Source organism: Pyrgilauda ruficollis, unplaced genomic scaffold, assembly GCF_017590135.1.
Source record: "Pyrgilauda ruficollis isolate IOZ18807 unplaced genomic scaffold, ASM1759013v1 scaffold33, whole genome shotgun sequence".
NCBI lineage: Eukaryota > Metazoa > Chordata > Aves > Passeriformes > Passeridae > Pyrgilauda > Pyrgilauda ruficollis.
This window is the reverse complement of record NW_024524711.1, coordinates 769,624-841,712: the sequence shown is the minus strand read 5'-3', so window position 1 is coordinate 841,712 and position 72,089 is coordinate 769,624.

Genomic DNA, 72,089 nt, shown 5'->3' with positions numbered 1-72,089 from the left:
GCGTGATTACCAAAAGATCACATGGCTTTAGAAACATTTTTAGATACATTTTTAGAAGAATGACAATTCAAGATTATTAAACACAAAGATGTTATCTTCAATGTGTGTAACTTTGAATTGCAAAAATTAATGCTTAAGAAAACATCCATAAATACTTATATTCCTATATTCATAGAATGGTAAAATGCTTTGGGTTGGAAGGGACCTTCAGTGATCATCTAGTCCAACCACCCTGCAATAAGCAGAGCCATTTTCAATTTTTCATTCATTCTGAGGGCCCTGTCCACCTTGGCCTTCAATGTTTCCATGGGTGGTGCACTTACCTCTTTCTGGGCTACCTGTTCCAGTGTATTAACACCCTCATTATAAAAAAAAAAAAAAATAAAATAATCCATATCTTTCTAGACATTAATTTTGACTATTGTCCATGAAAGCCGAAATATTTTTTTACTGGAAGTCTAAATTACTCTGTCTTGGTTTGTTGTATGTACCATAGAGGATGTGAAGTTTTAACAGGGATGGAAGATCCATACTAGGTTTTAAGACATTTATAGAGCACTGAAAACATCTAACCTGAATTATTGCCAAACACACATCGTGTTTATCCCACAATTTAATTAAAATGGAACATCTAAAAACATCCAATACAGACAAAAGGTTTCAAGAGCTGGATGATTCTTGAAAAAATGACAAGCCAATTCAGCAGACCTTCCACATGGAATTCAGCTCTCACTTGGTAGCTTATTCTCTGAGGAAATAGCTAAACATTACAAAGTTATTCTTGAAACACTGCCATGAGAGCAAGGTTTAAATAGGGCTAACCATGCATTCACTCACAAAATTATCCTTATCATGCAGATGCCATCTGCAGAGATACTAACATGGACAGATCTCAGCGTGCTTATTTTGATGCCAATGTTCTTCTGAAGTTGACCCATTGAATTGCATTGGCAGAAGGCCTGGACAAAGTAAGAGTTTATCCTGTGAGCAAAAGCTTATTGAGAATATTAATGATATTCTTTTGAAAGGAAATGGGAATATGGAGTATTAAATTGTGTAATAAGTTGTACTCGATCAGAAATAAGATAAACTGCAGTAGCTTTTGTGTTGCAAATACAATATGAGTAAAAATTACTAGAAACTTGAGAAAGAGAAGTTTCAGTGATGAATAAAAATATTTGAAATAAATCCAACCACTTCAAAGTTTATCTGGCTGGACGCCCTTTCTCTGGATACCATCCTATAATGGGAATTTCAAAGACTTAAACAATGGCAAAAAGAAGCTTGTATTGATGGAGCAATGCTCTCTAAACCATAAGAATATTAACATTAGTATACTCTTTTAGTCCAAAGATCAGCCTGTGCCAGTGGTACCCAGCTTTTAACAATGAGTAGCAGGAGATCCTTGGGAGAAGCGAACAGAGTAGGTGTATGTGAAAATTACATTCATTCTCAGTTGTTCTTAAGCTCTTCAATCCTTTGCTGCTCTTGAACCAGAAATTTTTTGCCACAGAATTAGTAACTTCCTTTTACTGCTCCCATTTGAATCTGTTTAATCCTTTAGCACACTTAAGAGTTTCTGACAAAAGAGCTAGAATGAAGTATATAGTAGAATATTCTAATAATTTATCTCCTATCCCATTTTTATGTATCAGTTCATCTTAGCTTGAGGGGGAAACTATGACAAAATGTTTACAGAATGAAGATTCACATACACAAATATAAAATAAAGCTTACATGAAGAATGATTTGTGTGATTTTCACTTTTGTTTGCCATTAAGTTTTTCTCCACTGCCATCTGATAAGTCATCATTGGTAAACTAATACAGAAAGCAGATGTTCATGGACCTTGAGCTCTTTCATGGGTGAGTATATAATTTCACTGGCTGGAATTTAACATGGTCCTTCCATGAGAGAAATTTGCAATCTGGCTTTCAATAAGACACCATTTACAGAATAAATGCTGTGCTTACTGTGCTTACCACTTTAATAATTATCAAATTGGAAAGGTGGGGGACCAATTAAATGAAATTATACTTAGAATAATATCAAATACTTAACCTTTTAAACATTTTGAAAATACTTGAAAAGCATTTTGATAAACTGATTTAGGTTAAAAATGGCAATGGGCTGTGTTAGGATTGCAGGCAAATGACTGTGACACATCCTCGTCCCTGGCTGGAAGCCGAACTGGCTTGAGCATGGAAAACTACTAGATATGAAACTGTTGGCCATAACAAATAACCCAGGGATGTGCTGACATGAGATATAGCTAGTACCACAAGGGTTGGCTGGATTTCATAGGTCAAAGGGAGAGACAGTCAAACTGCACAGGCACTTGAACAGAAGAATTGTGGACTGTTGCAGAGGAAGTGTTGCAAGATCAACTGGCCAAGTAAGTGTACCAACAAGGCCATATAAGAGAGTGATTGCCTAGGTAATGTTGTCAGAAATAACAAATTTAGGCACTGTTGCAGCATAGCTGGGAAAATAACAAAAAAGTAAGCATGGCTAGATTTTAACTGGGAGGACCCAAAGGCATAGAAAGAGAGTTAAAACTATAGTGAAAAGCATGTTAAGAGATGTGAAAAAAGGACAAGTATGTAGCCACATGGCTGGTGTTTGTGATTACCTGTGGAGCAGCCTCGTGTAGGAGACTGGAGGAGTGGTTCACTGGCTCAGAACAACCACATAGGAAGTGGTAGGGGAACAGAGTGAGCTCTGCATAGGTGGGATGGTGCTGGGCCCCCTCCCTTCCCCCTTGAGCCCTCTGACACTGCGCTACGTGCGCTTGCACATTTGAGAAGTCGTACATTGCTCTGCACTGTAACTGGGGATAGACCTCATGGACCTGATAGGAACATTCCGGCTCTGTGTAAAATTCAAGCACAAGTTAGGCTTTGCCAAGTGCATTTTTCTATCAGAATGTTCTAAAGTTTGCAAATAAAGTTGTTATTGAACCCCCTGAGACTTTTGTTGCTTCTCCCACGGTAGTCCAGAGTAAATCCAACTACCTTCCCATACAACACACCAGGCTGAACAGGGCATTACACCTCAAGCTTGATCACCACACTCGGAGCAAGACAAGAAACCAGACCTGTAGTTCTGACCATATGACACAAATAAAAACTGCTTCTGCTATCCAGAGGATGGGATTGGGAGTAGGGTGAAGGGTTTCCCTGACCACAGAAAAAACATTGTGAGAGACAGTGGAACATCCAGCTACCACTGTGCTGATTCCCATTCCATGGCACAGTGTCATGGCATCAGTGACTACTCCTTGCTTAGACTATTACCTTGTCTGCATTGCAAAGGAAAAATTAATGGGGAGAACAGTCATCTGCCCAGGTATCCATTTAGCACAGTCTCCTATCTGGCTGTGACCACAGACACCAAATAGAGAAAAAGTTTAAGAACAGGTCAGGAGAAGTGCTATTTCCTCCAGTAGGCCCACTTCTCCATTTACACTCACCTGAAGATAATATCTACATTTCAGTTCTTAATAACCCTGTTTATGTATTAACTGTCCATCATATTCTGTGGCCAAGAATCTGGAAGCTTAGCTGTGCATTGTACAAAAACCATCTTGACTTGTGCAACTGGATTATCTTGACTAATAATATTCTTTAATAAATTAGAAGGAAAATTTATTTTAAATTATGGGGATCACATTATACAGACATCCTTACTCCTATTCACATTTTGATTGTATTTGAAAGTTTTTTTATTAGAAACAAGACATGATATGGATTAGTTCAGATGTATCATGCACGGAGCAGTGCACTGAAGCCCACCTTTGGCTCCTAAAAAACAAGCCTAATTATTATCCACCGAAGTCTGTAAAGAATAAGGAAACTGCTCTTCAAAAAATCAGTAAAATATAATTTAAAACTTAAAATTATCATTTCATATGTTAAAAAAGGAAATTAAGTCTATCTACTTTTACATAAAGAATGAGGAGCAATTACTATTTTAGGCATAAATTAAAGCCCAGAAGACTAATTTGAAAAAAAAAATTTCTAAGACTAGAACAAAAATTTTATGCATCAGACTCTTTTTTTAAACATAAAAGGGACTGAAAATAAAATACATGGTATTAGTCAGTGCACTGATTTCTCATACATGTTCAGTTTCTAGAAAAATGGGGGAAAAAAGCGTATAAATGCTGCTAGAATGCCATTATATCTGCCTGTTTCCACAGCCTCAAAAGGATCAAATCTTTTTGTTTCAATATTGCAGAAGGTGAAATGAGAAAAGATTAATTGTAGTTACAACATAACATTCCACAGACTTCAAGCAACTGGTTCACCACTTTATATGAAAAGTAGTTACAAAAATATCAGAATATATGATGAGAAATTATTATTATTGTCTGGCACCCTTATATCAAAAGAATAGAAGTTAATCTAAATAACTGGGGGTCAGTATATTAAAAACAATCTCAATCCCAGCAAAAGACAAAGGCTTCTATATGCAAGTTATTAAAAAAAAATAAAAACCAGAGAAATAAATGTCAAAGAAGTTTTAATTTTGCCTTCCTGACATAAAACATAAATTTTAAACAAGACTTACTTGAAGTCCATCTGAACACAGAAGGAGTCTAGTTTACAAGTTAAATAGGAATATATTTATAATATAATTTAGAATATTTCTCTGAGTTGAAAAGGACTGACAGTGGTCTTCCCATGGCAGAAAAGCCAGTGACAAAATAGAAATGTTGCTCATGAAGTAGTGAAAAGAGTTTTGACGTCATTAAAAAAAAAAATTAAAACTATGGTAAAATGGTATCATATTTCAAGGAAATGTTCTTCATTTAAATAAGAACAACATTATTAAAATTTAGGAGCTGCACATTAAATAAAGAGATAAGGAGAGAGACTAAGTCCTATTAAATCCTAACTCATATTCTGAAAGACAGAGAGACAGAGAGCAGACTTGTATCACTGAGAAAGAAGGGTGTGAAAAGGAGCATTGCACCAAAATAACAAAGCTTATCATGAATTAAACTGAATTAGGGTTTTTAAGTGAATATTATTAACTAGAGTGCACACAAGTCAGCTTCCATATACAGCAAGCAAACAGGTAAACAAGATTGAAGTGCAGAGATGTGAATCAAAACACCCAAAGCATGAAGTCAGCACTTCCATTTGAAACACGCAAGGCTGAAAGTAACTCAAGCTGCACAATCTTATCTATGGCATGTGTCAAGCTCTGTGACCTGCTGCACAGTTTTCAGGATATTACCATATCTGCTCCTAGGAGGATGAACTCTGAGAAAAGATGGGCTGAATCTTAGAAAATCACTGTAGCTTTGATTGAATAAAGTGCTGGCATGAAGACAGAAAGGAAAGTACCACATACAATTGTCTCTTCCCACTGTTATATCTAATTCTGTATAAATAATGCAAAAAGGGTAAATGAAGTATTTAGAAAATAATTTCTTGTATGCAGATTTTTAAGTGGAAGAGGCATGTATAACATCTTCAGAGGGAGCCATGGATATCTGGAAATTCTGAAAAATTATTCTCTCCATATTTATACTTACATCTTAAAAATAATCACAATATAATGAAATACTAAACAAAATTAAATCAGTTAAACAGATTCTGCAGTTTGTGATCTGCAGAACAAATTGTTTCATTTAATTCATTTCAGGTAAAATGCTTATTCTCCATGTTATGCCAAAATTAATCTAATAGCCTCTTTCAGTCCATTTCTGATCCAATCCCAAACCAATTTTTTTGATAGAAAATTAGTTTTGTATGCTGTTCATTATTCAGAACAGCATACAAAATTCAGCTGTTACCCTCAAAATAAGCTCACCTGTATCATTATCAGGCTCAGGCTATAGAAGTCCTCCAAATCAAGTCTCCCTACCATTTCTTTACTGGGTTTTTTAATCTTTTTAATTTACCAGTTTCAACATCCTTAATGCTTTGAGTTTTGAATGGTTTGTAATTCTCCCCAAGTCCTCTTAGCTTCTGGAATCTAGTTCCCTTTAGTTTTCTGGCAACTCTTTCTTTGCAAGCAGGATTCTTTATTCCTGAGGTTTTGATTTTCTAGAGTTACTAGAAAATTTTGAACTATGGATAAAAATAAATGGAAAAATATCTGTATTTCTTTCAGACTGTTTCTAAATTAAATGGACACAGGGGGGGTTTTGTGGTTGTTTTTTTGTTTGTTTGATTGTTTTGGGGTTTTTTACTTTCTTCCTTTTTTTTTTTTGTTTTTTTTTTTTTTTTTTTTTTTGGGGTTTTTTTTTTTTTTTTTTTTTTTTTTTTTTTTTTTTTTTTTTTTTTTTTTATACTCTCAATTACTTTCCTAAATCATTTGTTCCCTTATTCTGTGGGATGATTGATTCTCAAAGCTCACATGTAAAGCGTCATAGGTCTCAATGATCTGGGACACAGAGACAACTCAAATTTCACAAAATAGGTACATGTCTGCAAAAGTCTTACAAATGGAACCACTTCAGAATATTGTTTACTACCATTCAATCCTACATATCATTCATTGTCTGATGTCTGAAACACATTTTCTTTCTCAAAAAAAGTAAAACAGTTGGGGAAAAAGCCAACATGGATGTCCCTTGCTTCCTCATTATTTTGTACTGTTTAATATCTTTCTGCAAATTTATAAGAAAATCATTAACATATAATTAAATCTCTCAATTCTAAAATTTAGTTCACCTGCCCAAATTTCTCTGGCATATCAATACCATAGATTTTGTGTTGTGTTCCACATGTGAAAAATTAATAATTCTTTTATAATAAACTGGCGCTTTTTTCCCTTTCCATCTGGAAAGCACATAATAAATTCTTCCAGAGGTTAAAAAGCCCTTGAAACTGAAGCACAAGGAGAACACAGAACACTGAGGCAGTGAAGATCTCAATGGGATATAGAACACTACAGTATGCAAATCCACATGCCTTGATTTAAATAAGATATTTGCATACTAGTTTGGCATAAGTATATATATCAAGGAAAACTGACCCTTAACTTTATCTATTATCCTTGAATACTACAGAAACAAAACAGATGCCCTTGCAATTCCCTTTGCCAATTCCCACACAGACTACAAAAAGATAGAATTTTGTAAAGCAGTTAAATTTAAGACCATTCAGAGCTCAGCTACCTGGGGCAAAGCTCTGTCAGATTTCAGAATTAAGCTCATTAAGTTACTTGTGAAAGCCCTTTTCTCCTCTAGTAGGATGGTGGTGATAAATGCTTGTGTCTGAGGAACTGCAAGTGCCTTTGATAGACAGCCTGCTTCAAATGAGTTGAAGTTCTCTCTTTCTTTCCTTACCCTCCTGCCTGCTGGGGAGAACAGTGTTACAAAGAAAGTGCCCTCTCCTACTATTTCTTCCCCTTGGAATAACTCCTAGAAAGTGGCCTTTTTTATTTTTTTCATTTCATTTTTATGTAGGATCAGATTAAAATAAAGAATTAGCATCCTCAAATGAAAATTATATGTATGAAAGCATAGAAAATATTATGTCAAAAAAACAAGTTTCATATTGTTTATTTGAGCAAGCAATTTTACTTTAATCACAAGAAAAATTCACATTCTCCATTCTGGACCCATGAGGTTAAACATTTTTTGGTAATTTTCACAGCATCTCCAAATGAATGTGTATATATATACATTTTGTCCTTGAATGCTATTTGTCTGTCAAGGTACCGACTATGTTTGTACAATATATTTATTTGGACAGAAAAATCTGCTGTACTTTCAAAGTCATACTACCGCTTGACTGAGGAGAAAATTTGAATACGTTTTCTGAAATAAAAATGCTCTTTAGAGAGGAAATTTTGTTTTATGAAATTTTATAGGACAAAAATGTACAAAACTAAAATTACCCTGTCTTTTTTTCCAGTACTGAAAATTCACAATATGAAGGGCTGTTGGTGATGTATTACAGCCAACCATGAAACAGATTTACACAACATTATTCTAATAATATATTTGTGAAAAAAACCAAAAAAAGGAGTAATAAAAGCTTATTTTTTGGATTCCAGTTTAAATTTACAACAATGGATGAAGGCAGATGGGACAGTGAAATATTTGAAGATTCCAACTACCATCTGTCCATAATTTATTATCCATCTGATTGTAGGTTATTATTGTTTTCCTGCCATCATTAAACACTTGTTATTTATCTTGTTACACCACTTCTGCATTTAACATCGAGACCTTCACAGATTTGAGTGCTGTTATCTCCAGTGACCTATAATTTATGTAGGTCCTTTTGGTGTCCTTACTTCTATTCACCAGGCATCTAAAAGCAAATCTTGCTCTCAGATTGCTGATTAATTAATTTCTACCTTCTATATCCCTACATTGCAGCCTTGGGTTTGAGTTTAAAGTAATAATTCACCATTGAATATATTTTGTGAAGTTAAATTCTGCAAACTTCTGAGAGAGTCCAATTTCCATGCTACATTTAATAGCTGGTCCCTCAGAAATTAATCCCTTTCTATTTGTGATTTATTTTTTCTTCTGCTTAGTGACAAAAATGGATTTCCCCCCAATCTGCTGTGACCTGGCTGCCTTTCCTGCAGTGTTCAATGTAAATTACATGACTCCATCTGCTATTTTTTATTCCCTTGTGGAGTTTTAGCTCTGAAGATTACGATGCAAGTTGGGATGTCATAGCTATGGGTGGCAAAGCTACATCAGCTCTAAACAGAGACTGGTAGCAGTGGCAAAGTTTGAGTACAAACCTAAACAGTCCCCATACTTATGCAGATAGGAAATTCCTCTTCCAGTCCCTAGACACAGTGTGTCCACATATCACTCAAAAGCCTATGCTTTATTATTAAAGCTATGCTTTATTAAAGCTATGCTTTATTACTATTTTCAGTAGCTCAGTAAGCTTTGTTTTCATGCTACTGAACCTTTGCAAATAATTATGAATTCAAAGCAACCTGCTACTTTCCCCTTAACAGTAACACGTGCAGTAAAGGTGATCCATAAGTCCTCTAGAAATTATTCTCATTTGCTTATAATCAGCCTTCTTGACTTTTCCATCTTTATAATAAGGGCCATAACTAAAGATCTGGATTTAAAGTACTTCAGTATACCTGAGAAAGTATTTGACTTTTCAGATTCAGCATCATCCTTATTTGTGATAAATACTAAAGCTACTGACTCCTTTAAGAGAATGGTGTACTCAGGAAAATTAATAAACATTGGAATATTTTGTTTGTATTTTTTGAATGAACTGAGAATACCACTACAAGCTGGACATCCTCCCAGATTTCTACAGTCTCAAAAATTTATCTCAGAGTGATTAATCTCATTTCCCATGGTTCACTACAATTATTTCAATAAGGATAATACCACAATGGAGGAGACTTCTTTGTAACCTTCAAGACTTATTTTCTTTCTTTCAAGTCTAACAAGTTTCTTGTTCCATTTGATAAACTGACACTCCTGTCTGTCAACACAGACCCTTTCCTTCAAGCTTTCCATTCTTTCCCTCCAGTTCTCATCTCCATACATCATTGCCACTCCAGATCTTCATGTCCTCCTCTCCAACAAGGAAAACTATCTCATTCTGCACCAACTTCAAACAGCTAAACAGGGAAAATTTCTGACCTCATGTACAGTACATAAGTATGCTAACATTTTTGGAACACTAAATAGAAATAGAATATATTTGTATTTGTAGACCATTGGTCTTCAGATTTGATTTCCTGTCTACATTTTGCAAAAGTGAATTCTTTCCCCCAGAATTTTCTTTCTTAATTTAATGGAAACAAATCTAGCTCTAGTCAGGACTTGTAAGCATCAAACTACAAAATATAAAGAAAACTTCAAAATGTGTTTATCCATTAACTATCAAAGCACTGACTTCAGCAGCCACTGGCTACTATCCCAAGCTTTGTTCATTATTGTAAGGTAGGAAACTGGTTCTAAACAATTTATAACCCATTGGAGTCAGTAGACATAATGAGAGTTCCCAAACCACCACACAGATTAATTCTTTAGCTAAAACTGTGGTCCTTGTCTGCTGGTAAAGTTAGGACATTCGGCAGCCAGGACTTCAAAAGCCAGAGAGACAGGAAAAGGTAAGAAAAGTAACAGTGATCAAAATGTCACAACCTTTGGTTGTGGATCTCCATGCTTCTCAATCCTTGTTCCAAGATTAGCATAATTTTAATCCAATATACATTATGTTTCTACACCTCAGAACAACTTCTAACTACATAAGCCTAAACAGCTTTTGAAATTTTGATCATTTTACAACATATTACTTGTATATATGTAGCATTTCTACCCTCTTGCAGTCTGTGGAAAGCACACCAAGATCAAGTGATGTCAATGCAATGATGTATTGCAGTGATAATATGATGTTAGCTGTAGCAAGCATTTATGGAGTACTGAACTAAAGACTGAAATACCCTGAAAATTTGCCACTGTTTATCATAGAATCATGGAATCATAGAAATGGTTTAGGTTGGAAGGGACTTAAAGATCATATAGTTACAAACTCCTGCCATGGACAGGGACATTTCCAGGTTGCTCAAAGCTCCATCCATCCTGGTCTTGAACAGTTCCAGGGTAGGGCAGCTACAACTTCTCTGGGTAAACTGTTCCAGTGAGTCCTGGTTTCAGCTAGGGTACAGTTACTTCCTTCTCAGTAGCTGTGACAGTGCTGTGGTTTGGATTCAGAATGAGAAGGGTGTTGATAACACACTGATGTTTTCTTTTTCTGCTAAATCATGTTTTTCCTTAGTCAAAGACTTTTTTTCCTTCTCCCATACTCTGCTAGTGAGGATGTGTACAAAAGAAACTGGCTGGGAGCACAGCTGGGACAGGTGACTTAAAGTGATCAAAGGGATATTCCACACCCACAGAATGCCATGCCCAGTATGTAAACTGGAGGCAGTCACCAGGAAGAGGGGACTGACCTTCGTTCAAGAAGTGGGGTCTGGCATCAGTCAGCAATTGCATTGTGCATCTTTTTTTTCCCCATATAAAGGATCAACTGCAACACCCAGCTTGGTGTCATACACAAACTTACTAAGGGTGAACTCAATCCCACTCACTCTCTCATGTAGAAATCTTTTATTTGATCTCTTTTTTCCTCATATTTTAATTTCTCCTTCCTCAGTCTAACCTGTCTGTTATAGTCTGGATTTCTTTTAAAATGTTGAGGTTGTTTTAGGACATCCATCCTTGGGGATGTTCAAAAATGCCTACTGCTGCAGTTTTCAAGGATCAAATATAGCATTCATCATACTAAATCCCGATGATTTGCAAGACTATAATTGTTCTATTTTAGGAAGTAGGCAACTGCAGGAATACAAATACAATACTATTTTGTTTGATTATATAAATTAAAATTGTGTCATTTTAGCCAAGCATTATGGAGCTATCTTATTTAACTCTTTTTATGTCATGCAATTTTTGGGCTACATGGTACAACCTTCATTCAGGTTAATTCAACACTAATTCAGCAGCATAGTCCCATTTTACTCATCCATGAAGCTTCCTTGGTTTGAAAGGACCTACTCAACTAGTAGAGAATCTGACAGGAAAAGGGTTACACTCTCCAGTCCTTTGTCAAAGCTGTTTCAGTTTAGATTTTTCTATAATGAAAAAAATGTATTCTTTTTGTTTCACTTTAACTGATGGTATTTATTAGTGGGTTTCTACTTTATGCTACTCCGTACAGTTGGGGAATACTTTATATTAATAACAATTATAATAATACAGAATGGTGTAGTGTGCTTGGGGATCCATATTATGTATACTCTAGGAAACAAATTGCGGACAGGATGGAGTCCCTCCTTAGAAAGCACTTGAGCAAATGGTGAAAAATGCTGCATTCTGGAAATAAATACAAAGCAGGTGGACGGGGCAGCAGGAAGCCATATTGAGGAGAAATGGGCAGCTTCAATCTCTCATTGCATATTCATCAACTCCACCTGTTTATGTAAATGAAAGGCAGATATTAATAAATGAATGGAAAGACTGACTTCCCATTAAAACAAAGAGGCTGTTCTGAAGTTGTACATGAAATTTCCATTGTTACTGGTAAAGATCTCTTATTTACCTACAAAACATTTATTTTGAAGAAGTGTGACTGCATTGTCAAGGTAAACATTAAGCTATGGAAATATTACTCTGCTGAAGCCTAGCTAAAGATCCTGTTGCTTTTTACTCTTGGCCACATTTCTCTCTTCCTTTTGCCAGGGGCAATCTGTGCTGAAATTTAATAGGGGTGATGATATTTAACTTGTTACCACCAGTGATCTGATTGCCTTTCAAGCCTTTCCTAATCTGCATATTCACTGCATGAGTGGTATTCTTCCTGGCACAAACTTTTAGAGCAGCTGAAGCACTGGCTTCCTGAGTGCTGGTATCTCAGATTAGATTTAACTCAGCTCTGTTTACATTTAGAGTTATACTTTATCATTAGTCAATTAAACCAGCAGACATGGATTAGAACTCTGTATACATGTCAATTTATCCACACAGTACAGTCATTTTGTTTGTCAGCTGGTAGGTGGTTTATTCCATTACTCACCTGAGGCACCTGCTTTGCCAGTTAATCAGACAGGCATTTTGTATTAGTTTTTAAGCCATAGACAGTACTTTCAACTTTAATCCAAGTTGTTTTTTTGAAATTTTTCTAGTAACAGATCCTAGAGTTTTCATGGAGATTAAGACCTCCAATCTAATTAAGAAGTTTTATGATTCATTTCTCAGGGCTGAAACACAAACAGCTCTACATCAAAGATACCTTCTGGGGGAAAGTGAGGCCAAATTCCACTTACTCAGCTGAAAGAATGACTTACTAATAACCTGGTCTGGCAGAGAAATAAAATGGGATTAATTTTCTCAGAGTCTGGAATCAAGTGTTTCTGTTGTCTAGAGGCATGCTATAAATTACCATAAATCAGTAATATTTAAAAAAAAAAGTCTATAAGTCATATTAAAAACCCTCAAATGAAACCATGTATAAAAGGACAACAACAAATTTGTCTTTTCAGATTGGTCTTCTAGCCAAGACTTAGAGACTTCAGTGTCTAGTATGGCATTAAACCACAATCCTGAAGTCAATTCTAATCCTATTCCTGTGCCAGCCTTACCTGACCCATCCCAAGCAAATTGTACTACCCAGCCTCTTGCCCCATAAATGAATTACATGACTGAGGAAGTAAGATCAGTCTGCACAACTGGAAATTTCTCAAGAATTTGAGAAGGAATTCAAACATGCACCATCAGAAGAAGAAAGAGTTAATACCAGAAGGAAAAAAACATTTATTCTGCCTCCACAGGCAGATGCACTCAAGGACAGATGAAGTTCTTGTAGAAATTTGCTATTCTCTAAAAGAGGAAAGCATCATTTTTTTCTTAAATGCCACTGAAGTTCCAGGGGAGTCCTTGAATTAAGCATATATTTTGTCATTTACAGAAGCTCTATCAATTACCCAGATAAAAATAGTTAATGAGCACTGAGGGTGGGATTCCTTTTGATATCAATTTCTTCAGTAACTTCTTTCTTGTTAGGGCTAATGCTATGAGACTTTCACAGAAACTGTATGTAAAATCAGTAGGAATCTTGTCTGAACTTCATGCCTAAGATCAAACCTTCTCATGAAGAACAGTATCTAAAACTACTCATTGATTTGTTTTTACCAGTCAGGAAATTAGTTATTGTATCATGATGTGCTGCCATCAATCATTATTTAAATGAAGCTGGGTCTCTTTTATTATTCCCTGAAGTCTACTTCTATTGCTTAGAACAATATTATATATCACATTAACACAGCACCTTTTCTGAGTGAGCATGTCAAAGTCATGTGCATACTTTGCATACAGAATATTTAATCAAATGAAGACACCCACCTTTTGAAAGTGAGGAAAGGTTTAGGAGGCATACAACATTCTTAATAACATTTGACATGTGAAGCTAAGAAGAATATGCTGTCAAATGGGAAGTATCAGAAAATTTACAGCATTCAATTGAGTTTCAAGTTATAGAATTCTTGGGTTTATGAAAAATTATGAGATTTCCTATCTAGGCAATTGATAGACCTCTTTCAACTTGCTTTCAAAAGTAAAATATAATTATTATTATTATTGTTGTTGTTGTTGTTGTTGTTATTGAAAATATTGTCCCAGGTATTGTGTTTTGGTCTTCTAATATGAGAAAAAATGTGCCAGATCTGATAAGTTACAAGGTAACTGTATTTAAATTTCTGCTTGATGGTCTTAAGTCTAAAACAGAAGAAATGTCACTGTTTCTACTCGGACATGCAAGTGTTGCAAGTCTAAGCATATTCATGTTTTCCTCAATGTTTCTGAAAAGCTTTCACAAAACTTCATTTTCTGGCAAGTACAGAAATAGAAAAGTTACCCACAGGCTGGGTCAGCTTGGAAGGGATGGCAGTGGTCATCTGGTCCAACCTCCCTGCTCAAGCAGGGTCATCCCAGAGCACATTTCACAGGATTACATCCGGACATTTATTGAATAATTCCTGTAAGAGACACTTCACACCCTCTCTTGGCAACCTGTCCCAGTACTCAGTCACCCACACAGTAAAGAAATTCTTCCTCATATTCAGGTAGATCTTCCTATGCATCAGTTTCCGCCCATTGCTTCTTGTCTTATTCCTTGGAACCACCGAGAAGATCTTGGCTCCATTCTCTTGGCAGAGAGAGAGAGAGTCTCTATCTTCCCATTAGATACTTACAAACATTGATGGGTTCACCTCAAAGTCATCACTTCTTGAGACTGAACTGATCCAACTTTTTCAACCTTTCCTCGTGGGAGATGTTCTCCAGTCTCTGAATCATCTTCGTTGTCCTCAACTGGCCTTGCTCCAGGAGATCCATATCTCTCATCTTGAGGAGCGCAGAATTAGATACAGCACTCCAGATGTGGCCTCACTGGGACTGAGTAGAGGGGGAGGATCACCTCCTGCATTCATTGGCATCAAGATTGCATTCTCCCTGCGCAAAGCAATTCTTTGCCGGTATTGATGACCTGAGAAGTTTAACCATTCTGAGCTCACATGAGTGGCAGGCAGCTGTAAGAATATCTTTGTTAGCCATGCAAAACAGACATATCTGCCAACACCATGCATACCCATGTAACTTTGCTTATGGTAAGGAAAGGAATTCTGGACATTGACAGTTTTGATCTTTTAAAGATTATCTTTTAAAAACAGTCTGACACATTGTCAGACCAACTACCTCCTGTAATTTGCAATGCATTTATATTACTTGTCAGAAGTCAGTTTTTCATATGGAAATATTTCTATTCTCTCAAGACTAATCCAGTACTTCCTTGTTTGTTTAGAGGATGTTACATTCCTTTTTCAAGGGCTTTATCTCAGGCTGTATTATGTCACATCTCCTTGTTAGATGGCACTCAAACACTTCTGTTTCACAAAATTGGGTTTCCTTAATCTCCAAAGGTGACTGAAGAGTTGTGGGGTTTTTTTGTTTGTTTGGTTGGGTTTTTTTCTTTTTTTTTTTTCTTTTTTTTTTGGGTTTTTTTTTTTTTTTTTTTTCTGGTTGGTTTTGGGTTTTGCTTTATATTACTCAGGAAATATATTTTCAGTTGATCCTCTATTTAAAATCATGCATTTCCACCCCCCCTCCCCCCAAAATTTATAACGTTCTGGGGGATTTTCCTCTGTTTGTGGCTGATTTTTTACTAGATCACCTCAAAAATGTTCACCTAATTTGATCTGTACTTTCCAGTCTCACTTTAAACAGCGATATGTAAAGCATTTCTCCTTTGAATTTTTCCATATTCATAAAATCTTTATTGTGTATTGTTATTGCTGTAATTTAAGTTCTGAGTCAGCTTTAAATTAAAGTAATTTAAACTTGGAAGGAGATGGAAAAGGAAAAAATATCACCCTTTCCTACTTAATTTAATTTTTTAGCATATGTAGCAAACACTATGTAGAATCCAAGTCCAATGTTTCAGCAAGCACCATAATGAGACTTTCTGTCCAAATGGAGTCATAATATTTTGTTCTTTTTATTTCTGGCTCAGTAAACCTGAAAATAAATAACTAGTTTTGAAAACTAGAAAATAGTGTTTGGATTGAATGAGCTTTTTAAAGTCTTTTTTTCTGTCATAACTAACTATACTTTTCTAGCATGGCTCTTTTCCTAACATAACTTCTGAAAAAATATTTTATACATTTTATTATTTAAAAAGGAGATATTCATATTGGTTTTCAAACAAAGTAGAGAGAAAAGCCTCATGATTTAAAAATCCTCATTTTTCAAAGCTTGAACTTGTATAAGTAAGTGATTGTGCCAAAAACTATTCTTTAATATTCTCCCTGGCCATAAATCTCAGCAACTTTTGATGTAGAGTAATGGAGCAATAAGATAAAGATTTTATGAAAATCACACACTATCTGTACAGAAAATTGCAAACTTTCATTTTTTTCTCTTTGAATGCACAAAAAAGGAAGAGTTTACCATTGTCATTGCTTTTTTTAGATTGGCAATGAGCAATCTAAAGCAGATGGAAATTGATACAAAAGTCTCTTCCATTGATCTATTGAAGGATCTAGACAGGGGAGAGCAAGTGGTTTAGCTTAACTTGGTTTGCTTTGGGATTCTTCTAGAGCCCAGGCTGCCAACATCTGCCCAGCATGTGACACCCACATTCAGATTTCCCAGGGTCAATTCATCCTTCATCTGAGTCTGCTTGTGCTTCCCATCTGATCTTCCAGCAGGCTACAGCCAAGCCTCTGCAGGAAAGTCATCACAGCATCTCCAAGAGGGAATCAGAAATTGCTTATTGCACCCACAAAGCAGACTGATGACTGAGGTTAAATAAAGACTTTGCAGATACAGGAGCAGTGTTAGCAGTCAAAAATAGCCATGAATACATTCCCATGGAAAAATGATGTGCAAATTTAGCTAACCTGGCCTGGAGCACTTCCTTTGAGCTGTGTGCATATCATGACAAGCAGGGAATGGCTGATAAAAGCGATCTTACAGAAACTTATAGCAGGACATCTGTCTTCATTCAGTTCAGGATTAGGTAGAAAAACAATTTCACATGAATGTCAAAAACAAAACTGAAATAATTCATAAACTGAATGTTTCTACAGATGGTCAGAACACCCACAATTACAGAGAAGACAGAAAGAAAAAGAAAGAATTATAAGCAAAACTTCCATATTATAGACTCAATATTGCCACAATCCAAATATTTGGCAACCTATCCCTGTCCTCCTCTCATCCCTAGTAGGGAGTTCATTTGCCATCTCTCCTCTAACATCTTTCACTGAGGCAACTGATGCATGTCACAAAAGATGAAATGATGCCAGGCTGCATGGTTCACACGTCTGAGCATCAAATAATCAGTACTGTACAACCATAATCATAGATGCCTCTGGAATGTACTCTAGAGGTATCTAGAGCGCGTTATATAACACATCAGACTGTTAAAAAACCTCCTCCCCCCACCAGAAGCAAAACTGAATGAAAAATAGGAACTGTGACTGTTCTGATGGATAATTACACTTTTTAAGAAAAACAACACAAACACTTCCTTAAACTTCTAGTTTTCTACAAAACGCTAATTTTCAGGGCCTTAAAAATATCTTTCATTATATCTAGAATTTATGTCTGCTGATATTTATTTAAGCTCAAGAGGGAGAAAAAGTGGACATTATGCCACGAGTAACAGATTGCATGAGTTTTTTTCCAACTCTTGTCTACCACTGACAATGTGTTGGTGGTTTTTGATTGTCATATCAGTAACAGTGATCTTAACAGAAGAACAGGTACTACTCATTTTAATTGATCTCCTCTTGATTTTTTGCTTTTCTGTCTATTTTTCTGCTGAACCCACTGCTTGGTCCTAAGGTGCCTACTTACAGCATGTGATCAATAGAACATACTTCTGTTTCGGGAAGAGGCAGATAAAGCCATTTTATAGCCCCACCTGTGTTTATTTTTCTGGAATCATCTGAGATGTTACATACAAACCTGGCAACCTGTGGCAATTTACTCAGAAGGTAAGAGTTCCCCTGGATATTGAACCAAATTGAGAAAGAAAATGAGAGAAAATTTGGAATTTTAAGGCTGCAGAGAGAGCTTACAACACTATAATATATTTAAATCAAATATACAGTACCTGTTTGCAGCATCTGCGATGTTTTACCACCAGCTGGGATTTAAACTCCAAATAAGCCACTCACCTTCCCACCACCCCGCTCTGGTGAGAGAGTGCAAAGGCAGAGACTATGGGTTGAGACAACAATTTTCTGAAAGCCAACAGCAATTGAATAAGAAACTCACAGCAACAGCAAAAATATTAACAACAAAAGAACAAAAAAGAACACCTTTTCACACAAAAGGTGTTCACCACTTTGACTTAGTTCTGCACGGTTGCTGAGACAAACACAAGATCACGGGAGCTCCTATGGGAAGCGATTCCTGTCCCCAAGCTCCAGACAATGACAAACAATGATGGATGAAGCCCAGAGAGCTGGATCACCCACGATGCATGGCGCTCTGCTTGGCTGGGCTCAGGCTCAGCCCATGCTTGGCTCTTCTCATCTTGGTTTGCCGCTGTGTTTTTTCTAGAGCTGCATACTGGAGCTGCATCTCGGATGAATTTTTTGCATCTCAGAGCCATGTCTCGGGGGGAATGGGGAGCGCTGGGTGGCAGCAGTGGAGGGACAGAGTCTGCAGCACTGGTCCTGGGAGTCCACACTTACCTTTCCTGATCAAGAGGGCGAATACAATGTTGCATCTCTGGAGCTAGGTTCCTTTGTTCTTCCCTCCAAAATCATTGCTCCCAGCTAGGAGGTAATGGTGTAGGACAGCAATCTGGCCCTGCCTACATGGCTTTAAGCTCCGCCCCTGCTGAGCAAACCTAGGACAGCATCTGAATGCGGTTTACTGAATGTGTCAGGTTTGTTCTTGTCCCAGTATTAGCAATCTCATACCAAAAAGTCTGAAAAAACAATATGTATCACATGAAATAGTCTACTACTGGGCCTCTCATACAGTACAGTTTCCACACACAGCCCTTGACATTAGAGACAAGCAGTAAGCTCAGATAGAATAGGATGTGGCTAATCCAAAGTCATTAAATAATTTTGACACTGCAACTCCCCAGAGTATGACTAACACAAAAATAATTTAAATCTCTCCTGGTTAAGTATACAGGCCTTTCAACTGTTAGGAAGGAATGATCTGAAACTACTGCATTTAGCCTTTCTCTGTCTGACCTGTTATCAGTGTTAAAATGAGGTAATAAAAAGTCAAGAGTGGAGTTCTTTTGTGCTCAGCCTTTGGGCAGAGTATATCAACTGCTTTTCTGCAGTGAACTGCCTGGTTGGAAGTAGAAGTTAAGGCAAGATTGCCTTCTTTCAAACATCTCCTGACTGTTGTATGGATTCACCCTGGATCTCCACTTTCACTCCCTCCTTTCTCTTAAAGTACAAAACTGATCATTTCAAAACAAGGATTTAGATTCAAAACATTAATTAATTACTCTATTACAGGAACCTCAGCTTTGCCTAAGGCTTTTTTTCAAGCAGTTATTAACTTCACTCAAGTTTAAAAACATTCTTGGTTTGCATCTTCTTTGGTGACTTAGCTCTTTTTGGAAAAGTAGGTTCCTACCAAGAAAAACTGCTTTGTATTGCCCAGTCACATGCTTAATCCTTGCTCAGGAGCATTACATGAGGATCAAAGTGAAACAGCAGAAAGAGAACAAGTCAGAGAAAAGACTTGCATCTTACACGTAGATGGTAAACAATACTTTCTTCTAAGCAGCTGAGACACTATTATAGATTGTTTTGTTAAAGAGACATAAGTGTAAACATTTTAAGGGGAGCTGGAGCATTCAGAAGTCAAAAGGTATTTGGCAAATCATATTGATGAATCTGAGGCCTGGCTCTTTTCACCCTTTGATACTGCTGTTTAGCTGGCTTGCTCTCGTCCTTCTGTTATTAAATTACCTAAGAGGTGAAGATGTACTTTTCACAATGCTTTGTCTTCTTTCTATCTTCTCATGCATTGCATGCAGGGTTAGATTTTATTTAGGAGTAATGGGCTTAGTCCCCACCAGAAATGTATATCTGTAGCCTCTGAATTTTAATTCACCTTGCAGAAGCATTAGAGCTGCTGCTGCCTGCAGGCATATTTAGCTTCATTTTCACCACAGTACTAACTCTTGAATCCCTGTAGTCCTTCTTCCCCTCATTACTCTGTGTTTCTCTTCTACAGCTGGTTTCAAAACTGCTGGGTTATGCATAATGATATGAGGCCCTTCCTCCTGGAAAACTAGGTCACAGGGATGTAAAATGAGTCTCTTCTGCTCTTATGAAAACTCCACATGTTGAAAAATACAGCACAGTTACTTTATAACATTTGTTTATGGTAAACAGGATAGAAGCCTGCATTTTTATTAATCCTGCTCTTCTCCTGTATCCCAGTCACACTTCCTTCTCCCTAGCTCTTATTTGTGTGTAGCAGAATCTGCACAACTGTAAAGCAGTATTTTGGTAGCAACCACAACATTTCTTTAGTTGTAATTTTAGGTTAATGGGAAATGTAGCAGCTAAGGAAATCCTGGTCAGCCCAATTACTATTGAGGTGAGACTTCAAGAAAAAAAGGGGTCTCTGCAGGCCTTATCTGGCTACATGCAAACAAATATATATATATTTGTGTATGTGAGTGTGTGTATATATACCTCTATATATATATATTCTCACACACATACATATGCTGAGAAGTTCCTGGAGCTGAGAATTTGTTTCAGACTGTTATCAGTCACCATGATAACAGAAGGGCCCTAAGACTAAAGACAAATCTTATTCAAAGTAAATATTTTTGTCCTTTTGTGTCTATTTCCTTATAATTCACACCATAAAATCATCCCATGCTGAGTCCATCCAATGGTCCAGGGCAGCAGTCAGCTTGTATTCTACTTAAGAGTTTCTGAGTAGTTAGAAACATTGGCACTGCAGATTTCAGTCTGGCTCAGCACTGCAAAACCTTTGAGCACAGATAGTCTTGGAAACATTATTTTCTTGCATTTAAAGATAGTTTTAGTTGAAGAAAGAATGCTTGGAAAGCTAATAAACAACACATCTAGAAAACCTACTGTTCTTGAACTGCAATTCACACTGGTTTATATTTACAATGGTTTTACCTCTTTCTTGTATTTTTTAGAATAGATGATCTTTTAATCAATAGCAAGACTATCCAATGACAGAATTTCAATAGCAAGACTATCCAATGACAGAATTATCTCTGCTCTAAATTCCCATCTGATTTCTGCATGGGTCAGAACTTCTTCACTTACCAACATAAATACTAGCACATAACTCTCTCTGTGCTTATTAAGGGGGCTTTTCCTGTAAAGCTTATTAAATCATGTAACTTGAGAAGCAAAATAACTGCTTTAACAGCTCTGCTCTCTAATACAAGACAGCAAATCCTACCTTTCTTTCACATTCTTCAGCTTCCAAGAAAAACCTATTAATAGTCAAAAATACAGTAATTTTTATAAGATATATAGTTGTATGGTCAGTTCTTGCATCAGTGGCTGTTTTACAGTAGGAGAAATTTCAAGGAACTTCATAATTCCCAGTTCTGAGGTAACCTAACAAAAAGAAATTTTCCTGCTAACTTCATAAATCTGTGATTTATTTGTGGTTTATAGAAGAAAAGACCAATTATTCACGAATTTTAAAAGAATTAGTGGCTATAGGATATTCACCATTATAATGCAATGGACTGACTTATCTATCTCTAGAGAGACAGCTTTACAGTCAGAGAAAAGCTGATACTATTTTAACGGACAATGGAAAAGTCCAGCATACTTACTATTAATGGGCTCAATTTTTTTCATTTTTATTCTATATGGATATATATTATTTAATGGATAGGTTTCATATACATAGAATCCTACAATGTTTTGTTTTTGCCTAAAAATCTTATTTTTAAACAACTGGTTAAAAAAAATAAATTCTTTTCTATCCTAAGTATGTAGGCAAAAGTTATCTTTCTGCTCTGTGAGACATCTCATTTTCATTGGTTAATGTTAACTGAGGAATCCACTGTACCTTGACATTTTTCAATGGATTTTGACAAAATATAGTGGCAATAAATAACAAACTTTCAGAACTTGGACCTTATGCAATAGCAATATCGTGCTTTGTATTAAATTTCAAAAGACCAAAACTTTACTTGATTTTAGTGAGGAATTCTGTGACCTCACTAATGTATGTTAGAACAAATCACCAATTCATACACACCTACTGAACTTCATCCCTGAAAATTATCTATATATGTGGACACAGTGGTCACTGAGGGGAGAGGATGAATTTGACATTTTCTTGTGCAGATTTAAGTTGTCTTGCCTAAATGTTCTTCAGAAAGTTCTGCTCCTGCAAATTCATGCTTTTTTTTTTTTCTGTTAAAGAGATTCCTTTTATTAATCAGATCCTTTTTAAACAAATGCTTATTTCAAACCCATCTATTCAATTTATTTCCCCTCCCAGCTCAATTCCTCAACCCAACCAACATTATAAGTGACTTTAAAATTCATCTGGTTTCCATGGTATTTAAAAGCAAAAGTAATGGAATATACACAAATGGTTGGTATCTGAAGTGAAACCTTTGTAACTTTTTTCTAATTATTGCTTATGAGCTCCCTCTGGATTCTTACTGCTTGTTGCTGTGAAGTTAATAAGCTCAGCTTTCCAACAGGACCTAAGTAAGTAAAGACTTCACCCCTTTCAAAGACAGCATGAACTGAGCACACAGATGAACTCATGTATGAAGGCAACGAACTTTTTCATTAGCAATCAACCATTACTTTTTGTTATACTTCACTTATCATTTCAGCATTTCTATTCACTCTAACTTTAGCTAGTACTAAAGTTCACATTTATATTCTATCAAACTTTGTCATGTACAACTTCAAATGCTTAATACACACGGTTTACTGTGATGGTGTTAGGTTACCAGAGATAGTGTTTTGTAGCAGGTAAAATTGTTTGCAAATGTATGAGAATGTTGATGAAAATTGTATGCTGCAATTAAAATATTTTTTAATTTCTTTCAATGGCTTCCTTTAGGTCTAGTTAAAAAAAAAAAAATGCCAGTCATTGGTCAGCCAAAGTCTGAAGCAGAGTTACTGTCCATAGGCAATTGCCCACCATGAACTGTGCTCCCTTAAACTATGGTGAAAGCAAATCTCCTTACTTCTTGTCTTAGCCAGCACTGGTAGCACCCTCATCAGTGTTTCTTACATGCATCACTGGAAGAAGATATAGGATCATATGTTTCTTCTAAGCACGTTAATAATTTTTCTTAGCTCAACTGCTTATGCAAACCTTGGGGCTTGCAGAACTAAAGAAGAAGTTGCTATAGGCCTAAATCTGCCTGGTACAAACTTCTCTGGTCACTGACAAGGTCATTCATCCAGAAAAAAGAACAAGTGCTAGCAATGTATTTAATAGAGACAGATTGAAGTAGCTGAGGTGAAAAAAGTTGAAAATGTTGGTTTTTGATGCAGGCACAGTTAAATCAACTCTGGTTTCAGCTGATTCAGAGGAGGATATAGAAATAGAAATTTTTGGATCTTTCCTGCCTCTCTTTGTTTTTATCACATATGCCTGAAAAATAATAAAAAAGGTACCTTTCTAATGGAGCTTATTTAGTTTGGCAGTCAAACTGAACCAGTGCCATTCGCAGCACACATGCTGCTGGTCCCCATTAGAATAGCTCAGATTTTTTGACCCTTCCAAGAAAGGCAATGTGAGCACATTAAGACAAGGCTCTTGCTGCAGGAATGAAGCTGTTCCACTCTCAGTAGAACAATGGGTCCAGCTGTTTGTTTATTGCAGCCCCATGTCAGAGCAACGAGATTGACAAGAAATGGAAACAGCAGGCAGTGATAAGAATTGTATTTTTAAAAGACAGTGGTGGCAGTTGAGTTGGAAGAGAGAAGAAATTAGTCATTAGTTTTCCCACCTGTTCCTGTACTAACTATTGGCATTAATTTGCTAATTCCAAAATGCCAAGCAGCTGAGCACAGGAGGTTCAGTCTAAGTGGTTTAAAGTGCTACCTGGAGTTTTATAATGTTTTTCCTTCAGTAAGACAGAAGGCTTTAATAGGAACACCCTAGAACACACTTAGCATCTTGTGTCTCAGTCCCATATCATCATTAAGAGAGGATTTTCCTGCTCCATTCTTTTTTTGGTTAGCTGGTCTGTCTTTCACCAATTGGCTGTCAGATTCATGATTTGTGATGACCATGCTTTTTTATTATTTTTTTAATTTTATACAAAGGATATTTAAAAATAAGACTCTGTTTTTGAACAAGGGATAAATTAGGAAGAGAGTACCTACCTTTTCCCTCATAATTCCATATGTTTTCAGTTTGGCTTACCATAAAAATTTAGTTGTGGTTTGTTTGGGTTTTTTTTGCTCTGTAATTAGCTTTAAACTTTTTTCTTTCCCCTAACAATAATCATAAACTGAATATCTCAAATAAGAGCTTTCTCTAATCTTACTCTTATTAGTTTACAGCAGAACTCCCTCTGGCTGTTAGTCTTTCAGTATTGCATTTCTTTTCAGCAAAGTTTGAAATTGCAACAGTCAGAACAATAAAGATTTTCTCTTCCTGACCTGAATTCAATCAATTTTTAAGTGGTTGAAATGTCATTGTGACAACACAGATGGAAATCTGCAACACAAACTATTTGGATGAATGCGAACAAAAAACTAACAAGCTATATACTGCTCCTAATTTTCTAGCTTTTTCTTTATACTAAACAAAATTCAAATCTACAGGTTTTATTTCTAGTAATGTAAACTGGCATAGTTTTCATCAGGTATTAATGGTCTCATAATGTTGTACAGGTGGACAGACCCCCAGTATTAGTAACTTCAGAGACCAAGAGACTCCACTGCCATATTCAAGCTGTGCAAAGCAGTTTGATTGAATTGTGCATCTAGTGCTGCTTTCGAGAGAGCCAGAGGGGAGTTGATTTATTTTGCCATCCCTCTCTTGTTGTCATCTTCGAGTTTGCTGCTAACAAGTCTCTCAGACTGAGGCACAAGTAAAAAGAAATTATATATTAGTGAACAAGAAGACGAAATAAGGAGCAACCAACCATGAATCAAAGTACTTTCTTTCCATTCTGTACCATAAGTGGCAGACTTGGATTTGTCCTTCTAACAGATCCAGGAAGTTATTTATCTGCTCTAGATGGCTTTCCTGGTTTTTTAAAATATTTTTGGTTTGTTCTTTGGAGATCATTCCAGAAAGGAAAACATTTGCTTCTACCGTCTTTGATTTTCCTTGAGGAGTGGCCATACTGCCCTACAAATACGGTGGTTAGATCTGACCTCTGGGCATCAGGTAATTGTTATTTGAGGAGGAACCAGAAGTTTATAATTTTCTAAAAAAAAATCCTGCCCCCACTAGTTTAATTTCTCCTGAGAGTGGTAGAAGGACATGAGCCATTGGAGTAGTCATTATCAGGATTCACGCTGATGCTTTCAATTTTTTGTTAGGCTTTTTCCCCCCAGAAAACCATATAGCCTGCCTAACAATTATTTTATATTTGCTGCAATGTGAGGCATGTTCATCAATGTTTCAATTAGAAGTGCAAACCTATAATTACTGCTTCCACAGACAGAAAAAAGTGAATTTTTGTTTGTGATGATGAATATGCAGCTCTTTTAAAAAGTTCCTCGGTTTATTATTAGAAAATGAAGGAGAGAAAGAAACAGAGGGGGATTTGTCTGACATTTATAGTAGGGAAATGGCAGTTATATTGAGACATTTTTGTCCCTTTTAGCAGCAAAACATCAAAGACTTTATACCTTTTCTTCAATGTATAGGGCATGAGAAAAGAGAGTATATATAATCTACTTAGGATAACTTCATTATAAAGACCCTACCATCTATATAGAATAAAAGAATATTAACAGCATTGAGATGTGCATTTATGTTTTTGTACAGAAAATAAGAGCATGCTTCTGTGTAAGAGTATGTTCTACCCATTGGCTAGGACTGGGAAGTTTTTAAGTATCAGACATGGGGTTTTGCCTTAGAGTTTTACAGTTCTGAAGAGAGCAGTCCAAAGGAAGAACTATACTTCAGAGAGCTCCAGTTTCATGCTCCCATTTTCAGCTCAGTCTCCCTCAAGGAGGCTGCACCACTGCCCCTCACTATTACATCCTTGATTTCAGCCAGCCAGAAGCCTTTGCAAAGCTTTGTGCTTCTCTGCCTGATCTGAGCATTGAAGTTGTTCTTGCTGTACAACAGCATGAGACCTCAGCTACCGGGCACTATTCTTGATCTGATCTGGAAATGAAAGTACTTAGACCACAGGTTGTCCCCATCACTCTCAGGCCTAAACTCTGCAAAGAATTAGAATCCTCTTGGCCTGCCTTCTTTTTTTAAATCTATGCTAGATATAACTCCAGTGACTACTCTTTTTTGCAGCCAGAGGTGTCTAGGAACAAGAGATACATGTCAACTTCTTTGGTGTTATCAGTTTCAGAAATTCTGAATTAATTGTTTCCAGTATGGTGTAGTTTATTTTGTACATTTATATTTTATGTACCTATGACAGGACAAGAGGAAATGTCCCCAAGTTTTTCCAGGGTAGATTTAGATTAAATTGGAACCTATTGCCTAGGGAAGTGGTATAGTCCCAGTCCCCTGGAGTGTTTAAAAATATGTGCATTAGCACTTGAGAACATGATTTAGTGGTGAACATGGTAGTACTAGTTTAAAATTGAACCCTTTAGTTAAAAGTTAAACTTTTCCAAACGTAATAATTCTATGATTCTACTGAAATTTTATTCTGCAAATCAAAACTAAGCTGTGATGGACCACATCCAAGATGTAGCCAAAATGAGATCGTAGAGAAAGGCTGCAGCAGAGCATGTGCGTGTAGAAAATAATGTTGATTCTACAGAGAAGTTCACAGTTCACAACAGCCAGGTATGTGTGACTCCTGTGCTATTTTCTAGTTGGCCTCTGTTAAATGTGATGTGCAAGTTTCTGCTGTTTGTGATATAATGGGAAGTATGTGGTATTGAGAGGTTAATAAACAAGATGCAGTGGCAAATTAAGGTTACTGAGTAAAAAGAGTCATTGTCAACTAGGTTTATAGCAGAAAAGTTACTGTAGATAAATAAGTAGCAGGTCTACATCTCAGTAGGTGGAAAAGACTGTTGAAACGGTGGACCTCAATTCTTATTCATAAATTCAGAATTGTTGAAAGTCAGGCAGAAATAAACCTTGCAAAGGCAATTATAACAAATGAGAAAGGTTTTCTAGTAAATAGGGAGAAAAGTGGAGTAGCAATGTGTTAAAAGTGGGTATTGTCCTAAAGATAATATGGATCTGGCTCAAAAAATTGAATGCTTCATCTCAGTTTTCAATAAAGAGGACTTTATAATGCAGTGGCAAAGGCAGAATGGCTAATGAGAATAACTATATAGAAATGTAAATTACAATAGCTGAGGTGAAATAAAACTCAAATTACTGTTGGTGTCAGGAAGACTGCGTAACCTTTATCAGAAATACTGAATAACTGACAGATGAAACTGAGATCAGTAGCATGGATTCCTATTAAACCTATCAACAAGTTTTGTACTTAATGGTTGAAGAAAAGCAAAATTAGTATTTACAATTCCTCTTTTGCAATTTGCAATTGGAGAGAAATAAAATGTAGGAAAGGAACCATAGGAGAGGAACTATAAACAATTTAGGTATGATAAAATGTAAGAAGAAGAGTGTGTTAAGGAAATCATCTATTTGGGTGTAGCTATTAAAATAAATCCTGATTTACCAAAAGTGGATTTTATCCAACCAGTCTGGCATTTTCCTTTGCATTTAAATATTTGTCTTAATGAGGTCTTCAATATTAGAGCTGAACATAAAAATAGAAAAATATTTTCATGAATAATCGACTAATTTTAATAGATTTTCTCTAGTAATGGCCAATATTAATAATAATCCTTACTTTATTGGCATAAACATATCACACTGTTCAACTGTACTTTTTAGCAGGCATTTTCCTCTTTGTAAACACTACCACCTTTACTCCTTTAACATTAACAGGCTGTAAACTCACAGCAAAATTATAAGGGCAGGAGACACCATTTTAATTTTGGAGACAAGAGGTGAATTATCACAGAGTGTATAGGGAGAGAAGAGAATAGGCTCAAGAGAATAGACAAGGAAATTTCCTATGAGGCAGGGTTTGAAAGAAAGATTCACACTACTCAGTTTCTTCTCTTCCAAATCCTACCTTCTTGCAATTGTCATATAGAAGAAGAAAGAAAACATTATCTCCCAGAACCTTTTTTGTTTCCAAACTGATGACTTCAAAAGAGCTGTATTTTTTTTTTTTTTACTTGGGTTTGGGCAGAGCAGCACTACAGTCCTTTCCTGCCAGAAGTCTATGCAGATATGTACTCAGCTTCAAAATAATTCTAGTACCAATCATGGGGCAGCTGGGGCAACATAGCACTGATTCAAACATCACCTGAGAAGCTGGATTTATACTGAATACACTAATACTTGAGGTTTCCACACATAAGCTAAAGTTGGGTCACTATCCTAAATGTAGATGTTCTGGAATATCTCACTTGGTTTCCAGTTGTTGGTTCAGAAGGAAATTGACATCTCAATATGTTTCATGCAAGAAATACTATTTTTTGTTTTAATTTGCAATTTAAAATAAAATATTTCCTTATTTATAAAATACAGAATTTGTTTCATCAGACTTGGTTCTCAAACTCACTAACACACTCCAACTGAGAACATGAACATACTAGACATTTCTTCTATAGAAGACTGATAGGATAAAAGCAAGTATAGACTTCTGGGAATAAATTTAGTTGAAAAGTCTGCTTAAAATTTTGTAAATGGCAGTTAAATTCCTCAGAATTGTTTTTGTTCCTCAGAATTCTGAACATTCGGGGAAAATTCTAGATCCTAAATGTTGACATTTTCTATGTTCCAAGTAGAATACTACTTAAACTTAGACTTGCAGTTCTGCCCAGTTTGTTTTGATATTTTGAGTGTTCATTCTGAGTACATGAGTTTTCATTTTGAAACCTGAGTACTGGAGACTAGTGGTTAGCAGCTTGAAAGCATGAAAACTGCTTACTTAAAAGTGCTGCTTTGAAAAGTCCTGTTGTTCCTCTAACACTCCTTTTTACTCTTTTCCTGGATGAGGGTCTCTCGTGTGTCTGTAGGGGGATGTGACTGCAGCCAGACCACAGGCTGGAGGCCCTGTCTGTCTGTGGTGGCAGCAAATGCCAAGAGCCCAGTGGGTGGGTGGCAGTTCCAGAACCTGGAGTGGTCAGATGTCCATGGTGCAAGCTGCTGGAGCAAGTGTGTAAATTGAGTGCGTGAGTGCCAGAAAAGATCAAACCAGGCAAGGCACCACATCAGTGTGGTGATCTGGGAGCCTGGGGGTGAGTGGTCCTCTAGGAGTGAGACCACAGGGATGTGGGTTGGTTGTTGGGAGCCAGGAGAGCCCAGGTTCACTCCATGTGTGAAAGCAATTGTGCCAGCAGCTAGAGCTTGGCATTGTATGTCCAGGTGCCAGCAGCTGGGCATCTAATCCCAGCTGTGAGTAACCTACTCTGAACACATACAAATTTACATACTCCCAGTAGCAGATCTCCATCCTGCTCAGCAGAGAGGGGAGCAGGATGAGGCCATTCATTATCATCTTGCTCAAGTGACTTGTCTGTCAATTTCTTGTGTTGGTATGTGTGGCCAGACCTGTAGACCTCTGCTTTATACTTGTGCTCCACAAACCTGCATGTGTATCCTGGGAACGAGTTCAGCCTTGCTATCTTCTGAACCTGACAACAGGGAGCTGAGGAAGCCTTGTCTCTCCCAGGCTTGCAGGTTTAGTCTAATTTTCCCCTAACCAAACAAAAAAAAAAAAAAAAATCAAGTCCTACTTTTTGAACAAATGGAAGTTTTCTTTGGCATAAGACTGAGGCTTTTCTTTTCCACCAGAAGTCACTACCTGCACTGCAGTTGCTAATAAATAATTTTTATTTTCAACGTTAAGCCCTTCCCTTTCTTTGGTGGCTGTTTGGCATTACTGATGGAAGTGATCCTTAATTGGGCCTGCCTCTGTCTGCACCAGTGTTAAAACACATGAATCCTGTGCAAAGTGCACTTTATTTCAGTCATGTCTGGTCTCAATCAATTTTGTGCAACTAAAAGGTTGAGACTGCTGATCCCCAACCCCTTCCTTGTAAATGTACTGCAACTTCTATTCTTATTTCCAATTACATTCCAAAAATGCAACTTTTTCACTTTTTTAAGCTATTGCAAGGACTTAAAAACAAATTAGGATGTTTGAAATCAAAAGACCATCCACTGATGAACTGGTGAACGAGCAGGCAAATTGTTCCACTACAACCCTTCCAGAAGAGTGTAGCAGTTGGTGTGGGGAAAGGTTAGCATTAACAAGCTGCTTTTGCATCTTTCTCCTTTGGCACGTCAAATAGATATCATATTTACTGCCAACACATGGTGCTGGTGTTAACGGTGAAAGACTGAAGACCTAAAAGGACATTTGCAGCTACACTGGCTTGAATGGAAATATGGAATATTTTTGCAGAGTCCACTGGTATTCCAAGTGGATTCAAAATATAAACAGTGTTTCTGCCACACTAGTGCCTGATTATTAAAGTAAACTTTATCTTATCTTTGCTTTTCAGAGACTGGAATTTACAATTTCCCTTGGCTTGTTGGCATATGCCACACTACATTTAGAATGAGTTGCAATTTTAGCTTTAGAGAATTTCTTAACTGAAATATACATTTGGTATATATGGTTCAGTGCTGTCATTTTGAAGCTGCAATGCCCTTTTGAGTCTGAAATGGTTTTATACAAAAGGATTTTCAAATGGGCTCATTTATACCTTACATGCCCAATATTCTGGATTTATGCTAAGAGAGAGCCAAGGTTTCTGACTTTATAAATCTCTATTGTGGCCTTAAAATGCCAAATAGAATTCACCAGTCAAAACCTTGATTCTTCAAGACCTAGAGAATGTTTGTCACTGAGTTTAATCAGCCCCAAACTTAATCCTCTATAATATCAGCTTTCTGTTTTATGACTGCATATCAAAGGTTAACCACACATTCATCCAGCAATGTTGTGTTTCATGAATATTGTTTTGAGTTATAAATTCTTCAGTTTTAAAATTATTTCCCTGCTATATGACAGAGTAGAAAGTAAGTAGAGAAAGGAGAGAGGGAGAGGGTGACACTTCATCAAGGGAAGATGTGTTCTCAAAAAATTCAGACTATCTCCTCTTCTGCCATAATTAGATTTACGGAACTAACAAGTACCTGTACAGCACATATTTATCAAATTCTCAAAGTCAATTTTCGTAGTTCTTTCATTCATTCAGACTCTAAAGTTCACATTTAACTTTTAATTAAATATAGAGGATATAATATTGAAAAAAAGTTACATTTATCACTTTAATTTTGAAATGCTTACTGAATATACATAATTGCTCTGTGTTTTGATTGAATTTCATTTATTAAAGGCCCTTTATTCCTGCTGTAATTACTTAGACTCCCATGGCTTCACGATTTCTTCCAAAAAAGGGGGTTTGATTATGTAAGCAGTAAGTGGTCTTTATTCAGCCAGTAAATATATGCTTTCTTTGACAGACTACCAACTTTTTGCTCTATATCTGTTCACCTGTAGACCTCTGTTGGTAATAAGTTTGTCCTACTGCAATGAGAAACACATTTAATGTTTTTCAAATAATTGCCACATTGACCAATAACAGACTCATATTTCTTTGTAACATATACTGCTGGAATCAATAAATCAGTTATTAGTAATCAGAGTTTGCAGAGAATTTAGCATGGAAATGCCAACATATAGATAAATTGTTTGCATACTTAATATTTATATTTTGTTATTTTATATTGACTGTATTGAGTGCATAGCAGCTTGCATGTATGCTATCTAGGTGCAGGAAGAATGAAAGGTTAATGTTGTGCAATGGAGCATCCCTACTTAGCAAAGAGGTACCTGAGCTGTTCTAGGTTGCTGTTTTCTCTGGGCTCCCAGACCCACACTGCATGTCTCTCCTGAGACCAGTGCTGTCTTTCTCTATCTTTGCAATTTCCTTTAATAGTAGATATACCTAAGATAAATAGAAAGACAATAGTAGCCAACAATAAATATATTTCATTTTGGTCTTCTGTGGAAACAAATAGGATTGTTCAAAATTACTCATATTTTGACATCACTTTCATCTTTGATGAAGTTCTGAAATTCAGTCTGAAGGTCTCTCTTGCACTTCACTCACAAAATAAAATCTGCCTTATGCTTCTGGACAAATGCTTAGGGGAAAGAAAATAAAATTAGCTGTACACCTATGTAGACTAAGTTTTTTTTTCATCAGGCCTTTTCATTTTTACCTACTTTCTTTTTCCAAGGGTCTTAAGTTCTCTCAGCACCCTTTGAGTCAGAATGCCAGGTTTCATGGAAATGTATGGGATGACTTCACTCAAGTAATACCAGACTCAACCCTCTACTCGTGGTCTATTGGTTAACACTCTTCTACCTGCAGTCTCTGTGTTGCTATGAACTTGTTTCTACCAGATGTTGAACTGTGTTTATGGTTATTCTTGGTCTTTACACCTCCCTAACCAAAGCGGGGGTGGGGGGTGGGGAGCAAAGGGAAACCCCCTCAAAAAAGGGTGATGAAACAAAAAGACTACAAAAGGACATGAAAGTTGTTTTTAGAGCTATTTCAATTAGCTGGCAAATGTTTTTTCTAAGTTACTGTTTTCAAAAAATATCAATTTAGTATCATATCCTGTGTTCCAAACAGAGAGTGAATGAGTCATTGTAACTCAACTGCAACAGCAGAAAGATCTGCTTCATTGAAGACTATGAAAATAGTTGAGGTAAAGAAAACAAAAGATCATCCATGCAGAAACACATTTTCAAGGAAATAGAAAATAAACAAAGTAGAAGAATATGTGCTCTCTGGCTGAATCTCCTCCAGATTTTAGGAACTTCTTCAGATGTGTTTTATAGATAAGAACTTTCATAATGCTTTTCAATATTTTTTTTCTTTTATCTCATCTTGTTCTCTAAAAAAAATATGGAAATGAGTTTTGCAATAAGAGAACTGCCCACAGCAAACAAATACTCTGGAGATTGTAGATCGGAGTTTTTTCCTTTTGGTGGAAAACTAATTTTTGTTGTCCTCTGTAAACACTGAAATTGAGATCTTCATAACCTACGTGTCCAAGCTTCCTAAAACTTGTTTGGGGTCATGATAGATAGTCAATACTTAGAAACAACACCATAATCAAACCATAATAACAAATCTAAATTGTATAATTTCCACAACAAGATGTGAAGGAAAATAATTGATTGATCAGGTCAACAGTCTTTGTTTTCACAAAAAACACACACAACATAAAAATATCAAAGACTCAGTTTTTGTTGTCCCCCCTTCTGTTTCTCCACAATTTTTACAGTTAGCCAAGACTGGCACCAACACATTCATGATACTTAATTTTCTATTTCTCTGAAATATTTTGTCACCTAGCAGTTATGAAGTCATATCTACTCTCTGCCTTGTATTTTTGTGCTTTTAGATAATTTAATTATTAACAAAACAACAACAAAAACCTAACTCACCAACCAAAAAAAGCCCCATCAACAAAACAACCCCACGACACTTTTAAAATCTTTGGCTTTGTTCATCTGTGTAATAGTAAAACTTCAGACTTCTGCAAAGTCACAAAGGATAGGAAAATTTTTTTCCTATACTTCATGTGGCTGAATTTGTGGGTATTTTATATCACAAAATGAACCATGAATTACTTGACTATCCACTGAAATCAGTCAGTACATGCAAATATTCTATCCTGCCCTACTTGAATTTTACCAGTTCCCACAGACATCCGTCTTTTTTTTTTTTTTACACTTCAGTAACATTTGTACTTCTCATCACACCAATAAAATCCATGAAGTCGAAATATATGATTTTTTAACACACATACGTCTTCTTTTGAAGCATAAAATGATGGCTTTGAAAGTAATAGATAATATCAGAAAGATGGCCAAACTATTTAGAAGTTTTGTATAATGCTTTTTTTTTTTTTTGTTTCTGCTTGATAAAGTATGAAACACTTCCATATTATCATCTGTCAATCATCTACTCATTAATTGAGGGGGATTTAAATTATGCCCTTTGGAAGATCAAAAAATGTTTGCATCAGTAAAAAATATATGCCCTAAGTAATTACAGGCTATCATATACCTCATTACTTCACCATTATTTCCTAAAAGGAGTAGTTTGATTAATTAACCTTTTTCTAATTTCTTTTTTATTTATTTTTATCCTATTTGCTTATTGGATTTTTGAAAGAGTTATTGTCTTAAATGATAAATGAAGTTTTACTATTTATAATCAATACACTCACTAGTTTTCGTTAAGATTCCAGGTAAGACCAAAATGACCAAGTTTTCTTTCTTATTTGCATCCAGACATGTTTCTACCTTGATTTATCTGTAAATTACTTATTCTTTTTAAAAAACATATATTTACAGGGATGTCAAAGAGATTGTAAGCAAGATCTATTAAATCACATAACAGAAACAGACTGGCTGGAGGAATATGATAAGGGTAAAGGCAGCTCCTGAGCAACTTGACAGGTGATCATTTACCCATTTCACTCTTCAAGCTTCATAACAGCTTTGCATGTTAACTCTTTCTGAAATGCATGACTCATTAAATAAAAGTATTATCCAGCAGGAAGAGTTTTCCATATTAGCTGTAAGCATTGAAATCACTGATACAGTAAGTTAGAATCAGTAAAAACATTAAGGCTTTTTTGTTTGGATTTTTATTTATTTTACTAGAGGATACTATTTTAAATAATTGTAAAATTTTTAAACTTCTCAATATATGTTCTTTGTCAGCGTAGAAGAAAGGAGGAAAGAGAAGAGAAAAGAGAATTAATGAACCAGCCATCATCAAGTTTTGTTTTACTTCTTTCCCAGTCAAGACAACCAAATAGACTGATAGGCATCTATAGGGAAAGTAGTAACAAACACTTTTACCAGGTGCCTGGAAAAAATTTTTGGGAAGGCTATGATATTTGCCTCAACAAATGTATCCAAAAGGCAAAGTGGTGATGATAACTTCCAAGACACTTGCCATTTTTCCTGCTGCAGGTACTTTCCATTATGGGGGTGAGGAGAAGAGAAAGATAAGATACAAGCAAGAATATGTTTTATTATTGCGACCTGAAATGCATTATTGATAATTGGAGTCTTTTTTCAGCTATTCAAGCCAGTTGACTTATGGTGCTCTAGTTACAGTTAGCTTCAGTTAGTTCTATTCAGACTTAACCAAGTTTGCACCCTTTGATTTCTTTCACAAAACAAAACCAAAGAAAGTTAATAATTAAGTATCAACATAAATATGGAAAGTAAGATCCTGCTCCAAAATGTAAAAACAGTGTAGCCATGCCTCATGTGGGTCATTTAGAACACAATTTTTGCATTTGACTGGTTGTGGTCTTGCATATATTCTTTGTGAAATTATTTCTAATCTGAAAAAAAGGATCTGTAGTTATATTTTTCACAGTCCTGTTTTGCTATGAATTGCTCCATTCACTATTCCTCATCTGAAATAAGAATTTAGGTAAATTATTCCTTTTGTTCTTGTAAACTTTTAAAATAATTGCCTAATAAAATTAGCAATTATGTTTGCTTTTAACAAGTTCCTATCCTCCATGGTTAGGCCTCCTTTTAGTTTCACTTCTGTCAACACTTAATCTATTAAAAAGTTATTTTCTAAAATGCCTACATGTAGAAATTCCAAATATTCAGGTGATAGTTTTCAAGCTGCGGTAGCATTTTTTTGTGATTTGTCAATCTAATTATTAAAATGTTTTGAGAAGGAAAAGGAACAAAATACAAACTACTAAAATTTGTAGATAATAACGGATCTACCAGCATGAGCAATGAAAATAAAACTTACTTACAGAAGCATAGTTAAAGAACATATACCATAATTTGTCTTTAGGAGCTGGATAGAAGGCAGGTCATAGCTTGAAGCAGAACTTAAAGTGAGCATAATGAAAAAAAAAACCCACTTCTAATCTCTAAAGCTGCAGCATAAATGCCCTAATGCAAAGGAAACCTAGCTCTTCACAAAGGCCCTCCTGACCCCAGGGGATTTGGCTTCCACCTCAGCTTTGCTATTGTCCCCTGTGTGATGCCTTCTCATTGAACTCTCCAAGGAGATTCATGCCAGAAAAATGGAACACCAATGGCTTAAGTCTCCTAAAATGGTTCTCATACCATGAGAATGTGATGTTGGGTTCTTTCTAATAGTTACTATTGAAAAGATTATAAACAAATGAGGAATGTGTAATGCACGTAAATTGTAGACTTTATTTTTATAGTTTGGAGGTTTTCCTTGATTAACATTAAAAATCCCTCCTGCTAAAGATTTTTTATTTTATCTGGACATCTCATAATGGCACAAGACACATAAAAGGCACAAAGGAAATATATGCACTTACAACTTAGCCTTTTTTTGGCTATTAAAGCACATTTTTTCTGAAGCACTGTTTTGGGAAATCTGGATTAGATCAATTGGAGCAAAATCATTATTATTATTCCATGGAAAATTGTCTTATGTTTTTTGAATGATGTAATTAGAATTTCATATTTAAATGTTTTTTTAAAAAGTCAAAGTTAATAGATGTTAATTGTCTTATAGAAAGACCAAAATAATCAGGTATAAAATACCTGAAGTGATAAAATCTGAGGGAATAGATTATAATAGCAATTTGACAAGGATACATAGTTTTCAAACACCAAATGCAATAGTTTTCAAACATTGCTGAAAGAACAAAACCAAACATCCACACGTGGCACATTATAAATTCATTCATTGAGAGATTAAGAAAATTAAAAATTACAGCTGGATGTGACTCACTGCTTGTGCTTATTATTTTTTATAAAATGTGACACTTTAAAAGAAATGGCTTTGTGATTATTTATTAGTACTCCATGAAAACTACTGAACTTAAAAAGATAATTTTGCTGCTAGTCTTAACTGTAAACAAAGATATCTAGTAAATTTAATATTTTTGTTTCAAAAAAATAACTAAAAATTAAATACTTGAAATGTTCAACCAAAAAGAATACAACCTATAATCTGCAACACTGAAAAAAGGAGGAAAAAAATCGTGCATTATTGTTAATGGAGAAAATTTTATCTTGCACTGAGTGTATTTCTGATGAAATGATAAAAGGAAGTGATAGTACTTGTGCAAGATTTCACACAGACAAAGGAAACTAAATGTAGAGTGCATTCAAACCCTCTTCAAACTATCATCAATTTTGAATAATTTTGTGAAACCCTGCTATGAACAAAGCCACACAAAGAATGTTTGATTACATGACAGAAGGGAAGGGAGTGAGAGGAAAGCATGGAATACTTTGTTCAGAGAGAGATAAAGGCTATTTGTGAACAAAGGAACAAAAGTGAAAAAGGCCTGGAAGAAAAGATAACAAAAAGACTCAAATACAAAATTGAACAAATGGGGTACCGAGACATACTTAAAGCAGCAAGTTCTTTTCCTATCACCCAGTCAATAAAGAAGGGGAAGCTGCATGAAAACCAAAAATATGCAGCAGTAGGACATTTTACAGTCAGCTTCTAGAGTTTTATTTATACCAGTTCCCAGTACAGGCTCCAAAGCATGTTAAATTTACCCTCATCCTTCTCCCTCTCACACTATTTCCCAACAGAACACATACTGAGGGGAGTTTTTAGTCCTTTTTTGTCCACCCTCACAGGTGAATTTAGTTGAGGGTCTTGTGACATTAGCTAAGAGACACTACAAGCAGGATCTAAATAACTCATGTGAACATAGTAGGTATTTTTGGTAAACACTGTAGCTTGCTGAGACTTCAGCATGTCAGTAAGGAAGACATCAATAAGTTTCACTTACCCAGTGAGACAGGTGATGAGGCTGGGTAGGGTTGTCAGCTGTCATTCAGGACAGGAAGAGTTGATTTTCCTTGTACTGGACTGACCTTTCATGTTGCTACCTAGCTCTTTTGGATTCACTGTTTTTCTTCTTAGGAGTTTGCTTCTTCTTATGCCAGTATTTACCTTGTGAATCCATCTGCTAACAATTCCTAACTTAGAAATTGCACTTCTGTGGTTTTACTTTTCTTATACTGCATGATACAGTTCATGTACTGTTACATATTTTTTTTTCCCCAATAAACAATTTTCACAATAAAACTGAGCTGTGGACATATAACCATACTTTAACAAAAAGGGGTTTGGAGCACAGACGGCTGAACTCCTGAGATGAAGGATACATGAAGAAGCCTTGCTCTGTTCCCACATCTGTCTCCATGCTGCTGTGAAATCACTGGGGCTCAATCACAGAATGCTTCTTCAGTACTGAAGTTCAGACTATGATTAACTTTTTAACTAGATCAATGCTTTTAAATAAAAACATTTTACAATAAATTAATTCATTTGGTTGTCCCACAGATTATCAAAAATCCTTGGATTCTTTATTTTTCGTACATTTTATGGAAGCCAGCTCTGAAGGACTGATATATAAATGCATACATATTGGGTTTCACAGCCAGCTTATCATATGATTGACAGAAAACAATTCATTCATCATTCATTTCAGAGAGTTATTCTGACTTGCAAATGTGATAGTGCATTGGAACTAAATGTGGAGACACCTAGGCTGATTTTCTAGCACTGGGGAAAGATTTATGGTTTCTAATGACAACCAAATAGAAATCAGTGAACTTGACTCCCTGTCCTGCCACAACAGTGTCTACAAAATTACACTTGAATAAATTCAAGACATCAGGGGTGCAGGATCCACCTCTTTGGGTTCCACTATAATTTTCTTTGATCATCTTCTAAATACAAAGTGAAATCTGAGGAAAGACCTACAAATGGAGTCCATGCAGGTCAGAGTAAAAAAAGTCACAAGAAGCACCAGTGAATGTAAATTAGCAGGTTTGACATGTCTGTCATCTTGAGCTGAAAATACTTATTTCTTCTGTATGAAATAAAATAGCTTCTTTTTTATTAAAAAAAAGAGGCAGAAAAATCTATGCATACCAAAGAAATGTAAGTAGCGTAGCTATCTATTCATATCACCTCTGAGCTTTCTCAGACTTCAGATATAAGTTTTATATTAACATTCATGTATTTAATTTTCACTTAAAATAGTTTTAAGGAGAGTCTTATTCCCACCTTTCAATACGGGAGTGAGAGAGATTAAGAAGCAATTATAAATTACAGAGTTTATTACTATAAAGTAGACAGTTTGCTCACAAAATAATGATAAAAACCAATCACTTCCATTTTCAGATGCAGCCATGCAGTTGAAGTCTACACTTTGTTTTAGTTGGAAAATATAGGTGGAAGATGTAGAGTAGTTATTAAACATTTCCAGCTATAACACCTACACACATTTTCAGAAATATTAACAGTAGTTTATACTTTCTTGTATAATCCTATCTAAATGTATAGCTTGGGATCTGCTGAGAGTTATCATCATTGTTGGATTTCTTTTTTCATCTCAGTTTTATTACAAGAGTGTCTCTTTAAAGATTTTTTAAAGGAGTTTAATGGCTATATAATTTATTCAGCCTTATAAAATATGGTAGTTTATCTGACTGGAATAAAAATGTGAACAAATTGTCTAAGGTACTTTAAAAACATACTCTTCATCACAGAAAACTTTGAGTTCATTCCTTAATAGTTGTCATCAGTGCATATATTTTCCTCTGTGGAAAAACTTAGAATAGGCCTACCCTGAAGTAGCATGTTTTAATTTCATGTTCTAAAGATCTAGGTACTTTCAGTTTCCAAAAAAAATTGTGTAGCATAACATTTCTATTTAGTGGTCTATAAACTGTTATAATTAAAACACTACATATTGAAAAAAATCCCATGAGATATGGGTTTTTTGGAGAATAGAAGAAAAATACTCATATCCTTTGAAATTCTGATATTTTCATATTCCAACAAGTCCTCAAAAAATAATGTGTGATGTTTATGCACAATGAATTCCTGCAACATTTCATTCCATCAAGTAATAATTTAGTCTTTGCTGTTGATGCCAGAATGGCATTTTGGGAGGTAAGATATAGAGCATTATCTATACCATCACATTCTCACAGGGTGTAAGACATTGCTGAAACAGTCTTAAGTTATCCCAATGACCCATGTGGCTCTTTCTTGTCTCCTTCTTCCTTCAGAAATCTCATCAGTCTAACACAAAAGGAATTGCTGCACCAACCAGCTGGTAATTTTTCTTCTTTTCTGTTACTGAATCTGTTTTTGACAGGCATCTCAGGAATCTGTGAATTCTTTTTTTAATTTTAACATATGCAGCATACCTCTGAAACTAGGATCAAAACATTTAAAATGCAGAGCACATCAATATTGCAGCAAAGTTGATATTATTGTATGAAATAAATAAGTTTTCTTATGTATATTTGAAGTCTAAACTTATGACTTTGCATTTTTTTATACAGTGCCATACCCACTTCAGAACTTTTCTTATAACACTGCCAATTATGAACTTATATTCAAAGCATAAAGGCTAACAAAGAAAAGTATTGCATGAATTTCAAAAAATGTAGCTATCACCATTGAAACAGAAAACTAAAGGAAGTCAAGAGAACACATACCTAGTAATTTTATAATTAATTTAACTTTAAGGTATCAATTCTGGATGTTCTACAGCTACATCCTCTTTAGTAGCTTCTGACATTAGTCCTGTGCCAAAGCCAAACCACTGGATTGTTCTTATCAGATGGGCAAGATCCTAAGCCTGATCAAAGCTGGTTGTCTCTGTTTTGTTCAGTACAAATACATTTAGCCAAAAGAGTGTTCTTCACTCAGCTTCCTTAATGAACAGAGCTATCCTGACATACATGTTTAAGGCAAATCCAGGAGAAGCTCTTACCCTGGGAAAAATGGATGCACACTCCCACCAGAATTTTATAAATTGCATTAAAATCTTCATCCTGTTTTTGTAATGACATGCAGGGGGCACACAATGCAGTGGAGGTTTAAGAAAAAAATATTATACAAAATAAGAACATGAATTATTCATTGTTGATATAACACTAAAGGAAGACTATGTACTTGCTGCTTACTGGGAAAAAACAAAATGGCCAATACCTGGTCAAGGACTTTATAACTTTATGGCCTATGTTTCCCTCTTTCTGTGAGCCTTGGAATAGCAATTTTTCCCTGGAGGGTCATGCAAAAGATAACTATTTTAATTTCCTGTTCTGTAACATTTGTTCCCTAAAATTAATTTGGCAGTATGTAAACAAACAGACATAATTAACTTATTAAAAAAAATGTTATCCTCTAAAGAAGGCAGTGTCTGGATATTAGAAGATAAAATTTTACAAGCAGGAAAATTATTCTAATATGTCAAGGTATTCTAAATGTTGGCATTCTCTGTTATTCAAGTTTCTTTGGTCAAGTCTATTGCTCCAAGTGGCAATGTCCTAAAATTGAAGAACATAACTGTATTAGAAAAATTAAATGCAAAGAAAGTCCATAAAATGTCTGTGGAAACACTATAATTCATTGGCTCAGTAATAGCAATAACTCTCATTATTCCTAACCTGCTCTCACCACCTCTATTTACTGGTAACACATTCTGGGTGAATAGTGACTGACAGGAGAGCTAATACTGTGCTGAGAATGTAACATGAGATTTACCGAAGACTTTAAAATTCAAGCCTCTAGCTCCCTCAAAGCAATCACAGAAAGGTAGGAAACAATTACAGTGCAATATAAACTGGATTTTTTCTCTGTGTGTTGCCTTCAATTCTCCTCCAGAAGATTCGGGTCACTTTATTTCCATGTGAGACTTGAAAGCATAGAAAACAAAACAAAACTAATTTTCTGACATACAGGCTATGAATGACTTTTAAAAAAATCCCAAAAAACTACGTATTTGCTTTCCGGGTATGACTTTAAAGCTTTCCTTTCCAGCCGAAAAATGAAATATGAGTGTTCTTTTGAAAGCAATGCATATATGCGCTGGAAAAATCATCTGAAATAAAAGGAAAGATATGCAAAGAAAAGAGCTTTTCTGAATCTCACAAGCCTTATGCAGAACTGTGAGAACTGTCATCTAACAGAGTAAACTCTGCATTGCAAAATGATTAGTGAGGATACTTCCTGTTAAAAATAAGGAAGAGGGAATTGGCAATAAACTGCTGGAAAGCAAAGAAAAAACACCCCACCCAAAACAAGAGAGGTTTTTTAATACTTCAGCTATTTGGCACATAGATGTTAACTCCAACTACATAGAAAAATAAGGAACATTCATCACACTGGAATTTCCATCTGTCCTCCTTCAGCAGAGAAAATTCAGGATTTACACAATGTCTTTACCTCCCTCCCTCCTTTATGTGGCTACTACTATGATATTACATGTCTCACTGTGCTCAGGAAATTCTTACAGTAAATGAAAACACAATAATGGCAGTAAAGGTCATAGACATCATGGTGATACATGTTATGGAAAGAGCTCCAAAGAAAGTCAATCAAAGATACAGAACGGAAAGAAAAGTGACGGAATGGGACAACAGATACCAGAAGTAATACATTTCTGCATAGAAGACATTGAGACTCAAGAAGCACAGTATCAGCACTCAAGAGACAATAATTCCTAATTGCAGTGCTGCCAGTCATACTGAAATGACTGACCATTGTTAGAACTGTCTGTAAAAGACAAATATTCAGCTAAGGAAGCACATGTCAGTGCCTCACCAGGTATTTAAAAAAACCAATTGTATCTAGTGAGCTCACACCAATTGGAGACAGTTATATGCTCAAGTCACGTGCAATTCTGCATTCAAAACTTGTGTCACAAAACATGTTTTTTTCACAGTCAAGGATTTTAATAAACAAACAGACAAATAAATAAGGGAGCAATAAGTATTGTGGTTAAAATACACAGTAATAAATAACACTAAAAGATCCCATGGTGGTATATTCCCCTCCCACATGCTTTCCAAGCCACATTGCATCTGAGAAATGATCCAGAGCTTATCAGAAACATCGTCCACTCCCAGAAACTGCTGTCCCAGGGACTCCTGTTCTGCTTATGAACAGCCTTGGAAAATATTTTCCTTGCTTAAATGGCATATCTTTCATGTTCTCACTCTTTCAAAGAAAGTGCCAGCCCAAACTGTGGCCAGGATGAAACAACGTTGTAATTAAAGCCTCTCTTGTGACCCTATAAACAGCAGTCCAAAACAGCGAGCTCTCCTGCACCACAGCCGGCCTGCAACCAGCAACCTCCCTCTGAGGGGGACACCTGTCAGAGCCAGCAATCTCCCACATTTGCCATCCTTGGAGTATCACCAAACAATGACAAGTCCTGGGCTGATACCCTCATGCCACAGCATATATCGCAGGTGGGATGGCCACAATACACAGAGTATCATCACTCAACTTTAGAAACCTTCAACTCATACAGAGCAACACCATACCACTTCAGCTATCTACCCATACAGAGCAACGTTATACCACATCAGAAGACTGCAGGTGTCTGCCCTTGGTCTTTATTCCAACCTTTTATCACCCTCATGTTGGTGCATTTCACCTGTGTGCCCTCTGCTCCCTTTGGTGGTTGCTCAGTGCCCCTGGGCGCTCCATGGCTCAGCGCTGTCAGCGCTGCTCACAGCTGTGCCCTCTGGGGAGGAGGCTGGCCCAGCCCCGCTCCCAGTCACCACACACTGTGTATCTACACGCTCACGCCTCCAGGCCAATCCCTTCGTCTATCGGGAGATGCAAAAGCATCCAAAGTGAGTATTTCACCGATCTTCAGGGGAATTTTTTACAGGTTCCTTTCTTGCACTGATTCTTTATGTCTCTATGTGTGCACATGCTACAGCAAATCTGGGAGAAATGCTGCTTTCTTACATGTTACAAACCTTAGATGGCTAAGTAATTTAGGCCTCTAAGTAAGCTTGTGACTTGAATCTTAATCTTACTTAAATGCTGTTAAGTGTTGTTTTTTCACTAAGCAGCTAAGTATAAAATTATCATGTTTAGTTAAAAGCTATTAAGTGTTAGTTGTATGTTAAATTGTTATAGTCAAGTTATAAATTAGGGTAGAAATTAAGTTAGATATGTCAGGTGTTGTTCCTTTGTTAAATTATTGGGTTTAAGGTGTAAGTTAAGTTAAAATACTGTTAATTTGGAGTGTTATTAAACTTTAAGGCCATATTCCTTTTTATCCTTGTCCACACTGTCTTTTTGTCTCATGACACACCTGAGCACACACACACATACATCCCCTAAATAGTTCTTAGTGCATTTCTGTTTTGGTTGTCTGCATTTTGTTTGGTGTTGTTGTTGCTTGTTTTTCCTTGGTGAGCCTTGACTGTCTTGTAAGTAGTAGAGTGAATCTCGCCAACAAATTTTGTCTTGCTGTAACTTAATATTGAATCTGTTTTTTAGCTCATACCCTTGATTTTTTAAGCAGTCTTGGACATTCATTCGGAACAGATCCAATAGGGCAAAACACAACAGTTACTTGGCTTTTGGTTACAAATAAACTAATCTTTGAAATTTTTAGAAACATAGAATTTAATATTTCTAACATTCATCAGTAACCAACAAATAATGATTCTTCTGCTTGCAGATCTTCGGGGTTTTTAGAAGGCAACCTTAAGTGAAAGTTCTGTCTTCATGTTTTTTCAGAAAAATGGACTAGTTATTCTTTTCTCTTTGTGACCAGGCAATTACTATAGGGAAACTTCATTATTTTGGCCTCAATTTCAGTTTATTGTTCCTTAATTTATTATGATTACAGCCTAACATTCAGAAGCTTTTAATTGTTTAATTTCTACTACCAGAGTGAAGCAAAATCCTCTGTAATATTCTGTAACCCCTGCAAACTGTGGAAATTATTTAATTTCTACATTTTAGCTTGCTTGTATACATATCAAATATGCATACAGACATATGAAGCTCATCAAGACAGAATATACACTATAAGGTGTTATACGAATATCATAGCAATGTTAATACTAGTGGCAGCATATTGGAGTAATAAACAATGGTGAAGAACTTTTAATAGCACACTATAATTTCTCTGACCTCTTATTAAAGTTATATAGTAGTGAGACCAGAAACATTTTGGACATCCATCCAACTCTTGCAGCCATCTCAAACTACCTTTTTCATTGTAGGTAGCTGATGGGGAAATCATAACTTAAGTCCTCAATATAATTTCAAACTAGATATTTACCTAAAAGTAAATTATTTGTGAAGTGTAGGGGAGTAAGGTAGGCACTTAATTCTTCCTAAATTTCAGTCCTTTTTAACTGTTTTTAAAGTCTCACAGAGAAATTCCATTCTATTCTATGTATTACTATACAGCACCACAGTTTTCAGAGTCTTCATGCATTGAGTACTTTTTATTCACACAGAATACTTTCAGTTCTGCACTGAAGGAAATGGTATACAAAAATCTTCACTTTCAGCTGTTTCTTTCTTTGCTTTCACTGGAGCTTGTCATTCTTACTTATGGCCAAAATGCCCATGAAAAATTTACATGACTAATGCACAGCTTATTCAAGCCGGCATATAATATGCAAATTGTGCCTGGTGACTGATGGACTGACTAGGCCAGGATATAAAATTAGAAATCCTTCTCCTGGTTTAAATTTTATTTATTTAAAATCAAGATCAAGAATAAACTGTTAGAATACACAAACTGAACACTTAGTAAAGAATATGCATTTATTTACTCTGCACTTCAAATTCTACCCCATGCTTTGGAGCCTGGTAGATAACTTGCAGGAGTAGTCCTCAATCATACAAGCCATGTAATTGAGATTTATAAGCAGAGCTTTCCTGATTAAAATGTACTCACAGTCATTAGAAGAACACAATATTGAAAGGACCTCTTGAAGAAAAATGCTTCCTCAAGTTAGTTGATGGTTTTACTTTTTTGATCTTCCACACTAATGGTTTGGATGTCTAAATAAACTGAAGATTTGACCTGTCATATATATATAATAAGCCATGTGATTCAGAGTGAGATGGGTTCCATCCTTTGTGAAATGATTCCTGAGCTGTCCAACTCTTGGCTTCTAACATTCCAATGCTTTAGATTACTTTCTATCCTGGAATCCTTGAGTGATGGCAAAAGTTGTGAGATTTTGATTAGCTTCCTCACCCAGCAAACAGAAGTAAGCAAGATAACAGTTTCATAAATAATGAATGAATTTTAAACTGAGGTGGTGGCTCCCTGATATGATAGTCATGACTGTGGATGACTATATGCAAAACTCTTCAGGTTGGTTTAACTGTGGGGGTTTTTTTTAAAACTACAAAACACACAAAAATAACTTTTTTTCTGTCCCCTTTAGCCTTGTGAGAAGTATCTACAGAAGGCAGAAAACAAAGACTATATTCCGTATCTAATTTATGCTAGCATGATAGATCATTCCTATTTTAATCAATTGAGCTATATTGCTGTAACAGGTCTTATGGGCTAAATAATACTCTAACTATCGCAAGATAAATATGGTGTAAAGAAGGAAGCTAATGAGATAATGATTTTATATCAGTTTATCAGACATAAAAAGTTCCCCCATGGGTTATATTTTATCATTAATTTATTTTATTTGCTTTTCCTTTGAGTTAACTTATTTCTCTCCCTGAAAGGGGGAAAAAAATCCCTGTTGAATCTGGAGAGGCAAGTACAACATTATTTGAGACCATTTAAAGACACAATAAAATTGTATTCAGTGAATTTAATTTGTTATGATTCTATGTTTCTTTATAGTTACAATAAATAATAATAAATAATTTTTTTTCTTTTTTTCTTCTCATCTTTGTCCCTGTATCACTCCACACAAATGTCCAGTAGGAGCAGTAGTTGATTTGCAAATATTGAGCAAAATCACTGTTAGGCTTAGGAAAGGAAATGCAAAATATAATTAATGTTGAGGATTTAGGAAGTTTCTTTAGTGAACGAAAAAGTTACTGGGGAGGGAATATGTGAAGATTTTTTTCAACTAGAAGTAAAATGTCCCCATTACATATGTCTGTATGAGATTATTCCAACACTTACTCTAATTAATATACATTCATGATGAAGTAAAACTCAAAATCTAATTTTTAATTAAGAGATGAAAAGATATACAACACAGTATATTCTGACAGTTTTCATTTAATCACTCCTTAGATAAATGCTTGGAAGTCTCCAATGTACGTACATTTTCATACTCCAGATTGATTCAAACTGTTAATTTCTTATACTCCTGTGAAGTTTTTGAACTGTGAGTTTTATATTACTCACCTATAGTACAAGTTTGCAGCTTTCTATAATGTTTAAAACTGGAGATGAGTTGCCCTAAGTGATTTATACATAGGAAAAAAAAATTACCAATATAGATGGAGCAATAATATCTAACATTAACAAATTGCTGCCTCCTAGTTTGAAAAATTAATTAGTATAAGATTTAGAACAAAAGTATTATTTACTTTGTTCTATGTTTGTTTTCCAGTGCATTTTAAATAAATTACTTCATATTACTGATTTTTATTCATTAAAATTTCATTATTTTATGGCAAGCATCCATTGCAAAACAATCTAGTTGGAAGGAAGATTTAAATTTTTAAGACTTTATGTTTGTATATGCGAACTTTTAGTATGATGAATGCAGATTTTCATGTTATACAGGCACAAAGATCAAATAATAAATGCAAATCTGTACTGTTTTGTAGAGCTGGAATAGCTGAATCCAGCAGAGCAATTTCACTGAATGCAGTTCTCAGAGACTTTGGTGTAACATGTCACTTCCATCTGCTTTCATGAAGTGACCTCTTTTAATTTAGGGGAGACATAAAGCATTTGTAAGAAAAGAACAAATCCTACTTTAAGAAGGACTTTCTTACTTGTCCAGACCCAAAATCAATATTTACCAATGCCATTCCAAGGACCTAACATAGAAATGCTTTTTCCTCAATATAGGCAGGTGGTTTTGTAATCATAGCAGCTGCAGATTAGACCTAAGTCCTGCAGTTTATGTTTTCTTCCTTATGGATTTACCTCACCCTAAGACTGCTTTACCTGTAGTGGCTAGCACCTTAGCCCTTGAGCAACTCCACTACTTTTATTTACCCTGTGAAGCTGTTCAGCAATGGCACATTTCAAAGCATCATTATGTGAAAAAAAGAGCACTCAGATATAATTTTATTTAGGAACCATTGATTTTTCATTTTTCTCATAACAGTTTGCTAAGAAAGCAAACCAAACAAGAGGAGCGACAAAGTACATGAGACACCTTACATCCATTACCTTTATATATATATATATATAAATATATGTATATATCACATATAAGCTTTATATATGTATCAGATATATATATATATATATATATATATATATATATGTTTCTTCTAAAAATAAAAACCACAAAACAATGAAACAGTATTTAGATACAGGTTAACTTCAAGCTTTTCAAAAGATGACTAAACGAAGTTATACTTAAATTCTTTGGACACTTGAAGAATAAATTGAATGTTTCTTAAATAAATAGCAATCTTAATATTTAACTGCAAAAGAAGCTTGTAATATTTTGTTAAAAATCAGGACTTCTCTACTGTCATTATAGGAAAAAAACCAAAACCTCACTGCCTTCTAAGTGTGAAGAAGTATTTGGTATTACAGCAAATTTGCAGATTTTTCTTTGTTCTTTCTCACCATTGCTGTCTACTATTTGTGTATAACGGCAGCATTAACAGCAAACAAGTAATTTTTTATTCCAAGTAATGCAATATTTGGCAGTACTCCCAAAAATTCCTTTTCCTTTTAATTCTTCCACTATCCTCACCATACTGGTGATAGGCTGATTATTTGTTTACACAAGATGAAAGAGTCAATAAGTGAGTTTTCAAATCTGCAAGCAAAGACATTTGTCATTTAAATAAGAAGTTCTGTGCCTGCAGCAGAACTCAGTTTGATCTGCTAAGGAAAAAACTCTATTTGGTTAAATATGCTGCTGAGGATGCACATTGCCTCAGCAGAGGGAATAGATTAAGAACAGATATACACTTCAGCTCATCTGAAAATATCCGAAAACATTATGACATATATTCTAGCAAAATACAGTCTATACGATATTTCAAGTGAAAACATTACAGAGCTCAACATTAACATGCATCAAACACATCCTTTAAAAGGAAACAGAATGAACAGAGTGGTTTTTTGGTTGGATTTTTTTCCTGATGAACATATTGTCTTGAGCACTATATTTAAATTTAAGGAGATTCAGTGCTGTTCATAAAGGAGCCAGTACTGAATCTCCATTTAAGAAAACCAGCTGCAGCTTTGATTAGAACAATAAATATTGCAGTGAAGCATTGTAAATAAAGTAATGTGTTGCCTTAAACAGCTTAAATGGTACAACAGAAATCAAGTAGAGAAAATAATGGCACTCAAACATAACTCATGTGGAACAATATCATTCTATTTTCATTTGAATTTTTGTCAAACTGAAGTCCCCTCTTTCAACTTAGCATATATTTAGACTTTTTACAATCAGAGAGATTTTTCAAAGTACATTTAATAGCACTTCTGGCTTCCATGTTTCAGATGTAATAGAAGATATAAGTAACGTAATACCTTATTAAAGGAGATCCAAACCCCTTATTTTATTTCTAAGATTTCCTGTAGTTTGCATGAAAATTAAATTAGAATGTTATTACATTAGGATTTGTGGTGTACTGTAGCATTCCATGTACAAAGCTACACAGGTGGTGTAGGGTTTGCACAGTATTCTGTGTGTAACAAGCCTTTTGGGACTGAGGAAGAATTTAGTGCGTTTTTTGGCCATGAACTGAGTGTAGGGCTCCTCAGAAAATTCAATATTAGGTTAGTAGTAGATGTGAAATAGATGTGGCTTTATATGCTTACAGAAACATAGTAAAAAATGAGCAATGACTACAAAATTTTAGTCTCATTCAGCCTTAGAACCTGGAATGCAATTTTCAGTACGCAGTTTGAAATAAGCTGCCTGAGTTCATTTACAGGTCGGACTTAAGATTTTTATCTTTTGATGTCAAAGTTAACAAAGAAGCTTTACTATAAAGAGATCTTGAACAGAAATTTCACTTTCCTAACTTGTAAGGAGGTACAGGAGTAGAACTCGGGGTGTTGGGAGGGAGTAGAGAACAGAAAGAAAAAGTGAGAAAAAGCCTATACAGCTACAAATCTGAATCTCTGCTTTTCTAGGTTTTGAGATATTAGAAATAAATGCAGCAGCGAGTGACTAGTGATCTCTTCCTTTTAAATGGAAAAATTTCACTGAATCATCATAGTTTTGAAAGCTGTTTCTCACTCAGAAAGGTCTGTAAAGATATGTATTGTCAGATTCACTGTCATGATCCCACAGATTAGTATGTGGGGTCATGCAACTTCCTGGATTTAGTCCTATAGAACTTGATATTGATCCAAAGGTGAAATATGATGTCTTGAAAAGAATGTACCCTGAATTTCAGTAATAACTAGGGTGATTACATCGATTCACATCCAACCTATACATGCAAACAATAAAGCTGATGATAGTTACAGATTAAGTAATGAATATCACTGTGATTGCTCCTGTAAAATGTAAGTGATCCCTGAACAGATAATAGAGGTCTCCACTTTGCTGGCAACTCTGCTCTCATCTGCTCTAAATTGAAATTTTGATCAAGGGAACAGAGGATAAATACATCTTACATTTCTGTTATTTAAAATCTGAAGCTGACCATGGAACCCCTAATGGTCTTCTTATTTTGTGTTAAAGCAACATCCCATCTTTAACTCTTCGTAATACCATAAAGGAACATGGGACAGTTCAGTAAGGACTTCTCTACACATGTAATCAAAACAAATTTAAACTTGTTGAAATTAACTAATGTTTTTTCTCTTAGCTTGGAAGCACTGTGTCCTGAAATATTCACTTCCTGAAAATTCTGATAGCAAACATCTATCAGTGAATAGAATAAGACAGAAACTTTGGTAAATTACCCATATTTCATTTTAAGAGAGTAGCATCTAAGTTTGAATAAGCTTTATTGAAATGAAAAGGGGAAAACCATCAAGATGACCACCAAGCTGACTGAGTCAACATGGACTAAGCTAAACATAAAAGAGAAAAAATAATAAATCATTTAGCTCTGAATAAAAATATCAAGAAGAATTTCACTATGTCACTATTACACATGAAAATAATACAATATTTAGTGTCTTGTATATCTACCAAGAGACTGGCTTCTAAACAGTGAGAATTTTAGCTCATAAATTGCCATTTATGAGCATAAATTCAATTGTGTTGATATAACTGAAAAGTAGTAGATAGAATCATATTATTAGACTATCAAAATCACAAACTAGAAATCATTTAGGAAAGCTTAAAGCAACAAAATGAGAAACAAAACAAATGTTGGGCCTTAACTTATCAACAGTTGAACTTGAGGGTCTTAGAGGTCTTCACCAACCTTAATGATACTGGTCTGGTGTAGTCTAGTCTAGTGTAGTACATCATCACCTCAACCAAAACTGAGCTCCAAATATTCTTGGATACTCACAGATTGCTACACTAGTGGATAAAACTGAAGCTGTGCTAAAGAAGGTGTGTGCTAAAGACCACAGCATCCCATTAGGAAAGAGATGTGCTCATTAAATACTCTAGATGAAGTACAGTAAAAAAGCCATGAGGAACTTTAGTCTGTGGTAAAAGCTTGCGGTTACTGGTTCAAAGCTGTTCTATGCAAGCTGTAAATGCTTACATCAAACAATTGCTACATCTAACGAGAATCAAGGATCTGCACACTCCGTGACTTCAATTTTACCTCAAACTTCATTCCACAAAACATAGGGAAGCAGATACAGAACTATAAGTTAGTTGTTATTAGTTCCAAGGGGCTGTAACTTGTCTACATTTGCAAAGAGCCTGAAGTGCCTGTTTTATACACTGGGGAAAAGTTTGTTTGCTTTAAACTCTAGGATTCTGTGACAGTTTCATAAAGTGGAAAACATAAAATTATAAGCCAGTCACACTGAGAAAGAAGACAAAACCCACCAATATATTTAATATTTGGGAGCTACTTAAAATATTTTATTCAATTCCCCAAAACCTTCATTTTTTTCTGGTATAAATCAGCTTTTTCTAAAAGAAAAAGAGGAAAAAATCCAATAGAATTCAATAAAGAGAAAACTGGCAATACTTAGCATAAGCCATTAGATAAAAAATTCAGAAAGCTCACATGGAAAAAAATATAGACAACTGTCCAACCAGCAGAGTAAGAGAGAATGGTGAGATTTTTAAATAAACCATTACCAATGGCTAATTACCAGATAGAAACAGACAATTGAATCCAATAATATCATTCAATAAATGGGGTTTTTTTTCTGTAGCTGACAAAAAGACTGATTATACATATATATGTTTGTTATATGTGTGTTATAAGGAATTTGGGTTAGATTTCAATGTGGCAGTAATTAAGAATGTATTGAACAGCAACTATTGAAGCTGGATATCTCTTGATCAACAAAATTGAAAAAGTTTGATGTATGAGCTTTAAAACAATTGGCTTATATCTGGAAAATTAACGCTGAATTTTCAAACAAACGTCTTCAGATAATGGTGTATAGATTTCATTTATAAGTGAAAGAAACTCTGACCTTTAAACACCTATTTTTTTCCATTTCATAAAGTAAAAAATTTGTGTATTTCAAAAATATAAATAATTAAAATTACCTCCAGTAATGTCCATGGCTTTTGCTTAAATCCTTCAGTTGGCTCTTTATACACCTGAAATCAGTCATTAGCTGAGATTAGCTCATGACTGCTCTTAGCAGTCATTAGCTGTGATTGCTGCATTGGAAACAATGGTGTAAAGAAAAGGTTGAGCACTTAGATTTTTACAAACAAAAACTTCCACCAAAATAATTTTTTCGTGAATAATAGAGAATGTAGATATTTTTTTACATTTTTAAAAGATACTCTTCAAAACATTTTTGAAGGAATGCATAAAATGCTTTTGGAATCTTTCCATTCAAAATTAAAGTTAATGCTGGGCAATCAGTAACTTCAGATTATAACTGTGTATGCTGGTGTTATTAAAATATAAACAGCTATATTTTTTTTCAATTTAATTCTGGGCAGGGGGGGAGTTATACTCAGCTCTTTCTGGAGGTACCTACATTCTTCTGGTGAGTTTACTCTGAGAGTAGCTTGCAGCTTCCATTTGACAGCATAGACTGAAATTAATTATAATTTTAGAAGATGCAGGTTTTGCATTGTGCAACATCTGACCTTTTCAGATTTCAACATATTGCCTGCCATGTTTAGAACCCTGCTGCATTTCATTAACAAAAATAGATGTTCAACTTTTACATTTGAGCTGCCCTGCTTCTAATTTGTACTCTCATTTTAGATGACCACAGTCTTACTTGCAGAAGCAATCAAAACCCAAAGTTATTTTGTGTATTCATTACGTCTAAGATGCTTTCAACATGGGAATAGCATATCACTGCAATTAATTGTTACAGTAATAGAAATCTGTCACGTAACAAACTTTGATGTCATAAGATTCCAGACTGCAATGTGCAGCTGTGCAAATGTAGTGATACCCCAAATAAGCAGTAGATGTTTTATCATGCTGAAAGTACCTCTAGGTAGATATTACTGTACCAACTTCAGCTTTCTACTTTTTTACATCGTGTCTTTCTTTTGTTTCTACAGTTTTCCTGAGCAGGTTATAAATTTATTCCAATGGAATATCTAATATATCAGCTGCTAAATTCCTAGAAGCCTCCCAGAACTAGTGGCTCTTTTATATCACATATTTCACAGGCTGTGGAACTTGGTAATGGCTATTGTTCTTGAGTGAGATGAGTGCATCACAGATGGCTTATGCACCTGTAGCAAATAGACTGTTTTGCACTGAAAAAATACTTGTGTAATGGAGGAAAGCATGCCTGACAATACCAAAGTAGCACTTAATAGATTCTTTCATGTTGGGGTTTGGTGCATGCTTCTGGGACTTTATGGGATGAGTGATATTTTTACCCTACAAAAATCTCTTGCAGAAAGAATGTAACTGAAGTTCACAGTAATTTTCTTACAATGTTTTCCACAATTATGTAGTAGAAATAACCCCTTAGTTAAGTTGTAAGATATTGTTTAGTAGGGAAAAATGAGGGGGGGATTCATAAGTGTTGCCAGATTTTTTTTTTTTATTTCTGCAGAATTTTACATTTCAACCTATGAATAGGTTTACACAGTTTAAATTATGACGACGTGCTTGCCAAAACATGATGGTGTGGTTTTTACAGATATGGATTTTGACACTGATGGTGAGGTGTTATGCAGTGTCAGTTAAAGATGAGAAGCTATAACACCAAACGTTCTCTAAACATATATCCCACGGCACAATTGATGCCCTGACCTTCTGGACTGACAGATTACTTATATCTTATTGTATATTAATGAGCTAAGAAAAACCCAAACAAACAAACACCACACCAAAACAAAACAAAAAAATACAAAAACAAACCCTGAAACAAAACAAAAACCAACCAACCAACCAAAAAAACAAAAACAAACCTCCCCTGAAAACAATACAAAACTAACCCCTTTAAAAACTCCCAAACCACAAAATTTTGCTTACATCTTTCTGACAATTGATAAGTTTAAAAGCACTTTAGCAAAAATCTTATTTAAGTGTGTCAGAGGTTTGCCTAAGTAGAACCAGTATAAAGCAGAACACAGTTAAATTACTTCCTTAAAACTAGATAATAAAATGAAAAGTGAAGCTTAATTGTATTGAGTGTTGGATCATATTCATATTTAGGAGTTACATATATTGTTCTGCAGTATTAATAATTTTAAATTTTATGTAAGAAACTATATTACTGTTCCATTAAAAACTGGAATTTTGAAAATCAGTTGTTTATCTAAAACCCCACACAATAGTTCAGTTAAAGAACCTTAAAATTTTCATTATTGAACACTTACCAAATCAAATGATATTATTTTTTCTGGGGGGGGGAGAACTACATCAACACTCACCAGCCTATGTATTCAACGATATTTTAAAATGATAATTTAAAATAAATCATGTCACTTATCTATTTCCTTGGTATGCATCTGTGAAACAATGTTTCCTCTGGAGAATAGTGACTTACCCTGTGAAGGCTTAAATAAATTTGCACTGCTACTCGGAACTACTAAAATTACACATCTGTATTTACTGATGCCTGAGTTACAAACTTTAATTTCTTTCACTATGACGGATAATTTCCCAGAAACACAAAGAATTTCAGCTTTCACACAGTTATTGAAAGCAAACCAGACTGATGCAAGTTTTGGTTTTCTGTTTTGTTTTTTTTTTTTTTTCATGTAATACTCATTAGTCTAGTGGACTTCAAAACTTCTAGAGGCATAAAAACATGGAAGCCTTTAGTTAGGAAGACCAAGAGCTCCACCGCTGGAAATTCTTCTAACTTTTTATTATGCCTGAAGTTTTCATAGTTCCTCTGTGACCTGTTAAAGGTATGAATCTAATCTCAGAGATTAAGTACTTTCAGAAGATGATTTCAGGCAAAGATGGAAATGAAATTCTTGGCTCTGATGTAGGAGAACAAAAGCTCTGCTGTAAAGGCTTACAGAAAAAATATACTACATTAAGTTTAACAAAATTTCTGTATAGGTCTGCCATTCAGAGCTAAGCAAAATTTATCTCTAATATTCACTTCATTAAAGTGCATCTATTCTGTGATTCAAGTATAATTTAAATTTAATCAGGTCTCCTCCCAGTCAATTAATTTTAAGGCATTGGAGCATAGAAGCCAGGTCTCTGTCTTCTGAAAGTGACCAAGCGGCATCGCTGCTGACACAGATTCAGTCTTGAACTTGCTCTCCAAAGCAATATGTCTTGAACTCTTTTTTAATTGGGCAGGACATGGATAAGGGAAGTGCCAACACAGGCATTGTTGGGAGTTGAGAAATAGATTTGCATTTACTTTAGTAGGGTAGAGATTGCAGTGAAATATCTTCTGTCTAAATGTGTGTAAAAAAATATATAAGCAGAAAATCTCCTCCTTTGACTTTCTTTTGTCAGAAAACATTGGATTCTTTTCTTCTTGAAAGGCTGCCTTGTATGCACATCCCAATTAGAGGGATATGCCCTATAGCCTGAAGTAGATATCTAGAAATATATTAGAAATTTCTTTTCATCTCATGCTTGTGAAATGTGGTGTGCCAGTTTTTACGTACTGACTCTTCTGAATTCCTGTATCTCAAATGAGACTTTGAAGTCCTTGTAACTTATGATAATGTTTTGATTCCAACCAGTGGTCATCATCTAAATCTTAGGATCATCTAGTATAACTATTAAATACTTTATTGACCTTTATGAAATCATTACTTCCAGAAGAAGACACACACGCACACATGTATTAAATACGATATTTAAAGACCTTTCCATGGCTGACCTTCTGACTTGTTCATTTTCACTGAACAGCTATGTCAAAAAAAATTAATCATGGTCAGAAACTGACAATTTGTCTCATCATATTTAAGCAGTCATAAAACTAAAAAAAAAAAAAAAATCAGAAAATCTATTCAATCTAAGAAGAGTTTGTTCAAGGCCTTGGCATGGAATTATGGTCTGACAGATCTGGTGCTATCACACTGCATTACTGCACAGGGTACAGCGAAATATTTAGTTATTCCTGACTCTCATAAATCCTCCTGAACTAGCTATTTTGAAAAATGATTAATAGGGTATTGGAAAGGAACTTCTCCACAGTGCTTTGTTTGTACTAATAACACTGCAACTACACTAGCAATTCAGTTTGTAGCAATAGCACAAAATTTTAGCAAGACCCTTAGCTACACTGTCTACTTCAGTGCAGTAGATGTTTTAGTGTGCTCTAGCTAAACTTCTGCAAGATATTAAATGAGAGGTTTCTCTCTACAAAATGCTTTGTGCCACCCTACTCATTTTGGCTGGGGAAAGAGTCAGAATTCCTCATAGTAGTTGGTATGGGGCTGTGTTTTTGATTTGTGCTGCAAGTGTTGATAAAAGAGATGTTTTCTTTACTGCTGAGCAGAGCTTACAGAGACAAGGCCTTTTCTGCTTCTTACCACACCTCACCAGTAAGGAGACAGAAGGTGCAGGAGTTGAGAAGGGACACAGCTGAGACAGCTAACTACTACTGACCCAAGAGATATTCCAGAGCATGTGGCAGCACACTCAGCCTATAAAGCTGGGGAAGAAGAAAGACAGAGCCAATATTTGGAGTGGAGATGTTTGTCATCCCAAGTAACTATGATGTATATATGTTAGTAGGGTAGAGATTGCAGTAGGATGCCCTTCTTTCCTGAGGAGCCCTTCTTTCCTGAGGATGGCTGAACACCTGCTTGCCCATAGAAAATGATTAATTAATTCCAAGTTTTGTTTTGCTTATGTGTAAACCTTTGCTTTCCCTATTAAACTGTTTTTATGCCAACAAAAAGGTTTTGTTTTTTTTTTCACTATTACACTTCTAATTCACTTCCCCATTGCAATGGAGGAGTGAGTGAATGGCTGTGGGGGACTTGTTGCCATGACACACATCAATCTTTCTTTTGACTTTATCAGCCACCATAGGAATACTGTAGTCGACAGCACTGGACTGAGGATTGGCACTTTTAGGTGCAGACTGCCAGTAGGCATTGACTGTTTTACTTGCCATTGACCAGGAATTTTTAGATAATAATGAATATGTGATCTTAACTAAGCATGTGCATGAATATAGTAATAAGGAAAGGTATTTAAAAGTTTTTTTCAAAAATATAATCACAGGCTTATACTGTATGTTTCTATGACCTAATTGTAATGATTTAATCTATTACACTTAGAAGTCATGAAGGTAAATTTAAATTAACAGTAGATAATTATTCACCTTCCAGAGACATTATAAATGAAAGAAACACTTTATTTAATAGAAATAATGAGCTAAGTCTACCTACCTTCTTTAAATCAATACAATAGCTAATATTCAGTTATTTTATTAGAATCGTAGTCAGCACCATTCAGGAACCTCTTAACCTAATGGTGAAAGGTTAAAGTTATTAAAAAGAAAAATAACTGTATGGATAAGCTGATTTTTGGGAATGATTTCTTCCTGTAATAATGGAATCTTTGACTAACTTTTCTACCTGCTTTGTAGATGGAAAAAAGCTCGTCAAAATATTGCCTTCACTTCTTACCAACATATGGACTATACCAACATGCAGGACTGTTACATGTAACTGCATTACAAGTTGGAGTTCTTTTGTTTGTTGGGAAAATTGTCAACAGAATCAGTGGTAACAGAATGTCATAAGAATTAATACAAACTTGTGAGCAATTTAAGGGAGCCATTAACTCTGTTTGTTAATCCAGTGGGAAATTTCCTGGTTCAAATAGTAGGAAAGGATAACATGGATTATAGCACAGAAAATATTCTCTCTAATGTCTGATTGTTTGCTGTAACATGCAAATAATCATGAATACATCAATCTACTAATTGCTAATCAGCCCCCACGCTGTTTTAATAAATTCATCTACTAAGGTTGTTCTGTCAATATTTAATTAATGCAGTTTAATATAATGACTGTTCTTGTTAACATCTGTTCATAGCAAAAATGGGATTCAGACATTTAGCAACACAGCATTCCTTTTCTTCTCAGGCAATTGGTGTTTAAACAGTGTTTTCCTTTACATAGCCAATATTATCTAAGACATCCAAAAGTTTATAACACCATCCATTTTTAGTGTAGCAGCAGCTTATATAGCAGACTTCAAGCTGCACCATTTTGGATACTATAAGCATACTTTTGAATCATGGATTTAGAAGTTAAGTTTATCACAAAACTTGTGTTACAAGTTACATTAAAAATTATATAAAAAAAACAAGCTATTCCATGACATAATGCAACTGCCTGAAAATGTGCACCCATTTTTCAAAGCGCTTGTTATTTTGTCACGTGGTGACCCCCCAGTTTGAATGTTCAAATAAAGTGAAACAAAAGCAAACTTTTTGTGATGTGGAATACACCAGCATTGTATTTACTAGAATTTTAATTTATTTAATTTTATTTTTTTATTTCACTGTGTGTTGCTTACAGTGTAATTATACAATGTCTCAGGCTATATGTATATTTGTATATGACCACATTAATTCTCCATTATATGTAAGATCCTTGGGAGTTTATTCATTATAATGTAAATTGGCTGGCAAACCATCAGTAAAAAGTATCAGATGTACTTCATTTAAAGCATATAAACGCAATTAATAGCACTTTATTCACTCCAAAGATAAGTGACTATGGGAAATCTTAAGGAATGATCATGATTTAGTTTCATTAAAAATTTAACAATTGGAGAGCTCACAACATCTAGCATATTCAGCAGTTATTTTTACTCTAATAGAAATAGGAGTGTCTTTTCAAAAGTAAGTTTATATTTTTCTCATATACTCATAATTACAGGTGTTGTTTTCATTTAAGTACATCACCAGATTTTAATGAAGTCATAGACTATATTGTTGTTATAGATATTCATTTTTATAAACTGATGAGACTTCATCAACCCTGTGTACATGGGACTTTACCCCTCTATTTCCACATCCAGTTTCTATAAACTTTATCTTCTTTTTAATTTCTAATTTTAAAAGTAATTTTTAATTCAATATACTTCATATTGCTAATGGGTTTTCATTTTGTTTTCACTACAGAGTTGTTTTGTTTTTTTTTAGAACTGAGTCACAGTGCACAAATCACACCAGAAATTCCAACTTGCTTGATTTGGAGACAGGGTAGAAAAAATTCATAGAAAAACTTTTTAAAATTGTTGTTCAGACAGACTTCTGTGGAAAATTTAGACAGGCAGAAAAATAACTTTGTTACAGTTTGATAGGGGGCAGGGTTGTTTGTGTTTTGTTCTGTTTTGTTTTTTTACCCTAAAGCAAGCACAATGTAAAAAGTAACGAACTGACAAGGGTGTTAGTGAATGAAAGGGTAAATGAGAATTTGGTTCTGCTGCCAAAAGTGTCAAGTCACATAACTGCCTGTTACCCTTATAATATGTTTGCAAAATAAATACTTTCTCTGTTATATTATGTATAAAATGCTGTGTCACTCTTGAAAAGGTGAATGGCAAGCCCAGTTAGACTCTGAAGAATCTACTAAACCAAATATATAAATAACAGGATCATGTCTCAGAAAAGCCTTCTTGGAGACAAAATGCTCTTTCTTCTACATTTAACTAAATCAATTGAGTTAAAAATAAAACCAGATAAGTTAGAGATGATATGAAGTTCTCTGAAACACAGAAGGAGGGCTGATTTGTTCTTGGAAATCCGAGCCCCCTGGGTCTCAAGTAGTAGTTTTCCTCAAAGCCAGTTAAGTCACTGGACCAAGTTAAGAAGAACTGTAAGTCTTTACTATTGCTTGTGGTAAGAGTAATTCTAATTTTGTAATAAAAAGTTAATTAAATACTGGAATAGACTTCTTCTGTAAATTTAGCTGGTGCTATGTGCGATAACTGAGGTTAATTTGGGAGAATAGTACACAGCATCTGTTCAAAATACAAAGCATGGATTGAAATCAAATGTTGCATGTCAACCTGAGACGTTTGCAATTAATGCCTTATTTGGGTGTCTCCGGAAGCAGCATTTTTTTCACATCATTTTGCAACTGGGCATCAAACTGTATCAACTATTAAGCATAGATACACAGCTCTCCTAATAAACATTATTCACTGGGCCAGATTAAGGCAATTCAAGCAGGATACAAATGTTCGAAGGGAGAATGTATTTTTATATACATATGTATAGGAAGCTCAGCTAGAATAAATCCTACCACTACTCACTACATGATGACACGCAGACATTTCTGTAGTAGTTCGGTTCTGCAGTCTGAGAAGTACTCATTTTAAGGCAGCATAACTTAGAATACTAACTATATTCTCTCCTGTTAGTTTTTAACTTGTTAGGATTTAGTGATTTAGATGCATTTTTGAAGTGAATTTCCCAATCAACCTCCCTAACCAGACTCACAGCATAAACAACTTCAAAAGGCATAAGTAGGATTTCTTTGAGAGTAAACAGAACTAGAAGATGAGCTACTGGAGGTCAACCAGTGCATGCCAGCTACTATGGGCTGGCCTATCAGGCTGGCATGAAGAGCTTGACTTCTAGGCTATGTTCTGACAGTTTAGGATTGAAGTATGCCAAGTGTGAATCGACAGGATGTGCAAGAGCCAGAAAAACACAGGGATTTGACTCCTAATGTATGGAAATGGTATTTTCTAATCATATGCCTGTGACCAGATGCTGTGTCCAGTTAGAGTATTTAGTTCTGTGGTGTCTCAAGAGCCAGGAAGTTTGAAGCAGTTCTAAAAGCATTTTCTTCTGTTATACACCCATCACTTTTCTTTCATCTACCATTTGTAGACATGAGAAAATATGTGAATCATATTCTTTTAAGAGAAACAAAACGGGAGAAAATTTTTTCATTAACAAAGTAGAGGCTGCTGTACATGGCCACCAGAGATGGGACAAACATTATAACAGTCACTTCTGCCAATATGGATGACAGTTTGCTACTCATTCAAACAGAAATTTAGCAGTCCAAACTTTTTTACCTTCATCCTTAAAATGATTCTGCTTGTTCTGTTTGCTTCTGTACCACAACCATTTTCATCTTGACATCCTTTATTCTTTCAGAGCAGTCAACAGTAATGTGGGAAAATAGAAAGGCTTCATTCTATTATTTTTCTATAGTTTCTTCCGTGAGCCACCACTGAAGCAAGAAAACTGGTAATTTCTCAAAGTACTTTTATTTCCCCTTTCTGATAGAGTTTTGAATGTCTTTCTTGTTTGGTTTTGTTTATTCTTAAATTAGAGAAGCTTTAGAAGAAACTGATAATAAAATCTAGGACTTTTCCTCTTGATGAAGCCTATCACAAGGAAAATCTTGTAGCTACAATAGTAGCCATTGGCAAGCTCTAAAGTCACTTTAATTATTAATCCTCAACGACTGTATATAGATGAAAAGGACAACTTGTACCTGTCTGCTCTTCCTGAGATCCAGTAAAATGACATCTGACTGTGTGAAACCAGTGCATAAACTCAATACTCAGCTCATTTATATACTACTATCAGAAAAAAAGCTCTTGGTCCCTTTGAAGTGAATCTTCTGAGATAGTGGCTGCCGATAATGCAAATGGAGGTTTCCACATGCTTTTCTTCTGTGAAATGTTCGTCTTTTTTTATCAGCTGGAGTTATCAAGGCTGATTTTTCAAAATGTGTTTTCTTGTGGTTTTTGACAATAATGAAAACCCATAAATTAAAAGACAGAGGGTAAAAATGCTCAGAGGACATGATTCTTAGGCAACCTAGGATGTTAATGATAGATGTAAACAGTCTTTATTCCTGGAGATCTTTGAGTTGATATATGACCTTGCAAAAAAGCAATTCATTGCAGTTTTTTCCAATGGCAGCTCAAAAAAGTCACCCAGAACTTCTTGGCAGTTAACACAAAACAGTTAGAAGAGACAGCAGATAGCATGATCTTACAGTCAAGCAAACACTGGAAAACGTGCAAGTTTCTGTCAGGAATACATATTAATAAAGCTATAATATAGCTATAATAAAGCTATTGTATTCATCTAGGAAAAAAAAAAACCAGTTTCTTTGACATTATCTGGCTATAATATAGCTATAATAAAACTATTGTATTCATCTAGAAAAAAAAAACAAACAGTTTCTTTGACATTATCTCTGGATTGAATCTGTTACTCATATACTGTATGAAGGATAGTACTTCCATCTCCATTTAAATGTTCCAGTTCTTTGGAGTATTTGCTCAATTAGGACATCTCCCAGAGAAAGTATTTGGTTGAAAGGTAAAGTGTTCTACTTAATTCTTGATATGTCTGCAAACAAAACCATATTTTTCTCACTGAAGGAAAAATTCCAGTGATTTCACTTCATGAAGAATTGTTTATAAAGTTGATGGGGACTGAAATAATTATGAAGATTCTGTACCAAAACAAAATGCAGGGTACTATTCAGTCAACACACTCTTGCTTCCACTGTTGTTAGCTCACTAAATCTAATGTTTTTTCCCTGCTGAGTGAAATTATTTTTAAAAAAGAGGAAAGTGTGTATCTCTGTCTGTGTGAGGTGGTTTTAGTTCTGTCATTATTTCTCACCATCTTACATTAATTTTTTTTTAACAGATTAATTTCCTCAAGTCAAATAATTTTTTACCAGTAACTCTAACTGGTAAGCAAACTCCCTTATCTCAGTCATGAGGCTGTTCATCTTATTTTCTCTCTCTGCCTTGTTGAGAAGGGGGAGTGAGAGAGTGGGTGGATGGTGTCTGGTCATTAGCCAAGGTCAATCCACCACAAGAAGAAATAATCAAACAACTTAAAACTTGCAAGCTAAAATAGGAGGTGATGTGAATCACATTGTCTCCAAACTCTATCATGTGGGCTCAGGATTGTGCCTGAGGTTGTCTGGAAGTGAATCAGGTCTTCCTATTAAGCAGGAAGAGTGCTTTTACTCAGTGCCATTACATACTTCATATGGGAGCTACTCTTGATATCCAGTCTACCATTTAGATATTGCATTCGGAAATGTGGGACAGTTATTCATCAAAAGGCTATGTGCAGTAAAGATAAATTAGCTTGTAGCCAAAGATTACCAGCTCTCAGGTAATATTTAATTCTCACACAACTTAATTTTAAATGTCTAAACCCATATTCCTAGTCTTACACTTTACTCTTTTTCTCATTCATAGTATCTCAGTGAATAACTACTACCCAGTGTCAGAGAGGACCTTGGATCAAATTTCCTAACCTAAACTGCCCTTTCTAATAAACTTCAAGAGTGTGTCAACATCTTACCAAGCTGTTTGCCAATTTGTCAGTTTTCTAGTTTGCCAATTGGTTTATTTGTCAGGTTTTGTTTCTCAGTTTGTTAATTTGTCAATTCGTTAATTGCTTGCCACTTTCACAGTACTTACCCAGTGGAATTCATGCCTTCATTCTAGTGATTGCAGTGGGAAAAAAGCACAGATACTCGGTTCAGCCCAATACCTTTGAGTTCTGTTTAGGAAGGTATGATATTGACATGTAGTATTTTTAAAACCTCATGTTGTATGAATTTGTAAATATTTTAAACAATATATTTTAGTCTTTACAAACTTTCATTTAAGTTACTCAAATACACCATGCAAGCAATTATTAAATCTATGTCTTCTATATATTTGCATTTCATAATTTGATATGCTTTGGTCAGTCCATTGTATGCCTCCATAGAAACTGAACTGAATCAATGAAAAAAAAAATAAATCTAGAAACAAAACAACACGCTTATGACTGTAGTTATAAGACAGAATACCAGCTTGCTAGGAAATTTTAGTTTTCAATTAAAGACCCACTCTGTTGTTTAGGAAAATAATAAGAGCATAAATATCCAAACTAGATCAAAAAAGCATAGTGGGGAAGCAGAATCATTCCCTGAACATACTTATCTAGCACTATAAATTCCAAAGTACTATTTTCTTTTTTTTTAAGGATCAACATTCAGATCTCCAAACTCTTAAAAATATGCTCTTGAGTTGCTCTGTTATTGTGACATTATCAGGTTAGTCTGCTGAAGGCAGTTTCTTTGCAGAAAACAATTTAAGATTTATTGGACTTGAAAAAGTGTGTTTTACTATATAGTGCACTAGTTATAGCCCTTGCTGTGAAAAAAAAAAAAAAAAAAAAAAAAAAGATCACGGGCTGAGATCTGTGCTCCCAGTCCTTGTTGTTCTTAAAAAAAAAGTAAAATCCAATAATGTTTAAGTACTGTTGTGACATGTGCTTTTAGTTTTTTCTTGTTATTACTCTTTCCTTCATGTAGTGTCAATTTTTCTGAACACAGCTGTTACTCAAACTGTCTTGGCAGAAAACCTGTTTTTCGTCTCATCTCAACATGACGGCCAATTTGATGACTTAAGACATTGAAACTGAGAAGCAAGATGGTTAACTTTATTGTCCTTTAATTGGTGCCTTCTGATGTCATGGCATGTATGGGACTGTTAGTCTTTGATGAAACAGACAATCACAGCTTGAAATTCCCCTAGATGCCTGTTTATAAGATCAAAACACCAATAAAAAGAGGGAATTAGGTAACTGTACGAGGGAGAGCTTGATACAATTTACTAATTTTTAATGAATGATTCAATGTTTATTAGTTACATGAAGATTAATAATCATGTAAAAATTTCTGAAAAAAATAATTTTGTACACTGAAGGTAGAATGACTGTGACAATCTTCAAATGGTTGGTCCGAGAGAAACTGCAGGACATGGCTAAGCACCTTCTATTTTGTAACTATGAATATATTATATATTATATTTATATATATATGTGTATATATGTGGGAAAAAGGAATTGATTCTTCATTGTGAATACACCAGGTGACATCTTAATTTATTGGTTTTGTTTCCTGTCCAATAATATATATCCTTCTTGAATTTCTACAAAGGAGATTTTCTTAATTCTGGATCATCCATTTTTTTTCTGGAAAAAAAAAAAGTCTAGTACCCTTCTTATAATTGTAGAAATTTGAAACTGTATTATTTTTGTAGAAGATTGATTTTTCATTCCAGAATATATTTGACATATTTAGAGAAGTGCAGTCATACATATTGAGCCATCAGATCACTTGCATCGTCTGTTTATATTCAATTTATTGCCTCTGCTCCCTTTCCTGGTATCTATTGTATGTGCAATTTACTATTTCCTTTTTTAACCTTATATTTTCAATTTAATTTCCAATAATCATAAATGAGAAAAGGAAGAAGTGAAATGTAACCCGTCAAAAGAGACTATTTTTTCAGACATTTAATTATCGTATTTTATGAAGGTGTGGACAAACTGTCCAATCTGTCAGTTGGCAGTCAAATATGAATAATCCAGTTCCTCAGAAAAGACATCACAAAGTGGGCCAGTGAGGTGAGAAAAAAGATTCTCATAATCTCCTCTAGTTCTAAGTCTCCTAAGTGTACTGTTCAAAAAGGAGCACATTTTTATGGGTGTCTGTCCTGTGGTCATACCTATCAGGTCTTGGTGGTGGTTGCTGGAGGGTAACCTGTGTGGAGTGAACCAGGAACTTCTCTGAAATGGACCTAAATAATCCACCACCTGCCAAATATGATGCCAGCTCAAGCAGAATCTAGTGATACTACTCAGACATATTTAAGAGTGCCACTCATCACCTCTCCAAAGCAACAGTGTAGGATTGAGTGTAATCTGTAGCAAAAACAAAGGATGCTGAGTTTAGGAAATCAGCTACTTCATGGGTTTTTTTGGCATTAGAGAAAAAAACAAAACAAAACAATACATGAATGAACATTAATATCAGTATGAATTTAAGCAAAAATATAATAGAATATAGGTTAACAGTTTGCTCATATAGTTTTTCTTATAGTATTTTACAAAGAATGTTATGATTTTAACCAACAATCAGAAAGGAAAATTAAGGCTAAATGATGATCAGTGATTTATTAAACATCAGTTATCCAGTAGCTGGTAACAGAATGTAAATCCATTTTGTTACCATTTATCAGCTCATCAATATAACTAGCTTCAGGTACCTTTATATTAGTAAATATAATGAAATTCATGTGCCCACAAGTCCCTGCATATCTGATAAGGCCACGGAAAATAGACTACATAGGAAAAAAGAAGAACAGAGATTTTATTTTTTTTTTTAACTGAGAAATTGAAGCTAAATTTATAATACTGAAAAAGTTTCAAATACAGTTGAAACTGGTCAGTGTTGTGTCAGAAAACAAGAGGCTTTAAAAAGTAAAATCAAGAGGGGGTCTAGGGAAAAAATATTGGACTGATACCAAGTGGTATCAGTTTCTTCTGGTTGTAGCACCAAACCTGTGCCTTGATGATGATCTCAGTCATATGGTGTATGTTTAGGTAATTCTGCAAGAAGCAGAGAAAAGAAGAGAGTTGGGCTCAATGATTCTCCTGGGTCCAGTCCAATTTGACATACTCTATGATTCTGTGAGTCCAGGACAATGGAAACAGTGGCTTTTCATTTATGGGCACCAAAATTCTAAGGACTGTATGTTCATAAGTCTGTGTGGCTGGATGGTGATTCATCCCAAAATACTTGAAGAGTTAGCAATGTTACAGCAGGAACATTCTTTGTCTATCAAAAGCCCTGGCTGTCTGGAAAAGTCCCTGCTGACTGGAAGCTTGCCAACATTCTTCCAATTTAAAAGGCATAAGGGAAGACCCCAGAAACTACAGACCTGTTTGTTTAGCTTCAGTATCTAGAAAAATTATGGAGTAGATCATACCAGGTGCTTTTGAGAGAAATTAAAAGGAGAATTCAATCATCAGGCATGGTCAATATTGGTACACAAAAAGGAAAATCCTGTTTAACTAATCTGATGTCCTTCAATGTAAAGTCACCTCCCTAGTAATGAAGGGTAAAAATAGAAGATGTAGCTTTACTGGAATTATTAATGTTTTTGATATTGACCCTCACAGTGTCCTTCTGGACAAGTTGTCCAGCTGTAAGATTAATGGGTACACAGTGCACTGGGTGAAGAACTGACTGAACAGAAGGGCTGAAAGGGTTGTGCTGATTTGCACGAAGGAGGTAAATGCACTACTAGCAAGTTTTTTGACAACAATAAACTGGGAGGTGCTGTTGACTCTTTTGAGGAACAAGTTGCCTTGCAGAGGGACCTAGATATATTGGATCATCGAGCAATCGTCAATGGTCTGATATTTAACAGGAACAAATGCTAAATTCTGCAGCTGGGATGGAGTATGGTCAGCCAAAAGTCTAGACCCGGGGAAAAGTGGCTGGAGAGCAGAAAGAGTTCTCAGGGTCCTTGTTAGCAGCAGCTCAGTAGGAGCCAGCAGTGTGCTGTGGCAGCCAGGAGGGCAAATCCCATCCTGGGGTGCATCAAACACAGCATTGCCAGCTGGTCAAAAGAGTTGATTCTCCCACTGTTCAGAGTTGGTACAGCATCACCTTGAGCACGTTGTGCAGTTCTGGGCCTCACAATCTAAGAAGGATATGAAGGTACTTGAATGTATCCAGAGGAGGGCAACAAAGCTGGCAACAGGGCTGGAGGGCATGTCCTATGAGAAGCAGTTGAGGACTCTGGGTTAAACTAGTTTAGAGAAAAGGAGTCTCAAGGGCAACCTTGCTCACCACAGCTTCCTTAGAAGGGGAAGTGGAAAGAGAAGTACTGATTTCTTGTGTCTGGCAGCCAGTGATAGGATGCTAGGGAAGAGCTCAAAGCTGCACCAGGGGGATTTTAGACTGGACATTAGGAAGTATTTCTTTACCCAGACAGCAGTCAAACAGCAAAACAGTCTTCCTAGAGTATGGCAAATACTCTATTCCGGTCAGGATTTAAGAGTCATTTGGACAATGCCCTTAATAATACAGCTTAACTTTTGGTCAGGCAGTTGGAATGGATGACTGTTGTAATCATTCTAACTAGAACTATTCCGTTCCATTCCATTCCATTCCATTCCATTCCATTCCATTCCATTCTTAATTGAAAATCAAGCCATGAAAAACTTTTGGCTCAATTAAAGATATTCACTGTAAAGTTAATACAGTGCTGTTGTACATATGTCTTGTGATGCATCATCTAATTACTTCTATTCTCCTTAGGACTCCTGTCTCCACAATATCGCAGTATGTATCCCAGATCTGTTCAATTATTCACATTCTCCTCAATGCCTGGTCTCCTCCCACTGGCCCTCTTCCTTATTTTCTCCATAAGACTGAAATCCTGGTCAGGAAAAGGAATTATTAATTTTCCCAGAAGTGTTTCTACAACATTATTATAGAATGTATAACTGTTTCATAAACATTAATAAATTAAATTTCACATATAGGCACTGTCAATATTTTAGAGACAGAGAACTGAAACACCAAAGGACTAAGATTAAAAAATCTCTAGTTTGAATACCTATGACCTGATTTTTCATATTATTTTCATTAATGGATCTTCATATATTCACAGCATAGTAAATCAACTTTAATTACCTCTCTGAACACTTGGTATTTTTGTTACTGGGGAGCAATATATTCTGACTATAATGAACATGCACCTTTAGAAAGTATTGTTGAAGTGATCTATCAAATACAATGAAAATCAGTAGCAGAGGCATATACAGAATCTTGTTTCCATACAAACGTTCAGGTTCTGCAAATATAACATCAACCTTCATGTACTTCAGCTTTTGCAATAAACAAAGCATGACACTGTATAAGCAACACTCCCGCCCGTCCTTTTACCAATCCCCTTATTGTGAGAGTGTGTTCAGGTCTTGCCGTCCTTCACCCTTTGTCTCCACGCTTATCCCTTCTCTGTGGACTATCTGCCATGAGATTTCAGCCTCTAGAAAACTCTTTGCTTTTAACCACATCTGCTTTTCCTTCTCTGCTTCATGTCTTGGCCACAACAATACTTCAAGGAATTTTTATTAGTATTCTAATTTACTGACCAATTCTCAGACCAAATTTACTGTGGTTTGAGCCAGTAAGATGTATAAAAATCAGGATTTAGGTGGCATTTAAGTGCCTGATTCAAATTCTTCAGTCTATAACCTGGAGAAAGCTAAAATGAAAAGGTACACCTTTGCATTCCCATGCATTATTTTACTTTCCTGTTTTTCTGGGACATATCTTGTGCTATAGGTGATCATAAAAGTGTTATATGGCAACAAGCATGGGAAGTTGCTGGGACTTTTCTTGTACTGAAGAGTGCTGGATAATGTTATGCTATACTGGCACTAACACATTAGTGAAAACAAAATTTCAAAGGGATTATCTGTATTAGATGAAAGTGATGTGTACATACATATGTGCACAAATGTGCACACAAAATTGCAGTTCAAAACATCTTTTCAAGTCAGGATGTTACCAAACATTGCAGGTATTCCCATGACTACATCACAGCAAGACTACTGATTAAAGTACATATGCATGTCAGGCAAATTATGTAGTCAATTAGCAAATTGAGCAATGTGTAACAATGTAATTATATAAGAAGGAAATTAGTCAAATTCAGATTTTGGAATCTGGACAGTTATTATGTGTCTTGGCTGAAGTTTGACTGGTAATATGACATTTTACTCCATTCTCCTAATTGCTATACTGTTTGAAGTCAGGAAAATCGAGTGACTATTCTTGCAAAATATCAGGTTGCAGCTGAAATGAAGGATTTATATTGATGGGAGGGGTAGAACTTGGTAGAAAAATTACATAAAAATCATTCACTCTAAAATCAATAAAAATATAACTGTCAATGTCTTGACAGTATAGTGGAGCTTGAGCTTAGGACTAACTGGAAGCCAGAAGGTAAACTGTCCTCTACCAATATCCCCAAGGACTTCATGCAACATCGATTACCACAGTGTAGGCTCCAGCTCTTGAGATTCTATGAGAAGAATGGGCCTCAGGCTATTTCAGAGATCTGTTTCCATTACTGTCTTTCATATATTAGGTTATATTTTCAGGATATTAAGTAAATTAAAACCAATGTACGGGCAATTCTATAACCTATATTCTCCATCAGTAATGAAAAGAACTTTTTCACCTCATTCTGGCTTATTCTTCCAAGAAGAAGAAAGGAAATTAAATAAATAAATTAAGAGGGTGTTTTAACCTCCTCTGCTCTTGAATCTGTCTGACCCTCCCTCAAGGTTTTAGGTTCATGATTACTCAAAGATTAATGTTGAAATATCCTTTATGATCTGTGTGTTTGTCATTTAGAAAATGCATCTGGTTTCAAAGTGATAATTGATGACATATGAAGCTACCATTAGAATCTGTGACTTTTACACTTTTTAGATAATACCTAAATAGCAAATAAGAAAAGGACTTCTGTTCTAATGGGGCCAGGTGCAATACTTGGCTATTCGTCTTTCAGCTTTAGGTTTTTATTGAAGAAGATGGCACATATTTCTTGTTCATTTGGTTCCTCTACAGTTTTCAAGATATTTTTCTAGATCTCTATAAACTTATGAGTCAGAAATTGTTTGTCCTACATCATTTTATAAGAATAACCATTTTCAGTAATAAAAAGTAAATCATACAAATTTTTAAGAAATCTAAAAGAGAAAAAAAAATAATTAACTCGGCAAAGATTTTGGGGTGGACTTGGACTGATGTTTCAGACATGATCACATCAGAATTTATGGTAATAAATTATCACTGGACAAATCCTTCTAGGAGAAGGATGGATTATTGAATTCTCAGGAGAGAATTGTCATGGTTTAACCCCAGCCAGCAAGTTAGTACTATGCAGCTGCACATCAACCACTCCTCCAACCCACCCCATGTGGGTAAGAATCAGAAAGAAAGATAAACCTCATGGGTTGAGATAAGAAAAAATTATTAATCTAAATAAAATATGATCACAATAATATAAATAATAATGATAATAATAATAATATTCTTATAATATGATTTATAATAATATTAATTATAAGGAAAGATAGTAACAGAATCCAAAAGAAGCAAATTATGGACAATAAAATTGCTCACCACCTCCTGACTGAGAACCAGCCTGTCTTTGAATACCACTGGTCCCTTCTGCACAGCTCCGCAGTTTATATACTAGACATGAAATTCTATGATATGGAATATCACTTTTTTCCAGCTCTCCTGGCCACACACCCTCACAGTGTTTTGTGCACCTGCTCACTGACAGAGCATGAAACTGAATAAGTCCTTGACTTAAGACCAGCACTACTTAGCAAACACCAAAACATTTGTGCATTATCAACATTATTCTCATGTTAAATCCAAGCTGTAACACTATATCAGATATTAAGAAAAGGAACTCTGTCACAG